Source organism: Ranitomeya imitator, chromosome 2, assembly GCF_032444005.1.
Source record: "Ranitomeya imitator isolate aRanImi1 chromosome 2, aRanImi1.pri, whole genome shotgun sequence".
NCBI classification, from domain to species: Eukaryota; Metazoa; Chordata; class Amphibia; order Anura; family Dendrobatidae; genus Ranitomeya; species Ranitomeya imitator.
The window spans coordinates 832,482,337-832,554,425 of record NC_091283.1 but is presented as its reverse complement, the minus strand read 5'-3'; the positions used below and the strand labels follow the sequence as shown (position 1 = coordinate 832,554,425).

At 46.2% G+C, this 72,089-nt stretch overlaps 1 protein-coding gene and 1 long non-coding RNA gene across 2 annotated transcripts; one reads left to right on the top strand and one right to left on the bottom strand.

Annotated features, from left to right (window-relative positions):
* Window positions 1-31,901: 31,901 nt before the first annotated feature.
* LOC138666032 (uncharacterized) lies at window positions 31,902-35,689 on the bottom strand. The gene is made up of 2 exons (XR_011318552.1): window positions 35,627-35,689; window positions 31,902-33,069 (listed from the first exon to the last, which is right to left on the bottom strand). It is a non-coding gene; the product is annotated as an uncharacterized lncRNA (long non-coding RNA).
* A 46-nt stretch (window positions 35,690-35,735) lies between these two features.
* Window positions 35,736-70,197, top strand: LOC138666031 (C-type lectin domain family 2 member B-like). The gene is made up of 6 exons (XM_069754093.1): window positions 35,736-35,990; window positions 57,280-57,358; window positions 62,879-62,986; window positions 63,843-64,021; window positions 64,876-64,982; window positions 66,735-70,197. The coding sequence occupies exons 1-6, from the start codon at window positions 35,973-35,975 to the stop codon at window positions 66,862-66,864; spliced, it is 621 nt and encodes a 206-aa protein (XP_069610194.1). The 5' UTR covers window positions 35,736-35,972; the 3' UTR covers window positions 66,865-70,197.
* Window positions 70,198-72,089: the final 1,892 nt, after the last annotated feature.

The window sequence follows — 72,089 nt, the reverse complement described above, 5'->3', positions numbered from 1 at the left end:
ATATTAGAAAGCAGGCCTGATAATATGAGCAAATACACGCCACATTTATAAACTGATAATATAATAACGCCAGTCACTAGTGGTCTTAGCAATAAGGTAGATATCCCCATAACATGCCGGAAAGGCTATGTATAAACCAATATTAGGTTCCCCGAAGGTGCAGAGGACACAAGAAATGGCAATTATGCTTGAATGAATGGACAAAAAAAAAGGGGAGACCAGACCTAGTGCAATACTGGACCAAGGGAAGATCAGCCGGATTCCCTTATCTATTGTATCCATGCAGCTGCATGCCCAAAGAGTGAAGTCTGACATGCAGATAGATCACATACACATTAAAGGAAAATAACCATGATAAGGAAGATGATAAATGAGGCCTGTCTAAGAATAGTATAAGAGGGACCAAAGTAGGTCATGGACCTAATATTAGAGAGCCAGCCTTATTATATGAACCCATACAAGCCACGATAATGGACGTATAGTACCTTAGTGCTAGTCACTAGTGCTCTTGGCAGGAAAGGAGAAATCCCTATAATAATACTGAGTCCTCTCTAGTGCCAGAGGCACAAAATAATGACAATAATACTCAGATAAATAAGTCTTATATAACAAGGACCAGATCTAGTGCAATCCTGGACCAAGGGAAAACCAGCCGGATTCCCCTACCTACTGTGTCTATGCAGCTACATGCACCAAGAGTGGACACTGACGTGCAGAAAAAAATCACATCCACATGGAAAAATTGCCCATGATAAGAAGATGGTATATGAGGCCTGCCTAAGAAAAATATATATAAGAGGGATCAGGGAGGGTCATGGACCCAACGCGTATCGCCACAGCGGTGGCTTCGTCAGGGGTGAGAGTGATCTTCCCTTGGTCCAGTATTGCACTAGGTCTGGGTCTCCCCTTTTTTTTGGTGCAGTTTTTGGTGCAGTTTTGATGCAGTTTTTGGAAATAAATAAATAAACAGAAAATGTGCATGATTTGAATGGAAACATGTATGAAAAAATGGATTCGGAGGCCGTATTCATCATTTCACATCTCAGTTTCATACGTTTTTCGCCGGATCCGTCGCTGTGTGTTTTTTTACCGGACAGAAAAACCGTTCCTCTGTATATGTTTTCCGTCCGGCGGAAACAGCTTTTTTGATGGATCAGGCAAAAAACGGATGAAATGTGTGGCCATCAGGCTCAATTCAGTGCTAATACAACTCTATGAGAAAAACCGGATCCAGCAGAAAAAAAACGGATCTTTTTTTTTTTTTTAAACTCGCCGGATTGTGCCTGACGGCAAAAACCTGATGTGTGAAATTAGCCAGATAGATATATTGTTAGAAACATCTATGTATCTATAAATATATCTATAGATAGATATATCCATAGATAGGCCGATGTTGATTAATGAACATAAAGAAAAAAACGGAAAAAAATGGCGTGGGCTCCCATGCGCCAGAAGGGGAAAGCCGACGGCCGGGGGCCAATATCTGTAGCCTGCTATGAATATCAGCCCGCAGCTGTCTGCGTAGCCTTTAGTGGCTATTAAAATAGGGGGACCCCCCCCAAAAAAATGACGTGAGGTCCCCTATATTTTATAGCCAGAAAGGCTACGCAGGCAGCTGCGGGCTGATATTCATAGCCTAGAGAGGGGCCATGGATATTGCTCCCCCCCCCCCCCGGCTACAAATACCAGCCTGCAGCCGCCCCAGAAATGGCGCAGCTGTAAGATGCGCCAATTTCGGCACTTAGCCCCTCTCTTCCCACTCCAGAGTAGCGGTGGGATATGGGGTAATAAGGGGTTAATGTCACCTTGCTATTGTAAGGTGACATTAAGCCGGGTTAATAATGGAGAGGCGTCAATAAGACGACTATCCATTATTAATCCATTATTAATCCTAGTGTAGTGAAACAGTTAAAAACAAAATAAAGTCACAGCCAGAAAAAAGTATTTTATTATTCTTAATTTAACCATACTTACCATACTTCCTTCAGCGCCTGCAAAAAACGTAAAATAAGCCATATACTCCCTGTCCGACGCAGTCCAATTAATAATGAGTGTCCCATGACGATCTCCCCTATAGAACAGTGACGTCGGGTGATGTCACCGCTCTATAGGACCTTCAGTGACACACTGACAGGAGACAATGGCTCCTGCAGTGCATCACTGAGAGGTCACTAGAGTTCACTGGTCTCACTTTATGGCAAAAGCTGTGTGGGAAATTTCTCACACAGCAATGCCAAAAGTGAGACTAGGGACTATTTTTTACAGTGGCAGAGGAATACAGTGCAGAAGGATACCTTCCTCCCGTCATTGAATTCCTGGAGCCCATAGAGAATGGTCGCATCAGCTGATGCTGCCGTTCTCCACAGGAGATCGTCGTGGGACACTCATGGATTTCTGCGGATCAGGGAGTATATTGTTTGTTTGTTATTTTAATATCTGTTACAGGTGACACTGGCTTCGGGGAACAAAGTGACAAGTGATGGTGAGTATGTACTCTATGTTATATGTACTGTATGTACATATATGACCATTCCAAAACACTTTAAACAGTTCCACAATTGCGATCCAGCGTGTTTTAAGGTCAGAGGTATTGACAGAATTATTCCATCAATTAGATGAGGCAATATTAGTCAAAAACTGGCACAAATGGAGTCTAGATGGATATGGTCACTAGATACAATACAACCCAGAGGTCTTAATGAAAACATTAGCTTTGTTCCATTTTTATGATCACTTGTTCCACCAGTCATTCCAGTTTAATATTTGTGTCTCATGTTTTTATAGTACTTTATTTATTTATACTATTAAAATGTTGTTTTTATTTTGTTTTTAGCGAGCACCGTGTCCGTCTATGTTTTTAGGCATGTTCTATGTTAAAGGGGTGATTACATAATACTTACACCTTTTGTTCTTTCTTTAGTCGTTTCTTGGATCACTGTTGTCACTTTGTTCAAGCTGGAGATATCTTGCATTGGTGCCATGGCAGTAATCTTCCATTTCTCGTTTACTTCCTCCTTTCATCACGTAAGAAGATACCTGATGAAGATTTTCTTCCCTTGAGATCTAAAAGATAGAATGATGGACCACATTAATATATTATTTATTATTATTATGTTATTATTTAATTTCTATTTATTTATTATTTATTGCTTTGCAATTATGATTTTTGTATTGCATTTTTGTGCACTTATATACATTTTTTTCAGTTACACTTGTATCAATTTTTCGCCAATATCGTAAGTTGCCTTTTTTATGTATCAGCATATACTTTTCTTACTTACACTGTTTTTCTGTTTCACCTTCTTGTATGTATATGTGAACACATATTCAAGTGAATGTATGCATACGTCCATGTACTTCTATTATTTATCATTATATTTTATTATTATTTTTTATCCACTTGTTATTCACGGTTTTGTTGTATTTTACGTCTTATCATTATTATTCTTGCTTCACCATATACACATACACGTTTTTCACTTATCACATAGTGTTTCACTTTATATTCCCCTTCCAGCAATTGAGTTGTTTCCAGGTCTAATTTCCTTTTTGCAGTCCACTTGTCTTTTTCCCATGACTGCATGGTTTTATTTATTATTCATTTATTTTTTATTTATTTTTATATTCTCTTTTTTATTTAATTTTGATTATTTCTATCATCATTTTTAATCACTATAGAATTTCTTATTTTTATTTTTATTTATTATTTCTTTATTATTATCATTTATTATTTAATTATTATTTTATTTATTTTTTCATTTTTTTCATTATTTTTTATTTATCTGGTCCCCCATTCTACCCATCCATCTTCTTATTCTTCATTACTGCCACCCCTTTCCCCTTCTCTTTTCTTTGCGGTTTCTACATTTGCTCTTATTTCTAAACCATCATACATGCCTGCACGTCTATTCTCTCATTATATCAGCACACCAGGACCTGCCCGATTTGTTCATTTCCTTTGCTTTTTAGGACCTGTTGGTCACATGTCCTTCATCCACCAATGACAGCGGGCCGGGTGGTACGCGCGCCTCCGTTGTTGTCCTGGTTACTCCGTCTGCCGGCTCCATGTCCCCCGTGGCTGCGTCATTTGCACGCGACTGCGGGGATCACATGGACTGGCGGCGGCTGTCGCCATGGTTACATTCAACGTTTGCGCGCGTCGCTCCACACTTGTTCCCCCTGCTCATTGGCTGCTCCTTCTTTAAATACTTCCTTTCCTCTGGATGGTGCCACCCCCTGACGAAGGCTGACGCCGAAACGCGCGTCGGGGACAGGCACATCCAGGAGACGACTCCTCACTCATACAGGTATTTGTGGCCCGGGTTATTGTACTATTCCTGCATCTTGGGAACATCATTTGTATACTTACCAATACTTTAGCGCATCTACCTGTATCTGGCCATCTCTTTACCCCTAGTGGCTGTTCACTTGCACTTTTTTGGAACTACATTTAAAAACACATACGTCCATGTTTTCAACACGCAAGTACTATATGCACTTTATTTTTTAGGTGGTCTCTCAGTATTTCTTAATATAGTATATACTATTTCTGCACATGCACTTTTACTCATTAGGCCATTTTTTCATATATAATTTTTGTACTGCGTGTATTTATATGTATATTTATTTATTTATTAATATGCATGTAACAATATTCCAATTACTTACCCACATTTTTTGGACATTTTTTGGTCAAGTTTATTTTGTGCAGCCATTTGTATACATATTTTGTTTAAATATTTTCGTCTCCTGGTCTTAGTTCTTTTCTTTTTGGTTTCTTCCCCCCTACCACATGGTGTACTCTACCCCTTAAATAAATATTTATCTATTGATTTGGGCTTGAGTTCGGTTTGTTTCCTCTTTTCTTCTTGTATGTCTATATGTATGTAATGTATGAATGTATTGTATGTATGTAGTATGTATATATGTTGTATGTTTGTAGTATGTTGTATGTATGTTGTATGTATGTAGGTAGTATGTTGTATGAATGTAGTATGTATGTAGTATATAGTATGATGTATGTAGTATGTATGTAGTATGTTGTATGTATGTGGTATGTTGTATGTATGTTGTATGTAGTATTTATGTAGTATGTTGTATGTATGTATGTAGTATGTATGTTTGTGTTTTTTTTACATTCCACACATTAACCGGATGATGTGACAACTACTGTCCCATCATTGGCTAATGTGTCAATCACTGTCATTGTAGCAGGCATAGCCAATGGGACTTGTAGTCCCATCGGACTATGCCTGCACACAGACACAAAGACCCCCGGCAGGCACGTACAGACCCACGAGAGGCCCGTACAGACCCATGGCAGGCCCGCACAGACCCCCGGCAGGCCGCACAGACCCCCAAGAGGCCCGTATAGACCCCTGGCAGGCCCGCACAGACCCTACAGACCCCTGGCAGGTCCACACAGACCCCCGAGAGGCCCGCACAGACCCCCGGCAGGCCCGCACAGACCCCCAAGAGGCCCGTATAGACCCCTGGCAGGCCCACACAGACCCCCGAGAGGCCCGTACAGACTGCCGGCAGGCCCGCACAGACCCCCGGCAGGCCCGTACAGACCCCCGGCAGGCCCGCACAGACCCCTGAGAGGCCTGCACAGACCCCCGAGAGGCCCATACAGACCCCTGGCAGGCTCGTGCAGACCCCCGAGAGGCCCGTACAGCCTCCCGGCAGGCCCGCACCGACCCCTGAGAGGCTTGTACAGACCCCCGGCAGGCCCGCACAGACCCCCGAGAGGCCCGTACAGACCCCAAGCAGACCCGCACAGACCCCCGAGAGCCCCGTACAGACCCCGCCCGCACACACAGACACACAGTCTCCACCCACACACCGCCCACACTCTCCCCCCCTCCCGAACTGGATGTGCAAGGAAAGAAAGGGTTTATTTTCATTCCGATATTTGGGTCCCATTAACTTGCATTGGTTTCAGGTATCGGAATCGGCGATATCTGATATTTTTGGGGTATCGGTCCGATCCAATCCAATACACTACTAACCACACAAACACTAGGGTCTGTTAGGCAACTGTTAGGCTTGGTCTTCTTCCAAAAGGTTGTGCCATTACTATACTGGCTGGTTTCTAAGCATGCCTGCATTGCACTTCCCAAGATTACTCAGTCATAATAATATTTAAAATTGTGAAGTGCTACTGTCAAGTGATACGTGCCCAAAAGGGGCTGTGCGCGAGTAGTGATAAGTGCCCAAAATAATACGTGCCCAAAAATGATTGTGCAATCATTTAGTGATAGTGCATATAAATGATTGTGAAGTATGTCTCCATGACATCAAGAGTGACAGCATGGGACACTAAGGGTGTGTTTCCACGGTCAGGAAACGCTGCATGTTTGACGCTGCCTAGAGCCGCAGAGTCAAACACACCCAGCGTCCAGTTATTACAGCATAGTGGAGGGGATTTCATGAAATCCCGTCTCCACTATGCTTTATAACAGGCATGCGGCAGACCCGCGGAAACAGACATGTGGCACGTCTTTTCAGAACGTAGCATGTTTGTTTACAATGCGGCGACGCTCTGTCGCCGCACCATAAAATTCCCCTAGATAATCATTAGATGCAGTAAAACCACATCTAATGATTAGTCACATGCGTAGTAACTGCGTAAATGCAGCTTATTATGCTTGTCCACTAATTTAAATAAGCTCTTACCTGTCCCGCCGTCGGAAGTCCGGCGTCCACTGCAGTTCTCGCGGTAAGCTAAGTTCTCGCGATAACTTGGCTTACCGCGAGTACTGCCGTGCACGTGACCGGGGGTTATCTCCGCTCACTAGGCTGGTCCACACGGTCAGCTGATCAGCTGATTGTGAGAACCCTGCACTGTAGGTGATCGCTGGAGAGTTATCTCCAGTGGTCATCTACAAGCTCTGCGATGTGGGGATGTCAGGCATCCAGATGTAGCAGAGCTGGACTCGTCGTGGGACACTCGTTATTAAGGACTGCGCTGGACACAAGGAGTATACTGTTGATTTATTATTTTTCTTTTTTTCCAGGGGACGAGGGCATCGCACGGATTGAGCGTTTAATAAAAATATGGTCAAAACTGTGTGGTGTTTTATTTCATTAAAATACTTTATTCTGCATGTGTGTTTTATTAACCCTTTAACATCTATAGGATTAGTAATGGTAGGTATCTTATTCTCGCCCCTCCATTACTAAGCAGGCTTAATGTCACCTTACAAAGGTGACATTAACCCCTCATTACCCCATATCCCACCGCTACGCGGGAGTGGGAAGAGAGAGGCCAAGTGCCGAAATTGGCTCATCTTACAGTACTGGTATTTGTAGCTGGGGGGCCAATATCCATGGCGCCTTTCTAGGCTATGAATATCAGCCCGCAGCTGTCTGCATAGTCTTTCTGGCTATAAATTGTAGGGGGGTTCCCACTATTTTTATAGCCAGTAAAGGCTAAATATACAGCTGCGGGCTGATATTAATAGTCTGGAAAGATCCATGGGTATTAGCCCCTTTCCAGGCTACAAACATTGGTCCCCCTGTCGCTGGCTTTCCCTCTCTGGCGCCATTTATTTTTTCAAATTAAACATATTGCTTTTAAGGCCGGGGTCCCACTTGCGAGAAACTCACACGAGTCTCTCGCCTCAATACCCTTCACTGCTGCCGTCACTCGGGGATCATAGCTACCTAGACTTGTGGTCCTGCGCCCCCTGCTGGCATAAACTCATATGAACTAGAGCGTGGGAATTTTTCTGAATATTTTCTCACTCTCAAGTTCATATCAGTTTATGCCAGCAGGGGGCACAGCACCGCAGGTCTACAATGCTACGTTCCCCTGCTTCCCATTCATTCCCCAGATTTTACAGGCAGGGGCGGCTGCATTAGCAGGCTTCTGCTTGTAAAATTATTTAACCCCTTCTGATGGATTAACATCGTGGGACTTGACTGTAACGCCGGAGAGGTATGGGATATTGTTTTTTTATTTTAACTTTGTTTCAGGTGACAAGGGTCTTTTTTCCTAATGTGTGTGTGTTTTGTTTAACCCTTTATTAATATTGGATTAATAATGGATAGGTGTCTTATTGACGCCTCTCCATTATTAACCAGGCTTAATGTCACCTTACAATAGCAAGATGGCATTAACCCTTTATTACCTCATATGCCACTGCTACAGCAGAGTGGGAAGAGAGAGGCCAGAATAGGCGCATCTTCCAGATGTGCCTTTTTTGGGGTGGCTGGGGGCAGATGTTTTTAGCCAGGGGGCAATAACCATGGTCCCTCCCCAGGCTATTAATATCTGCCCTCAGTCACTGGCTTTACCACTCTGGCGGAGAAAGTTTCACGGGAGCCCACGCCAGTTTTTTCTGTGATTTAACCCTTTAATTTAACAGCTAGAGCCCCCAAATTTTCCACACAGACACTTCTAACATTAGTAGTGAGGGATATGTAAAAAAATAAGGAATATGAAATGGTTTACTGTATGTAACCATGTCTCATATCATGTCGGGTTTGGGAAGGAGATAGCAAAAGCCGGCAAATGAATTACTGGCTTTCTGCTATCTAGCGCTGTATGAAATATAAATATATCTATATATATGTGTCTCAATGACATATATATATATATATATATATATATATATATATATACACATATATACACATTTGCTATACGCCAGTCCTGTGGTACAGTGTTGTGAATTCTGCTCCTGGGCTCCCTCCGGTGGTTGTAAGTGGCACTTTTGTGAGTTCTGCTCTTGGGCTCCCTCTTGTGGTTTCAAGTGGTATGGCTGCTCCTTGGAGTTAGCTGTATTCAGCTGCCTCCACTTATCGTCTCCTCTCTCGCCTATTTAAGCCTGGCTGTTTCTTCAGCTAGTGCCACTTGTAAATGGTTCCTGGTTGGATTCACATCTCTTTGGAGTTCCCTGTTATCCTGACCAGTTAAAGCTAAGTTTTTGCTTACTTTTTCTGTCCATAGTTTGTGGACTTATCCAATCTGTGCTTTCTTTGTTTGTCCAGCATTTTCAGTTTGAATTGTTTTCTGTCTTGCTGGAAGCTCTGGGAAGCAAAGTGACCCTCCACACCTTTAGTCAGGTGTGGAGATTTTTTGTTTACTCTGCGTGGATTTTTGAAGTGTTTTATACTGACCGCACAGTGTTCCATCCTGTCCTATCAAGCTAGACTGGCCTCCTGTGCTCATCCTGGTTTCATTCTGTGTATGTCTTTTTCCTCTCCACTCACAGTCATTATTTGTGGGGGGCTATCTATCCTTTGGGGATTTTCTCTGAGGCAAGATAGTTTTCCTGCTTCTGTCTTCAGGGGTAGTTAGCTCTTAGGCTGTGACGAGATGCCTAGGGAGAGTTAGGAGCATTCCACGGCTGCTTCTAGTGTTGTGTTGAGCTTAGGGTCTGCGGTCAGTACAGTTACCACTTCCTTCAGAGCTCGTTCCATGTTGCTCCTAGACCACCGCATCATAACAGTACAGACCCTGTTATTATGGAGTCTTTAAAAATTAAAAATAATGGTCTATCAATGACTGTACTTAATTCCTGCAGTACTCGAGGGTGTATCTCATCCGGGCCCGGAGATTTGTCAATTTTAGTGAATTTTTGACGCCGCCGCACTTCCTGCTGGGTTAAGCAGGTGACATTTAATTGGGAATTTTTATCACTAGTCATTTTGTCTGCCATGGGATTTTCTTGTGTAAATACTGATGAAAAAAGTCATTTAGCATATTGGCTTTTTCCTCATCCTCATCCACCATTTCACTCAGACTATTTTTAAGGTGGGCCAACACTATCATTTTTTAGTTTCTTACTATTTATGTAGTTAAAGAATATTTTAGGATTATTTTACTCTCTCTGGCAATGAGTCTCTCTGTCTCAATCTTTGCTGCCTTGATTTGCTTTTTACAGAATTTATTTAATTTTTTGTATTTATTTAATGCCTCCTCACTACCTACTTCCTTTAAAGGGACACTGTCACCTGAATTTGGAGGGAACAATCTTCAGCCATGGAGGCGGGGTTTTGGGGTTTTTGATTCACCCTTTCCTTACCTGCCGGCTGCATGCTGGCTGCAATATTGGATTGAAGTTCATTCTCTGTCCTCCGTGGTACATGCCTGCACAAGGTGCAATCTTGCCTTGTGCAGGCGTGTACTATGGAGGACAGATAATGAACTTCAATCCAATATTGCAGCCAGCGGGTAAGGAAAGGGTGAATCAAAAACCCCGCCTCCATGGCTGAAGATTGTTCCCTCCAAATTCAGGTGACAGTGTCCCTTTATTTCTCTAAATGCTTTCTTTTTGTCACTTATTGCGCCCCTTACAGCTCTATTTAGCCATATTGGTTTCCTCCTATTTCTAGTATGTTTATTCCCATACGGTATATACTGTGCACAGGTCCTATCCAGGATGCTAATAAATGTCTCCCATTTTCTTTGTGTATTTTTGTGTCTCAGGATATCGTCCCAGTTAATTCCAAGATCCTCTCTCATCTGTTGGAAATTTGCCCTCCTGAAGTTTAGTCTCCTTGTAACCCCTCTATTACACATCTTTTTAAAGGATACATGAAAACTTATTATTTTGTGATCGCTATTTCCCAAGTGACCCCCGATCCTTATATTTTCTATGCGGTCTGGCCTGTTGGTTAATATTAGGTCTAGCAGTGCCCCCCTTCTTGTTGGGTGCTGAACCAGTTGTGAACGGTAATTGTCTCTCATAGTTGTCAAAAACCGATTACCTTTGCTGGAACTGCAGGTTTCTGTTCCCCAATCTATTTCAGGGTAGTTGAAGTCCCCCATAATAATGACTTCTCCTTGAGTCCCAGCTTCATCTATTTGCTTTACTAGGATATTCTCCATTGCTTCCATTATTTTTGGAGATTTATAACAAACCCCTATCAGTAATTTATTATTTTTTCCCCCTCCCCTTATCTCCACCCACAGGGATTCTACATTTTCATTAAATTCACCTATATTATCACGCAGGATGGGTTTTAAGGACGACTTTACATATAGACACACCCCTCCCCCTCGCTTATCTGTACGATCATTTCTGAACAGGCTATAGCCCTGCAAGTTAACAGTCCAGTCATGGCTCTCATCCAGCCATGTTTCAGATATCCCCACCATGTCATAATTATGCTCCAACAACATTAGTTCTAATTCGTCCATTTTGTTGGCGAGTCTTCTGGCATTAGTATACATGCACTTGATGTTCCTCTCTGTACCTCTATTCTTTCTCTATTCATAATCAAACGTACTCGATTGAGTACGTTTGATTATGCGCGACATAAGCGATTTACGTGAATAACCCAGGACGACAAGTAGTCAAAATAAACATCTCAAAGTCCTGAAAACATTTTTACACAAACAATATCCACTCTATGTATAATTCATCATACATGAAAATCTAATAGCTAACTAATAACTAATAGCTAACTGTAGACTAACTTGAGTCCGGTTCCTGTCTGCAAACTTTATCAGTAAGTGGGGATGGAACTTTTTAGGTTTATTAAATTCAGGTATGTCACTGTGATGTGAATGTGAGACCATTGGGGTATTGTGGGCGCTGAAAGTGGGTGAGGGGGACAGGGTACTGAGGGGGTGGATGTGAGACCATGGGGGTATTGTGGGGGAGGGGAGACAGGGCACTGAGGGGGTGGATGTGAGTTGATTGGGGCATTGGGGCTGAAGTGGGGGAGGGGGGACAGGGCACTGGGGGCTGAATATTATAATGTTTTGTTATGATATTATATGTGCTCCATCACGTAATATATGCTGTCTGGGGAGGCTGGAGATGGGGGGGGTAGGGGGCTTTTGATAAGTACCACCTGGGTCTTTTATGAGTATTAGTATACGAAGCCCCCATACAGTTACCAAGAGCTGCATCACATTTACAGCACCACTCCAGCATTTTTTTTATTTCATTGCTGGAGCGGTGCAGAAAATCCAAGTCCGCTGCCCCCAGTCTGATACTCATCTTCTGGCGCTTTCATCTGTTTTTGTCTCTGCTTAGCTCTGTCTCCTGCCGTTTGTGACCTGTCCGTGGCTCCAGTGTTTTATGGAGCAGCGCAGAGGTCACTAATCAATGTGACACTCAAAAATATTTGTATAATAGGGGAAAGAGTATAAATCATAATTTGAATGCCCTAACATTAAAAATATTTTTATTGTTAAAACCAAGGCAAACTAACATGACCAAAAACACAACAAAAAGTGCTCAAACACAAACACCCAAAATCTAAAGGGGAAAACTAGACAACCCTAGCTCAAGCATCTATAATAGCCCCTACCTGGCTGCGGCGGTTGACACCCTAGGGGGAAACGTTGTGGCGCCCCCGCTCAACGATGGCTGACCCTAGAGGCCCTGGTAAGTCCTACCGCCGCTAGTGAGAACCTCTACCCACAAGCTAGAGGATCCTCTAACACTAAACAGAGGGCTGCCTGTGCTAAGGAAAAACTAGGTCCCCAATGAGTATAAAAACAATGTATGAACACATGGCGCGTATTGATTGGAACGCCAGATGATACCGCACTATAAGAGAAAAAACTTATGTACCAGCCTGAGTGATCTATATATCACTCTTATAGATATCCCATATGGTAAGGCAAGGGTCACCAGATCACCTATACATTTCACAAAGATAAATACAGTATAGGATACTTTTTATATTTGACCAGATAAATGCGTCATTATATGCAGTACAGGATAAATTTACATTTGACTAAATAGATGCATCATTAGTTTATACCCGCTGCAGACCAATCTGGTGCTGGTAACACAACACCTTGCATGGAAACTTACCTTGCAAGGTAAACGCAGCACGTTTTACCTGTGGACTTTGCAAAAACGGTGCAGAAAAATCCACAACGTATGCACATAGCCTCATAGTCTTACATTAAGCGCTTGTGACATAGCTTCTAAATTCTGGCCAGTCAGAAGCTGCACTCACAAGTTTGAGCCGTGGGACTGCAGCAGTGCCACAAAATAGTGAATACGCCGGAGGATGAGTAAATGACCGGGGACGGGGACTTGCGCTTAAAACACCACTCCAGCGGTGGAAAATAAACCCTGCTAGAGTGGTGCTTTAATAATTTAATAATAAACAATTTATTACTATAAAGTTGATAAAGGCTTGGAATAAATGTCTGCAGTCACTTTATTTGACTGCAGACTGCCAAATCTTGGCAGGGAGCTGCGGGCCCATCATACTGTGTATAAGGGAACTGCGAGCCCATCATACTGTGGATAAGGGAGCTGCGGGCTCATTATACTATGTATAAGGAAGCTGTGGCCCCATCATACTGTGTATAAGGGAGCTACGGGCTCATCATACTGTGTATAAGGGAGCTACGGGCCCATCATACTGTGTATAAGGAAGCTACAGGCTCATCATACTGTGTATAATGGAGCTACGGGCTCATCATACTGTGTATAAGGAAGCTGCGTGCCCATCATACTGTGTATAAAGGAGCTGCGGGCACATCATACTGTATATAAGGGAGCTGCGGGCCCATCATACTGTGTATAAAGGAGCTGTGGCCCATCATACTGTGTATAAAGGAGCTGCGGGCTCATCATACTGTGTATAAGGGAGCTACGGGCTCATCATACTGTGTATAAGGAAGCTACCGGCTCATCATACTGTGTATAAGGGAGCTACGGGCTCATCATACTGTGTATAAGGAAGCTACGGGCTCATCATACTGTGTATCAGGAAGCTACGGGCACATCACACTGTGTATAAGGAAGCTACGGGCACATCATACTGTGTATAAGGGAGCTGCGGGCACATCATACTGTGTATAAGGAAGCTGCGGGCACATCGTACTGTGTATAAGGGAGCTGCGGGCCCATCATACTGTATATAAGGGAGCTGCGGGCCCATCATACTGTATATAAGGGAGCTGTGGGCTCATCATACTGTGTATGAGGGAGCTGCGGATCCATCATACTGTGTATAAGGGAGCTGTGGCCACATCATACTGTGTATAAGGGAGCTGTGGACCCATCATACTGTGTATAAGGGAGCTGTGGCCACATCATACTGTGTATAAGGGAGCTGTGGCCCCATCATACTGTGTATAAGGAAGCTACGGGCTCATCATAGTGTGTATAAGGAAGCTACGGGCTCATCATACTGTGTATAAGGAAGCTGCGGGCCCATCATACTGTGTATAAGGAAGCTGTGGCCACATCATACTGTGTATAAGGAAGCTACGGGCCCATCATACTGTGTATAAGGGAGCTGTGGCCACATCATACTGTGTATAAGGGAGCTGCGGGCCCATCATACTGTGTATAAGGGAGCTGTGGCCACATCATAATGTGTATAAGGGAGCTGTGGCCCCATCATACTGTGTATAAGGAAACTACGGGCTCATCATAGTGTGTATAAGGAAGCTACGGGCTCATAATACTGTGTATAAGGGAGCTGCGGGCCCATCATACTGTGTATAAGGAACATGTGGTCCCATCATACTGTGTATAAGGAAGCTGTGGCCCCATCATACTGTGTATAAGGGAGCTGTGGATCCATCATACTGTGTATAAGGAAAACAAAACTGAAAAAAAGCCTTCACATAAAGACCAGATAATAAAATATAAATATAATCTTTATTGAAAAACACATAAAAACATACAAAAACTGGGACTGTAACCACTGGTGCAGGAAAGAAACACAGTGGGACCCACATATGGACCAACCTCACAAGAGCAGTATAACAGTGTCTATGGCAGGCTGACTGTAACTAACAAATACATACATAAGTCTCAATGATATATAAAAAGCAAGTAGCAACTCCATTACACAGTGCAAGTAGATATAGATGGAGACAGGCGCCTAAACAATAGCGCTATAAAGTATGAGACATACACATAAAGCAGCCTAACAATGCATGTGAGCAGTACTGCGAAAGTATCAGTATAATTACCAGGAGGAGGAACCCGGGACCCACCACTCCCGACGCGCGTTTCGCAATGAAATGCTTTGTCCAGGGGTGGTTGGGTACTGGCCAGAATAGGGTTATATGGTGGTCATGACCAATCAGATCCAGGAAACAAAAGAGCAAAAATAATAACACCTGTGATGGAATCCTAGGAGGACCGGATATAGCTAAGAGCGGCAGTGCAGGGCTAAAACTGAAAGTAAAAACTGGCCGGAAGTGGCGTAATTTTCACATGCGCACTGGGGTTAAGCAGCCGTTGCCAAAGCGAAAATATCATAAAGAATGAGGGCAGAACAAAAACAAATAAAAAGATAACGGTATGGTCGCCGGAACAATAATTAGTGAAAGAAGACCGAGCGCCGAAGTGCAAAAGTGGCAAAATAATAAACAAAGACTGGGAGAGGAGCGCATGCGCAACGGCACCATGGCAGCCAGAACGCCACAATACCCAATGGTACAAGAAGAGAGCAAACGGCGCCTGCGCACAAGAGTATGCGAAATACTGTGTGAGAAAAAGAGTAAACGCAGCCAAAAATAACATAATATGTGCGTGCATGTCATGGAGATGCGGTCGCCAGAACGATAAAGTGAGTGAAGGCCGAGCGCCGATGTGCAAAAGTGGCAAAATTATAAAGACTGGGAGAGGGGCGCATGCGTAACGGCACCATGGCAACTTGAACGCCACAATACACAATAGTACAAGAAGAGCGCAAACGGCGCCTGCGCACAAGAGTATGCGAAATGCTGCGTGAAAGAAAGAGTGAACGCAGCCAAGAATAACATAGTATGTGCATGCCTGTCATGGCTGAAAAACCGTTGCAATGACAAGACATAAACAAATGAAGAGCAGTGCTAAAAAACCGACATGGACACACAGATATCCCGGAAAGACCGGTAAGTATAGAACACACCAATATGTAAAAATAGCGGTAACGCCAATATTAAAAATATATGCCCCGCCGGAAAAAAACACTAAGAGCAGCGCGTGGCTGCATACAGACCATAATTATCAGTGAGGTGCCACAGTGTCAACGGGCTACGCGCAAAAGTATAAAAAGAACATACACAAAAGAAATATATAATAAAGTGATAAAATAAAGTGCTGAGAAAGAAGATAAAAAGTCGAAAAAGAATTGGCGAATAATGACAAGAAACAAAATATAACCGAAGGCAACATCTGTACAAAAATGAATATATTTCGAATGAAAAGAAAATAATAGAGAGTAAAATAACAAAACTAATAAACAAGGAAAAACATGTGGCCCCATCATACTGTGTATAAGGAAGCTGTGTCCCCATCATACTGTGTATAAGGGAGTTGCAGATCCATCATACTGTGTATAAGGAAGCTGTGGCCACATCATACTGTGTATAAGGGAGCTGAGGGCCCATCATACTGTGTATAAGGGAGCTGTGGCCCCATCATACTGTGTATAAGGAAGCTGTGTCCCCATCATACTGTGTATAAGGGAGCTGCAGATCCATCATACTGTGTATAAGGAAGCTGTGGCCACATCATACTGTGTATAAGGGAGCTGAGGGCCCATCATACTGTGTATAAGGAAGCTGTGGCCCCATCATACTGTGTATAAGGGAGCTGTGGCCACATCATACTGTGTATAAGGGAGCTGCGGGTCCATCATACTGTGTATAAGGGAGCTGCGGGCCCATCATACTGTGTATAAGGGAGCTGTGGCCACATCATACTGTGCATAAGGAAGCTACGGGCCCATCATACTGTCTAAAAGGGTGCTGTGAGCTCATCATACTGTGTATAAGGGAGCTGTGGGCCCATCTCACGGTGTATAAGGGAGCTGCGGGCCATCATACTGTGTATAAGGGAGCTGCGGGCCCATCATACTCTGTATAAGGGAGCTGCAGGCCCATCATACTGTGTATAAGGAAACTACGGGCCCAACATACTGTGTATAAGGGAGCTGCGGGCCCATCATACTGTGTATAAAGGAGCTGCGGGCACATTATACTGTGTATAAGGGAGCTGTGGCCCCATCATACTGTGTTTAAGGGAGCTGCGGGCCCATCATACTGTGTATAAGGGAGCTGCAGGCCCATCATACTGTGTATAAGGGAGCTGTGGCCCCATCATACTGTGTATAAGGGAGCAGTGGCCCCATCATACTGTGTATAAGGGAGCTGCGGGCCCATCATACTGTGTATAAGGGAGCTGTGGGCCCATCATACTGTGTATAAGGGAGCTGTGGCCACATCATACTGTGTATAAGGGAGCTGCGGGTCCATCATACTGTGTATAAGGGAGCTGCGGGCTCATCATACTGTGTATAAGGTAGCTGTGGGCTCATCATACTGTGTATAAGGGAGCTGTGGCCACATTATACTGTGTATAAGAGATCTGTGGGCCCATCATACTGTGTATAAGGGAGCTTTGGCCACATCATACTGTGTATAAGGGAGCTGTGGGCTCATCATACTGTGTATATGGGAGCTGCGGGCCCATCATAAAGTGTATAAGGGAGCTGCGGGCCCATCATACTGTGTATAAGGGAGCTGCGGGCTCATCATACTGTGTATAAGGGAGCTGCATGCCCATCATACTGTGTATAAGGGAGCTGAGGGCCCATCATAAAGTGTATAAGGGAGCTGCGGGCCCATCATACTGTGTATAAGGGAGCTGCGGGCTCATCATACTGTGTATAAGGGAGCTGCATGCCCATCATACTGTGTATAAGGGAGCTGAGGGCCCATCATAAAGTGTATAAGGGAGCTGCGGGCCCATCATACTGTGTATAAGGGAGCTGCGGGCTCATCATACTGTGTATAAGGGAGCTGAGGGCTCATCATACTGTGTATACGGGAGCTGCGGGCCCATCATACTGTTTATAAGGAAACTACGGGCTCATTATACTGTGTATACGGGAGCTGCGGGCCCATCATACTGTGTATAAGGGAGCTGCGGGCCCATCATACTGTGTATAAGGGAGCTGTGGCCACTTCATATTGTGTACAGGAGAACTGTGAGGGACATCATACTGTTTGACAGAAGCTGTGGACCCACCATACTGTGTATAGGGAACTGTGAAGGCATATTGTGCATATGAGAGCTGTTGGACCATTACACTGTACAGTATATAGTGGAGCTCTGTCAGCATTATACTGTGTAGAGGGGAGCAGTGAGAACATTGTACGGTGTATCGTGGAGTTGTAGAATCATCATACTGTTTACAGGGGAACTGTGGGGAACATGATACTGTTTATAAGGGAGCTGTGGACCCACCATACTGTGTATAGGGGAGCTGTGGGGGCCTTAGACTGTGTATAGGGAAGCTTTGAGCTCATCATACTGTGTATAATGGATCAGTACATGGGGGAACTTAGGGGACATTATTAAATGTAAAGTGGGCACTTAAGCATCATTGCTATAAGGGCACTCAGAGTATTGGGACCATCAAAGTTGCATATGGTCACAATATGGCGGTAAAATCAATGTTCGTTTTTGTATATAGATTTATTTTCAATAACAGCGCGGTCATATTCTGAGGTTCCACAATATTCACAACTAGAGTGTGCAACCGTAGTTGTAATCAGGGTTAGCTGGTTAGGGGCCACTCAGATGTTTCGCCCCCCCCCCCCCCCCTAAGTTGAAATCCTAGCTACGCCTCTGCCGCCATGTCATCCGGTCATTTTACACCGTGTCTGCGAATTGAGATAATGATTTGGCTTTTATCCTAAGTCATATTGCACGACTCGTTAAAGGGTTAATTGTGACTTGTAGGATCGATACTTCCAACAGGTGGCGCTATAGAGTTTAAGTCCTCTTTTCTTTTTCTCAGAAGAGGCAATTTGCATAGTAATGTATGGGTTGAGCCTAGAGTGTATGGGCTCCTTCCAGGTCCTGACTGCAGCCCATACACTCTAGCCGGCTCACTGGTGAAGATGCTAGACTGTATGGGCTCCTTCCTGGTTTCCTGACTGCAGCCCATACACTCTAGCCGGCTCAGTACTGAAGACGCTAGAGTGTATGGGCTCTTTCCAGGTCACCTGACTTCAGCCCATACAGTCTAGCCGGCTCACTGTGAAGATGCTAGAGTGTATGGGCTCCTTCCAGGTCCTGACTGCAGCCCATACATTGTAGCTGGCTCAGTACTGAAGATGCTAAACTGTATGGGCTCCTTCCAGGTCCTGACTGCAGCCCATACAGTGTAGCAGGCTCACTACTGAAGATGCTAGAGTGTATGGGCTGCAGTCAGGTATATATTATTGAAGATAGCAGACTTTATGGGCGGCTGCCTGGCCCTGACTGCAGCCCATACATGACACTAGAATGTATGTGCTCCTTCAAGGTATAAATTATTAAAACCAGCAGAATATATGGGCTCCTGTCAGGTATATATTATTGTAGATACAGACTGTACGGGCTCCTGTCAGGTCTATAGTATGGTAGATACAGACTGTACGGGCTCCTGTCAGGTATATATTATTGTAGATACAGACTGTACGGGCTCCTGTCAGGTATATATTATTGTAGATACAGACTGTACGGGCTCCTGTCAGGTATATATTATTGTAGATATAGACTGTATGGGCTCCTGTCAGGTGTATATTATTGTAGATATAGACTGTACGGGCTCCTGTCAGGTATATATTATTGTAGATATAGACTGTATGGGCTCCTGTCAGGTATATATTATTGTAGATATAGACTGTATGGGCTCCTGTCAGGTATATATTATTGTAGATACAGACTGTACGGGCTCCTGTCAGGTCTATAGTATGGTAGATACAGACTGTACGGGCTCCTGTCAGGTATATATTATTGTAGATACAGACTGTACGGGCTCCTGTCAGGTATATATTATTGTAGATATAGACTGTACGGACTCCTGTCAGGTATATATTATTGTACATACAGACTGTACGGGCTCCTGTCAGGTATATAGTATGGTAGATACAGACTGTACGGGCTCCTGTCAGGTATATATTATTGTAGATACAGACTGTACGGACTCCTGTCAGGTATATATTATTGTAGATACAGACTGTACGGGCTCCTGTCAGGTATATAGTATGGTAGATACAGACTGTACGGGCTCCTGTCAGGTATATATTATTGTAGATACAGACTGTACGGACTCCTGTCAGGTATATATTATTGTAGATACAGACTGTGCGGGCTCCTGTCAGGTATATAGTATGGTAGATACAGACTGTACGGGCTCCTGTCAGGTATATATTATTGTAGATACAGACTGTACGGACTCCTGTCAGGTATATATTATTGTAGATATAGACTGTACGGGCTCCTGTCAGGTATATAGTATGGTAGATACAGACTGTACGGGCTCCTGTCAGGTATATATTATTGTAGATACAGACTGTACGGACTCCTGTCAGGTATATATTATTGTAGATATAGACTGTACGGGCTCCTGTCAGGTATATATTATTGTAGATATAGACTGTACGGGCTCCTGTCAGGTATATAGTATGGTAGATACAGACTGTACGGGCTCCTGTCAGGTATATATTATTGTAGATACAGACTGTACGGACTCCTGTCAGGTATATATTATTGTAGATATAGACTGTATGGGCTCCTGTCAGGTATATATTATTGTAGATATAGACTGTACGGGCTCCTGTCAGGTATATATTACTGTAGATATAGACTGTACAGGCTCCTGTCACGTGTATATTATTGTAGATATAGACTGTACGGGCTCCTGTCAGGTATATATTATTGTAGATACAGACTGTACGGGCTCCTGTCAGGTATATATTATTGTAGATACAGACTGTACGGGCTCCTGTCAGGTATATATTATTGTAGATATAGACTGGGCTCCTGTCAGGTATATATTATTGTACATACAGACTGTACGGGCTCCTGTCAGGTATATATTATTGTAGATACAGACTGTACGGGCTCCTGTCAGGTATATATTATTGTAGATACAGACTGTACGGGCTCCTGTCAGGTATATATTACTGTAGATATAGACTGTACAGGCTCCTGTCACGTGTATATTATTGTAGATACAGACTGTACGGGCTCCTGTCAGGTATATATTATTGTATATATAGACTGTACGGGCTCCTGTCAGGTATATATTATTGTAGATACAGACTGTACGGGCTCCTGTCAGGTATATATTATTGTAGATACAGACTGTACGGGCTCCTGTCAGGTATATATTATTGTAGATACAGACTGTATGGGCTCCTGTCAGGTATATATTATTGTAGATATAGACTGTATGGGCTCCTGTCAGGTATATATTATTGTAGATATAGACTGTATGGGCTCCTGTCAGGTCTATAGTATGGTAGATACAGACTGTACGGGCTCCTGTCAGGTATATATTATTGTAGATATAGACTGTACGGGCTCCTGTCAGGTATATAGTATGGTAGATACAGACTGTACGGGCTCCTGTCAGGTATATATTATTGTAGATACAGACTGTACGGGCTCCTGTCAGGTATATATTATTGTACATACAGACTGTACGGGCTCCTGTCAGGTATATATTATTGTAGATATAGACTACGGGCTCCTGTCAGGTGTATATTATTGTAGATACAGACTGTATGGGCTCCTGTCAGGTATATAGTATGGTAGATACAGACTGTACGGGCTCCTGTCAGGTATATATTACTGTAGATACAGACTGTACGGGCTCCTGTCAGGTATATATTATTGTAGATACAGACTGTACGGTCTCCTGTCAGGTATATAGTATTGTAGATACAGACTGTACGGGCTCCTGTCAGGTATATATTATTGTAGATACAGACTGTACGGGCTCCTGTCAGGTATATATTATTGTAGATACAGACTGTACGGGCTCCTGTCAGGTATATATTATTGTAGATATAGACTGTACGGACTCCTGTCAGGTATATATTAGTGATGATATCAGAATGTATGGGCCCCTGTCAGGTATATATTATTGATGATATCAGAATGTATGGGCTCCTGTCATGTATATATTATTATTGATATCAGAATGTACGGGCTCCTGTCAGGTATATATTATTGTAGATATAGACTGTACGGACTCCTGTCAGGTATATATTAATGATGGTATCAGAATGTATGGGCTCCTGTCAGGTATATATTAGTGATGATATCAGAATGTATGGGCTCCTGTCATGTATATATTATTATTGATATCAGAATGTATGGGCTCCTGTCAGGTATATATTAATGATGGTATCAGAATGTATGGGCTCCTGTCAGGTATATATTAGTGATGATATCAGAATGTATGGGCCCCTGTCAGGTATATATTAGTGATGATATCAGAATGTATGGGCCCCTGTCAGGTATATATTATTGATGATATCAGAATGTACGGGCCCCTGTCAGGTATATATTATTGTAGATACAGACTGTACGGACTCCTGTCAGGTATATATTAGTGATGATATCAGAATGTATGGGCCCCTGTCAGGTATATATTATTATTGATATCAGAATGTATAGGCTCCTGTCAGGTGTATATTAGTGATGATATCAGAATGTATGGGCCCCTGTCAGGTATATATTATTGATGATATCAGAATGTATGGGCTCCTGTCATGTATATATTATTATTGATATCAGAATGTATGGGCTCCTGTCAGGTATATATTATTGATGATATCAGAATGTATAGGCCCCTGTCAGGTATATATTAGTGATGATATCAGAATGTATGGGCCCGTCAGGTATATATTAGTGATGATATCAGAATGTATGGGCCCCTGTCAGGTATATATTATTGATGATATCAGAATGTACGGGCCCCTGTCAGGTGTATATTAGTGATGATATCAGAATGTATGGGCTCCTGTCAGGTATATATTATTGATGGTATCAGAATGTATGGGCCCCTGTCAGGTATATATTAGTGATGATATCAGAATGTATGGGCCCCTGTCAGGTATATATTAGTGATGGTATCAGAATGTATGGGCCCGTCAGGTATATATTAGTGATGATATCAGAATGTATGGGCCCGTCAGGTATATATTAGTGATGATATCAGAATGTATGGGCCCCTGTCAGGTGTATATTAGTGATGATATCAGAATGTACGGGCCCCTGTCAGGTGTATATTAGTGATGGTATCAGAATGTATGGGCCCCTGTCAGGTATATATTAGTGATGATATCAGAATGTATGGGCCCGTCAGGTATATATTAGTGATGATATCAGAATGTATGGGCCCCTGTCAGGTATATATTACTGATGATATCAGAATGTATGGGCTCCTGTCAGGTATATATTACTGATGATATCAGAATGTATGGGCCCCTGTCAGGTATATATTAGTGATGATATCAGAATGTATGGGCCCCTGTCAGGTATATATTATTATTGATATCAGAATGTATGGGCCCCTATCAGGTATATATTACTGATGATATCAGAATGTATGGGCCCCTGTCAGGTATATATTACTGATGATATCAGAATGTATGGGCCCCTGTCAGGTAAATATTAGTGATAATATCAGAATGTATGGGCCCCTGTCAGGTATATATGCTGCGATTGTTCTCGTATGCCGATTCGGCATGAAAAAATAATCACAGATGTGATCTGCCCCATAGATTAACACTGGTCCGAGTGCCATGCGATGTTTTCTCACATAGCGCTCGTCCGTATTCTACGCTAGTGTGACCCCGGCCTTAAACTTATGAAGAGACACAGACCACCTGCAGCTCAGCCTTCATCAATATTTAAATTACAAGTTTTTCACCATACAAAAAATGCTATTTTTTACCTAGTTCCATAGGTTTCTTAAAGGGAACCTGTCACCAGGTTTTCCCCATATATAGTACCACCAGAACCTATATGCCCTTATACACACCCTTCTACAGTGCTGTACCGTACATACTCGAGTATAAGCCGAGATTTTCAGCCCACTTTTTTGGGCTGAAAGTGACCCTCTCGGCTTATACTCAAGTCATTGTCGGCGGGGGAGGGGGAGCGGCGGCTGTCACATACTCGCTGCCGACTCCCGGAGACCATCTGACAGTGAGAAGCTGCCAGGGACCGCGTCAGGAGCAGGTGAGTATGACGGGGGAGGTGAGCATTGCGCGATATTCATCTCTCCCCTTTCCACCGCTGCGGGCCGCTCTGTCCTCTGGCTGTGACTGTTTAGGTCAGAGGGCACGATGACGTAGTTAGTGTGCGCGCCGCCCTCTGCCTGAACAGTCAGTGCAGAGGATGGAAGACAGAGCAGCGCGCAGCAGTGGAAAGTGCCGGGGGCCTGAGCGAAGAGAGGCGAGTATGTTTTTTTTTTTATTTTATTCGCAGCAACAGCAAATGGGGCATAATGTGTGGAGCATCTCATGGGGCATAATGTGTGGAGCATCTCATGGAGTAAAATCTATGGAGCATCTTATGGGCCATCAACCTTTATGCAGCATTGTATGGGGCAAAAGTTTCTATGAAGCATCTTATGGGGCAATTATTAACATTTGTGCAGCATTATATGGGGCATATTTTAATATGGAGCATCTTATGGGGCCATCATAAACTTTATGGAGCATTTTATGGGGCTCCTCATTCAATATGGATATTCAAAAACACTTAACCCACTGATGTCTCAATTAATTTTACTTTTATTGGTATCTATTTTTATTTTTGACATTTACCAGTAGCTGCTGCATTTTCCACCCTAAGGCTTATACTCGAGTCATTAAGTTTTCCCAGTTTTTTGTGGCAAAATTAGGTAGGGGGGGGTGGTCTATTTCTACTCGAGTATATACGGTATGTCCCTAAGCCAACGTGCATAATGTAAATAACTTCTTATACTCACCTACGGGGCGGTCCGGTGTTATGTTTGGCGCTGGTCTTCATCCGGCACAGTCCTTCCCGTGGATGATGTGTTCTACATCATCCACACAACCTCCCTCATCACGCTTCTGTGCAGGAACACTTCTCTGCCGAGCACAAAGCAAAGTACTGCAACGGGCAGAAAGAAGTGCGATGCACAGGAGCACGATGGAAGACACCGTGTGGATGACATAGGACGCGTCATTGGCTCAAAGAAAGAAGGGCGGTGATAGAAGAGGAGAAGGCCCCGGATTAAGACTAGCAAAGCCCATTGTATGGGGCTAGGCAAGTCTTAAGGGCATACAGATAGTGGTTGTGCTTTATAAAATGCTGTATATAAGGGTATACAGGCAGTGGGCCTACTATATATACACAGCATTCTAGAATGCTGTATATAAAGGCATATAGATAGTGGTCGTACTTTATGTGGGGGGGACAGAAACAATGATTGAATACCCTGTAGTAAGTGAACGGCTACAGTGCAAGAAAATAAAGGGTACTTAGTTAACACTTTTTTGGGGGCCTGAGAAAGGAGTCAGAAAAGAGCATCGGGGCGGACGCGCTGCTGTGAATGTCAGTGTCTATATCTAGCACGGCATAATTTTCATAACCAGCAGAGGGAAAGCTGACAGCTGATGTTAATATTCTGGAAAGGAGCCAATAACCATAAAGGTTCCCAGGCTATTAATATCAGCTTACAGCTGTTTGCTTAGCCTTTACTGGCTATTTTACAGTGTGACACAAAATATTGACATGGGGTCCCCCTATAAAAGCTGTAGGCTGATATTAATAGTCTGTGAAGAGGCCATGGATATTGGCAGCCCCAGAGGCTAAAAACCATCAGCTCTCAGCCATCCCAGAAATGGCGCATCTTATAGATCTGCCAATTCTGGTACTTAGCCTCGCTCTTCCCACTTGCCCTGTAGCAGAGGGGCTCAGATTTGTGGGGTTGATGTCACCATTTTATTGTCAAGTAACATCAAGCCCACAGGTTAGTAATGGAGAGGCATCTATCAGACACCTCTCCATTAGTAAGCTGGTCTACTGTCACCTTACAATACAAAGGTGTCATTACCCCTTATTACCCCATATGCCACCGCTACAGTGCAGTGAGAACAGAGGCTGAGTGCCAGAATTGGCGCATCTTACAGATGCACCTTTTCTGGGGTGGCAATAACCATGGTCCCTCTCTAGGCTATAATATCTGTCCTCAGTCACTGACTTTCCCTCTGTGGCACAGTAAATTGTGTGGGAGCCCACGCCAGTTTTTTCAGTGAAAACATTTTTATTAAATACATACAGGTCCCAAATTTTACACACACATACTACTCACCGTATTAGTCACTGACCTACATAAATCTAACCGTTCTGCAATGGTTTACTGTATGTAAACCATGTCTCCTATCCTGCAATGATTTGACAGAAGTCGACAAAGTAACTATTTGTAAATATTATAAGCTGTCAGTGTGATTTTACTGTACACTGCACCTGAATTGCCGGCCTTTCAAAGGACACCGTTGCGTATTTCTCGCAAGTCACACTGATGGCCCGTGTGGTATGAGTTTTTCTTGCATAAACAGACTTTCATTGGGGATTCTCGGCTGATATACGGTGCAAATCGCAGCATAGTGCAATTTCACTCGCACATATAATACGGCCGTGAAAAAAAAAAAAAAACATTGGTCCGAGTGCTATGCAATTTTTTTTTTCTCGCATAGCACTCGTCCGTATTCCTCTCTAGTGTGACTCCGGCCTTAAAGGGAAAAATCATTCAAAATTTGAAAATTTCTATTTTTTAAAATTTCTGATATTTTTACAAAATAAAGCAAAACATATTAACCCAAGTTTATCATTAGCCCAAGTTTACCATTATCATACAGTCTAATATGTCAGGAAAAAAAACAACCTCAAAATCAATGGAATATGTTGAAGCATTCCAGAGTTATTACTACATAAAGTGACACTGGTCAGATTTTAAAAAATTGGCCCCGTCACTGAGGGGTTAAATGCTTGTACAAGTGAACATTGTTTCAAAAGTGGTTTACCTAAGACTTGTTTCACACCAGCGTTCGGCAGCCTTCTTCCTCCGTTAAGCCCCACCCACTGCTACACCTCTTCTTTCAGCTCCGCCTACGTCTGCATGCATCCCCTATCTTTAACATTGGGTACACAGGCACGTGTCGTTTTGACGATGCGCTGAACTGCGTCGAACGCAACATGTTGCATTTTGTTGCGGTCGGCGCAGCGTTAAAACAACGCATGCAGCGGCATCTGCTTGGCCTGCGTACCCAATGTTAACCCCTTTACCCCCAAGGGTGGTTTGCACGTTAATGACCGGGCCAATTTATACAATTCTGACCACTGTCCCTTTATGAGGTTATAACTCCGAAACGCTTCAACGGATCCTGGTGATTCTGACATTGTTTTCTCGTGACATATTGTACTTCATGATAGTGGTAAAATTTCTTTGATAGTACCTGCGTTTATTTGTGAAAAAAAAGGAAATTTGGCGAAAATTTTGAAAATTTCGCAATTTTCAAACTTTGAATTTTTATGCAATTAAATCACAGAGATATGTCACACAAAATACTTAATAAGTAACATTTCCCACATGTCTCCTTTACATCAGCATAATTTTGGAACCAATTTTTTTTTTTGTTAGGGAGTTATAAGGGTTAAAAGTTGACCAGCAATTTCTCATTTTTACAACACCATTTTTTTTTAGGGACCACGTCTCATTTGAAGTCATTTTGAGGGGTCTATATGATAGAAAATGCCCAAGTGTGACACCATTCTAAAAACTGCACCCCTCAAGGTGCTCAAAACCACATTCAAGAAGTTTATTAACCCTTCAGGTGTTTAATAGGAATTTTTGGAATGTTTAAATAAAAATGAACATTTAACTTTTTTACACAAAAAATTTACTTCAGCTCCAATTTGTTTTATTTTACCAAGGGTAACAGGAGAAATTGGACCCAAAAAGTTGTTGTCCAATTTGTCCTGAGTACGCTGATACCCCATATGTGGCAGTAAACCACTGTTTGGGCACATGGGAGAGCTCGGAAGGGAAGGAGCGCTATTTGACTTTTCAATGCAAAATTGACAGGAATTGAGATGGGACGCCATGTTGCGTTTGGAGAGCCACTGATGTGCCTAAACATTGAAACCCCCCACAAGTGACACCATTTTGGAAAGTAGACCCCCTAAGGAACTTATCTGGATGTGTGGTGAGCACTTTGACCCACCAAGTGCTTCACAGAAGTTTATAATGCAGAACCGTAAAAATAAAAAATCATATTTTTTCACAAAAATTATATTTTTGCCCCCAATTTTTTATTTTTCCAAGGGTAAGAGAAGAAATTGGACCTCAAAAGTTGTTGTCCAATTTGTCCTGAGTACGCTGATACCCCATATGTGGCAGTAAACCACTGTTTGGGCGCATGGGAGAGCTCGGAAGGGAAGGAGCGCAGTTTGACTTTTCAATGCAAAATTGACAGAAATTGAGATGGGACGCCATGTTGCGTTTGGAGAGCCACTGATGTGCCTAAACATTGAAACCCCCCACAAGTGACACCATTTTGGAAAGTAAACCCCCTAAGGAACTTATCTGGATGTGTGGTGAGCACTTTGACCCACCAAGGGCTTCACAGAAGTTTATAATGCAGAGCCATAAAAATAAAACAATTTTTTTCCCACAAAAATTATTTTTTAGCCCCCAGTTTTGTATTTTCCCTAGGGTAACAAGAGAAATTGGACCCCAAAAGTTGTTGTCCAATTTGTCCTGAGTACGCTGATACCCCATATGTGGGGGGGAACCACCGTTTGGGCGCATGGGAGGGTTCGGAAGGGAAGGAGCGCCATTTGGAATGCAGACTTAGATGGAATGGTCTGCAGGCGTCACATTGCGTTTGCAGAGCCCCTAATGTACCTAAACAGTAGAAATCCCCCACAAGTGACACCATTTTGGAAAGTAGACCCCCTAAGGAACTCATCTTGATGTGTTGTGAGAGCTTTGAACCCCCAAGTATTTCACTACAGTTTATAACGCAGAGCCATGCAAATAAAAAATATTTTTTTTTCCACAAAAATTATATTTTAGCCCCCAGTTTTGTATTTTTCCAAGGTTAGCAGGAGAAATTGGACCCTAAATGTTGTTGTCCAATTTGTCCTGAGTACGCTGATACCCGATATGTGGGGGGGAACCACCGTTTGGGCGCATGGGAGGGCTCGAAAGGGAAGGAGCATCATTTGGAATGCAGACTTAGATGGATTGGTCTGCAGGCGTCACATTGCGTTTGCAGAGCCCCTAATGTACCTAAACAGTAGAAACCCCCCACAAGTGACCCCATATTGGAAACTAGACCCCTCAATGAACTTATCTAGATGTGTTGTGAGAACTTTGAACCCCCAAGTGTTTCACTACAGTTTATAACGCAGAGCCGTGAAAATAAAAAATCTTTTTGTTTTCCCACAAAAATTATTTTTTAGCCCCCAGTTTTGTATTTTCCCAAGGGTAACAGGAGAAATTGGTCCACAAAAGTTGTTGTCCAATTTGTCCTGAGTACGCTGATACCCCATATGTTGGGGTAAACCCCTGTTTGGGCACACAGGAGAGCTCGGAAGGGAAGGAGCACTGTTTTACTTTTTCAACGCAGAATTGGCTGGAATTGAGATCGGACGCCATGTCGTGTTTGGAGAGCCCCTGATGTGCCGAAACAGTGGAAACCCCCCAATTATAACTGAAACCCTAATCTAAACACACCCCTAACCCTAATTCCAACGGTAACCCTAACCACACCTCTAACCCTGACACACCCCTAACCCTAATCCCAACCCTATTCCCAACCGCAAATGTAATCCAAACCCTAACCCTAACTTTAGCCCCAACCCTAACTGTAGCCCCAACCCTAACCCTAACCCTAGCCCTAATGGGAAAATGGAAATAAATACATTTTTTTTTATTTTTCCCTAAGGGGGTGATGAAGGGGGGTTTGATTTACTTTTATAGCGAGTTTTTTAGCGGATTTTTATGATTGGCAGCCGTCACACACTGAAAGACCCTTTTTATTGCAAAACATATTTTTTGCAATACCACATTTTGAGAGCTATAATTTTTCCATATTTTGGTCCACAGAGTCATGTGAGGTCTTGTTTTTTGCGGGACGAGTTGACGTTTTTATTTAAAACATTTTTGGGCACGTGACATTTTTTTATCGCTTTTTATTCCGATTTTTGTGAGGAAGAATGACCAAAAGCCAGCTATTCATGAATTTCTATTGGGGGAGGCGTTTATACCGTTCCGCGTTTGGTAAAATTGATAAATCAGTTTTATTCTTCGGGTCAGTACGATTAGAGCGATATCTCATTTATATCATTTTTTTATGGTTTGGTGCTTTTATACGATAAAAACTATTTTACAGAAAAAATAATTATTTTTGCATCGCTTTATTCTCAGGACTATAACTTTTTTATTTTTTTGCTGATGATGCTGTATGGCGGCTCTTTTTTTGCGGGACAATATGACGCTTTCAGCGGTACCATGGTTATTTATATCTGTCCTTTTGATCGCGTGTTATTCCACTTTTTGTTCGGCGGTATGATAATAAAGCGGTTTTTTGCCTCTTTTTTTCTTACGGTGTTTACTGAAGGGGTTAACTAGTGGGACAGTTTTATAGGTCGGGTCGTTACGGACGCGGCGATACTAAATATGTGTACTTTTACTGGTTTTTTTTTTTTATTTAGATGAAGAAATGTATTTATGGGAATATATATTTTTTTTTTTTTCATTATTTTGGAATATTTTTTTTTATTTTTTTTTTACACATTTGGAAAATTTTTTTTTTACTTTGTCCCAGGGGGGGACATCACAGATCAGTGATCTGACAGTTTGCACAGCACTCTGTCAGATCACTGATCTGACATGCAGCGCTGCAGCCTTCACAGTGCCTGCTCTAAGCAGGCTCTGTGAAGCCACCTCCCTCCCTGCAGGACCCGGATCCGCGGCCATCTTGGATCCGGGGCTCGAGCAGGGAGGGAGGTGAGGAGACCCTCGCAGCAACGCGATCACATCGCGTTGCTGCGGGGGGCTCAGGGAAGCCCGCAGGGAGCCACCTCCCTGCGCGGTGCTTCCCTGCACCGCCGGCACATCGCGATCATCTTTGATCGCGGTGTGCCAGGGGTTAATGTGCCGGGGGCGGTCCGTGACCGCTCCTGGCACATAGTGCCGGATGTCAGCTGCGATAAGCAGCTGACACCCGGCCGCGATCGGCCGCGCTCCCCCCGTGAGCGCGGCCGATCGGCTATGACGTACTATCCCGTCCAGGGTCAGATAAGCCCAGGGCACCTCGACGGGATAGTACGTCTAAGGTCACATAGGGGTTAAAGATAGGGTATGCAGGACGCATGCAGATGCAGGACGCATGCAGATGTAGGCGGAACTGAAGGAAGAGGTGCAGCATTGGGCGGGGCTTAACGGAGGAAGAAGGCTGCCATCCGCAGCCCTGCCGAATGCTGGTGTGAAACCAGCCCAAGGCTGTTATTATAGCACCTTACGTCTTACGTTAGGTTCACATTGCGTTAGTGCAATCCGTTAAGCGCATAGCGCTAGCGGATTGCGCTAACGCAATGTTTCTAGAGGGTCGGCGTTCACCCTCCCCGATAGCGCAGATCCCCGATCTGCGGTAGCGAGGAACAGGCCTCGGACGCTGCAAGCAGCGTCCGAGGTCCGTCACAAAAGAACGGCACATCGCTAGCACGTGCCGAAAATGGCATGCGCTAGTGATGCGCTTCAGCTAAAAGTAACATTGCTGTCAATGGGTGTGCTAACGGACCCGTTGCACGGCGTTAATTTCGACATTTTCGCCGTGCAACGCATTCCGTTAGCGTTAACCCATTAACGCAATGTGAACCTAGCTTTACACAGATACATCATGGGCTTGTCCTGCCCTACGCATGAAATGAAAGACAAATACAATGTGGAGACTTAGGCCACATGCACACATTCAGTATTTTACCTCAGTATTTGGAAGCCAAAACCAGGAGTGGAACAAGCAGAGGAAAAGTATAATAGAAACATATGCACCACTTCTGTATTTATCACCCACTCCTGGTTTCTGCTCACAAATACTGAGGTAAAAACTGACCAAATACTGAACGTGTGCATGTGGCCTTAATCAGAGCAATGTTTTATTTACATTCAGAACTGGTTTAAGAGGTAAACAATTACCGTTTCTCACAGAAATCTCAGACTTTTACTTATAGAAATACTGGATAAATATCATTTTAACATTAGATATAGAAATATTTCTAATTTTATAAAACTGCCTTTTTTGCATAGAAAAACTTTATGCCTTTCCTTGTTTCACTTTATGCCTTTGCTTGTTTCATTTTATGCCTTTCTAAAGTATTGTAAAAATGTAATATGCTGTTGGTGCATGCGGGCAGGACTGTCGGTAGGGTATACGGCTCTGAAGCCCCCCCCCCGGGCCTGCCTCCGGTGTCTGAGGTTTCGGTGTCCCGGGCCAGAGATCATAATAACGGCCTTGAATTGTGAAGGACACGGCAGCCGATCCTGAGAAACATCCAAGGTGGGAATGCCCCATCATGTCGAAGAGAGCCTGCTAGATCCAGGCCTAGCAGACCAGTGCTAGTGGGTTCATGGATGCCAGGAGGGAGCTGGCCTAAAGGAAGGTCTCGTCTTTTCCTGGCGGGTCAGAGAGTTGTCCCGTCGTTTGTTTTTTTTGGACAGAACATTTCCAAAACAACCAAATTTGAACAGATCTCTTGGGAGGCAGACTTTAGTCCTCTGTTGCAGAAGCGAAGTACTCTTAAACTGATAGGCGCAGAGTAGGACGCACTAGAAAGTTGGCGTGCATGATTGTTCAGGGCGCTGGCGGTGTGGACCGGCCACCAGAGAAGGCCTAGACCAAAGTCTGGATATTTTAAGAGCAAGGTCACAGGAGCCTCTGGAAACGTGGAGGCTGCATGAATAGGAAGGTTTCCTCAGGAGACGTCCACATTGCTCAGGGGAAAACTAGGACATATTTGTCCTGTGTTTTTTTTTTTTAAAGTAGCCCCCTTACTGCCTCGTAGGATATACCAGTCCTTAAGATCACAAATCCTTTTACGCAGAGCGATGATGAAGATGGGCATGGAATAACCTGGACGCAGAGAGGCGAGAGGGTAGGGCGATTCGTGGCATGAACGGTCCTCCGGGGAACCCCAAACACTCTTGATGTGTTAGGGCCTTGCCTCGTAGACCACAGATGATATGGTAGTGACAATTCTAGGTGGGAGATTAGAGTGACAATTCCACTGTCGCCCTCAAAAGCCATATCTGGGAAGAAAAAAAAATAAAATTAAAAAGAAAAATCGTTAATAAAAAAACCTCCCAAAACCTAAGGCCTAAACTGGGCTGGGCGGTCCAGACCCATGTCTTCCTCCTACTGACATTAAGTTAAAACGGATTAGCTTCGTGCTAGTTGGCGGTGTACCCTCCTCTACAGGAAATACCTAAAAATTTTTTTTTGCATAGCATAAGCAGCATACACCCATTTTTTTTTTTTTGTGTACCCCAACATTAGCTCCCCCACATCAACCAGAAGGCCACACAGCATAACCTCGCTCCCCCAGTCAGAAACCCCCACCTCACATTATCCAGCGGACCCCACAGGATAAACCCAAAGCCCACCAGACATTCCCTCCCACAAGCGTAAATCCCCATGACGCCCCCTGCCCCCAACCATAAATCCCATCAGACACCCCCCCCCCCAATCGGATGCCACCCCAGCTTAACCCCCCAGCATAAACCCCCATCGGACGTCCACCCCTCCTCCAAGCATTACTCCCATCGTACACCACGCCCACCCAATAATAAACCCCCACCGGACGGCCAAACCCCCACAGGACGTGGACCCCCCCATCAAGCACACACCCCACCCAGCACAAACCCCCCATCGGACGTCCACCCCCGACCCAGCCTAAACTCTTATCGGACGTCCACTTCACCCAGCCTAAGCCCTCATCAGCCCCCCAAACCCAACCCATAAGCAGGTCGCCCCCCAATAAAGGGGATCCCTCCGTAAGCGGCAGGTCGCCTCCCCACGTCCCACCACAGGCAGGTCGCCTCCCCACGTCCCACCACAGGCAGGTCGCCTCCCCACGTCCCACCACAGGCAGGTCACCACCACATCCCACCACATGGGTCCCCCAATAGCCTGCAGCAGGTCTCCCCCCACATCCCACAAGCAGATAGCCCTCAAATCCCACAACAGGGGTCCCCCCAATAGACAGGTCACACCCCCCCAAACCGAACCACAAGCATGTCACCCTCAAACCCCACCACAGGTCTCCCCCACTAAAAGGGGTCCACCCCGTAAGCAGGTCACCTCCAAACCCCACCACAGGGGTCCCCCCCAACAGCCAGCAGGTGCCCCCCAAAATCCCACCACAATAGCCAGCAGCAGCAGTAGGTGCCCCCCACAACAGTCCACCACAGGGGGTCCCCCACAACAGCCAGCAGCAGTAGGTGCCCCCCCCCAAATCCCACCACAGGGGTCCCCCACAACAGCCAGCAGCAGGTCCCCCCAAAATCTCACCACAGGGGTCCCCCACAACAGCGCCCCCCAAAAAGCCCACCACGGGGGTCCCCCACAACAGCCAGCAGCAGCGCCCCCCAAGAGCCCACCACGGGGATCCCCCACAACAGCAGCGGTGCCACCCCCCAAAAAGCCCACCACAGGGGTTCCCCACAGCAGCAGCGGTGCCCCCCAAAAGCCCACCACGGGGGTCCCCCACAGCAGCAGCGGTGCCCCCCCAGAAAGCCCACCACGGGGGTCCCCACGCCAGCAGCAGCGGTGCCCACCCAAAAAGCCCACCACATGGGTCCCCCACAACAGCCAGCAGCAGCGGTGCCCCCCAAAAGCCCACCACAGGGGTCCCCCACAACATCCAGCAGCAGTGGTGCCCCCCAAAAGCCCACCACGGGGGTTCCCCACAACAGCCAGCAGCAGCGCTGCCCCCCCAAAAAGCTCACCATGGGGGTCTCCCACAACAGCCAGCAGCAGCGGTGCCCCCCAAAAAGCCCACCACGGGGGTCCCCCACAACCGCAGCGGTCCCCCCCAAAAGCCCAACACAGGGGTCCCCCACAACCGCAGCGGTCCCCCCCAAAAGCCCAACACAGGGGTCCCCCACAGCAGCAGCAGTGCCCCCCCAAAAAAGCCCACCACGGGGGTTCCCCACAACAGCCAGCAGCAGCGCTGCCCCCCCAAAAAGCTCACCATGGGGGTCTCCCACAACAGCCAGCAGCAGCGGTGCCCCCCAAAAAGCCCACCACGGGGGTCCCCCACAACCGCAGCGGTCCCCCCCAAAAGCCCAACACAGGGGTCCCCCACAACCGCAGCGGTCCCCCCCAAAAGCCCAACACAGTGCCCCCCCACAGCAGCAGCAGTGCCCCCCCAAAAAAGCCCACCACGGGGGTCCCCCACAACAGCCAGCAGCAGCGGTGCCCCCCCCAAAAAAAGCCCACCACAGGGGTCCCCCACAGCAGCAGCGGTGCCCCCCCCACAAAGCCCACCACGGGGGTCCCCCACAGCAGCAGCGGTGCCCCCCCCACACAAAGCCCACCACGGGGGTCCCCCACAGCAGCAGCGGTGCCCCCCCCCACAAAGCCCACCACAGGGGTCCCCCACAGCAGCAGCGGTGCCCCCCCCACACAAAGCCCACCACGGGGGTCCCCCACAGCAGCAGCGGTGCCCCCCACACACAAAGCCCACCACGGGGGTCCCCCACAGCAGCAGCGGTGCCCCCCACACAGACAAGCAGGTCGCCCACCACAGAGCCTCCCCCCAATAGCGAGCAGCAAGTAGCATTTTTTCACCCTGAAACCACTAACCTCCATGTGCCATGGCGTCCACAAGATATAATCATGCTGCTTTGCCGCCTTCAAGATGTGACTGAAAACACGCCCCCTCCCGATAGGACACGCCCCCGGAAATGACGTCACACCTGGAAGGAGCTCATACACTCTAGCATTTTCAATCATCTCTGGACGCCATTGCCCATCTTTCCCCGGCCCACACCCCGCTGTCTCCTTCTCCACAGCCCCCAGCCCAGTGCCCCAAGTCAGGCAGAAAGAAGCTAAGCAAAAATCAGGAAAAAAAAATCGGCTGCCGAGGCCGTTGTTCACATCAAAAAGCGGCTTCTTTCATATTTGATTGCGGTCGGTGGAGGATCCGGTGATGGCTGATGTCCGGGAGGTAAGGAACCATGGCGGCCTGTGCTCGGGATACTGCACTGTTCTGTGCTCCACGGTCCTGTGCAGTGACTGTATATGGGGGGAGATCTGGGCTGTATATGGAGGGAGATCTGCGCTGTATATGGAGGGAGATCTGGGCTGTATATGGGGGAGATCTGGACTGTATATGGGGGAGATCTGGGCTGTATATGGAGGGAGATCTGGGCTGTATATGGGGGAGATCTGGGCTGTATATGGGGGGAGATCTGCGCTGTATATGGAGGGAGATCTGGGCTGTATATGGGGGAGATCTGGGCTGTATATGGAGGGAGATCTGCGCTGTATATGGGGGGAGATCTGCGCTGTATATGGGGGGAGATCTGCGCTGTATATGGGGGAGATCTGGGCTGTATATGGAGGGAGATCTGGGCTGTATATGGGGGAGATCTGGGCTGTATATGGAGAGAGATCTGCGCTGTATATGGGGGGAGATCTGGGCTGTATATGGGGGGAGATCTGCACTGTATATGGGGGGAGATCTGCGCTGTATATGGGGGGAGATCTGCGCTGTATATGGGGGAGATCTGGGCTGTATATGGGGGGAGATCTGGGCTGTATATGGAGGGAGATCTGCGCTGTATATGGGGGGAGATCTGCACTGTATATGGGGGGAGATCTGCACTGTATATGGGGGGAGATCTGCGCTGTATATGGGGGAGATCTGGGCTGTATATGGAGGGAGATCTGGGCTGTATATGGGGGAGATCTGGGCTGTGTATGGGGGGAGATCTGCGCTGTATATGGAGGGAGATCTGGGCTGTATATGGGGGAGATCTGGGCTGTATATGGAGGGAGATCTGCGCTGTATATGGGGGGAGATCTGGGCTGTATATGGGGGGAGATCTGCGCTGTATATGGGGGGAGATCTGGGCTGTATATGGGGAGATCTGGGCTGTATATGGGGGGAGATCTGCGCTGTATATGGGGAGATCTGGGCTGTATATGGGGGGAGATCTGCGCTGTATATGGGGGAGATCTGCGCTGTATATGGGGGGAGATCTGGGCTGTATATGGGGGGAGATCTGCGCTGTATATGGGGGAGATCTGCGCTGTATATGGGGGGAGATCTGGGCTGTATATGGGGGGGAGATCTGGGCTGTATATGGGGGGGAGATCTGGGCTGTATATGGGGGGAGATCTGTGCTGTATATGGGGGGAGATCTGGGCTGTATATGGGGGGGAGATCTGGGCTGTATATGGGGGGAGATCTGTGCTGTATATGGGGGGAGATCTGGGCTGTATATGGGGGGAGATCTGGGCTGTATATGGGGGAGATCTGGGCTGTATATGGGGGGAGATCTGGGCTGTATATGGGGGGAGATCTGGGCTGTATATGGGGGGAGATCTGGGCTGTATATGGGGGAGATCTGCAGTGTATATGGGGGGAGATCTGGGCTGTATATGGGGGGATCTGGGCTGTATATGGGGGTGGGATCTGCGCTGTATATGGGGGGAGATCTGCGCTGTATATGGGGGGAGATCTGGGCTGTATATGGGGGGAGATCTGCGCTGTATATGGGGGGAGATCTGCACTGTATATGGGGGAGATCTGCGCTGTATATGGGGGGAGATCTGGGCCGTATATGGGAGGAGATCTGGGCTGTATATGGGGGGAGATCTGCAGTGTATATGGGGGGAGATCTGGGCTGTATATGGGGGGAGATCTGGGCTGTATATGGAGGGAGATCTGCGCTGTATATGGGGGGAGATCTGCGCTGTATATGGGGGGAGATCTGGACTGTATATGGGGGGAGATCTGCGCTGTATATGGAGGGAGATCTGCGCTGTATATGGGGGGAGATCTGCGCTGTATATGGGGGGAGATCTGGGCTGTATATGGGGGGAGATCTGGGCTGTATATGGGGGGAGATCTGGGCTGTAGATGGAAGGAGATCTGGGCTGTATATGGGGGGAGATCTGCAGTGTATATGGGGGGAGATCTGGGCTGTATATGGGGGAGATCTGGGCTGTATATGGGGGGAGATCTGCAGTGTATATGGGGGGAGATCTGGGCTATATATGGGGGAGATCTGGGCTGTATATGGGGGGAGTTCTGCAGTGTATATGGGGGGAGATCTGGGCTGTATATGGGGGGAGATCTGGGCTGTATATGAGGGGAGATCTGCAGTGTACAGTTAGGGCCAGAAATATTTGGACAGTGACACAAGTTTTGTTATTTTAGCTGTTTACAAAAACATGTTCAGAAATACAATTATATATATAATATGGGCTGAAAGTGCACACTCCCAGCTGCAATATGATAGTTTCCACATCCAAATCGGAGAAAGGGTTTAGGAATCATAGCTCTGTAATGCATAGCGTCCTCTTTTTCAAGGGACCAAAAGTAATTGGACAATGGACTCTAAGGGCTGCAATTAACTCTGAAGGCGTCTCCCTCGTTAACCTGTAATCAATGAAGTAGTTAAAAGGTCAGGGGTGGATTCCAGGTGTGTGGTTTTGCATTTGGAAGCTGTTGCTGTGAGCAGACAACATGCGGTCAAAGGAACTCTCAATTGAGGTGAAGCAGAACATCCTGAGGCTGAAAAAAAAAGAAAAAATCCATCAGAGAGATAGCAGACATGCTTGGAGTAGCAAAATCAACAGTTGGGTACATTCTGAGAAAAAAGGAATTGACTGGTGAGCTTGGGAACTCAAAAAGGCCTGGGCGTCCACGGATGATAACAGTGGTGGATGATCGCCGCATACTTAATTTGGTGAAGAAGAACCCGTTCACAACATCAACTGAAGTCCAGAACACTCTCAGTGAAGTAGGTGTATCTGTCTCTAAGTCAACAGTAAAGAGAAGACTCCATGACAGTAAATACAAAGGGTTCACATCTAGATGCAAACCATTCATCAATACCAAAAATAGACAGAAAAACACCTCAAGAAGCCAGCTCAGTTCTGGAAAAGTATTCTATGGACAGATGAGACAAAGATCAACCTGTACCAGAATGATGGGAAGAAAAAAGTTTGGAGAAGAAAGGGAACGGCACATGATCCAAGGCACACCACATCCTCTGTAAAACATGGTGGAGGCAACGTGATGGCATGGGCATGCATGGCTTTCAATGGCACTGGGTCACTTGTGTTTATTGATGACATAAGAGCAGACAAGAGTAGCCGGATGAATTCTGAAGTGTACCGGGATATACTTTCAGCCCAGATTCAGCCAAATGCTGCAAAGTTGATTGGACGGCGCTTCATAGTACAGATGGACAATGACCCCAAGCATACAGCCAAAGCTACCCAGGAGTTCATGAGTGCCAAAAAGTGGAACATTCTGCAATGGCCAAGTCAATCTCCAGATCTAAACCCAATTGAGCATGCATTTCACTTGCTCAAATCCAGACTTAAGACGGAAAGACCCACAAACAAGCAAGACCTGAAGGCTGCGGCTGTAAAGGCCTGGCAAAGCATTAGGAAGGAGGAAACCCAGCGTTTGGTGATGTCCATGGGTTCCAGACTTAAGGCAGTGATTGCCTCCAAAGGATTTGCAACAAAATATTGAAAATAAAAATATTTTATTTGGGTTATGTTTATTTGTCCAATTACTTTTGACCTCCTAAAATGTGGAGTGTTTGTAAAGAAATGTGTACAATTCCTACATTTTCTATCAGATATTTTTGTTCAACCCTTCAAATTAAACGTTACAATCTGCAATTGAATTCTGTTGTAGAGGTTTCATTTCAAATCCAATGTGGTGGCATGCAGAGCCCAACTCGCGAAAATTGTGTCACTGTCCAAATATTTCTGGCCCTAACTGTATATGGGGGGAGATCTCGGCTGTATATGAGGGGGGATCTGGGCTGTATATGGGGGTGGGATCTGCGCTGTATATGGGGGGAGATCTGCGCTGTATATGGGGGGAGATCTGCACTGTGTATGGAGGGAGATCTGCGCTGTATATGGGGGGAGATCTGCGCTGTATATGGGGGGAGATCTGCGCTGTATATGGGGGAGATCTGCGCTGTATATGGGGGGAGATCTGCGCTGTATATGGGGGGAGATCTGGGCTGTATATGGGGGGAGATCTGCGCTGTATATGGAGGGAGATCTGCGCTGTATATGGGGGGAGATCTGCGCTGTATATGGGGGGAGATCTGCGCTGTATATGGGGGGAGATCTGCGCTGTATATGGGGGGAGATCTGCAGTGTATATGGGGGGAGATCTGGGCTGTATATGGGGGAGATCTGGGCTGTATATGGGGGGAGATCTGCAGTGTATATGGGGGGAGATCTGGGCTGTATATGGGGGAGATCTGGGCTGTATATGGGGGGAGATCTGGGCTGTATATGGGGGGAGATCTGGGCTGTATATGGGGGGAGATCTGGGCTGTATATGGGGGACATCTGGGCTGTATATGGGGGGAGATCTGCAGTGTATATGGGGGGAGATCTGGGCTGTATATGGGGGGGATCTGGGCTGTATATGGGGGTGGGATCTGCGCTGTATATGGGGGGAGATCTGCGCTGTATATGGGGGGAGATCTGGGCTGTATATGGGGGGAGATCTGCGCTGTATATGGGGGGAGATCTGGGCTGTATATGGGGGGAGATCTGGGCTGTATATGGGGGGAGATCTGGGCTGTATATGGAGGGAGATCTGCGCTGTATATGGGGGGAGATCTGCGCTGTATATAGGGGAGATCTGCGCTGTATATGGAGGGAGATCTGCGCTGTATATGGGGGGAGATCTGCGCTGTATATGGGGGGAGATCTGGGCTGTATATGGGGGGAGATCTGGGCTGTATATGGGGGGAGATCTGGGCTGTATATGGGGGGAGATCTGGGCTGTATATGGGGGAGATCTGGGCTGTATATGGGGGGAGATCTGCAGTGTATATGGGGGTAGATCTGGGCTATATATGGGGGAGATCTGGGCTGTATATGGGGGGAGATCTGCAGTGTATATGGGGGGAGATCTGGGCTGTATATGGGGGGAGATCTGGGCTGTATATGGGGGAGATCTGGGCTGTATATGGGGGGAGATCTGCAGTGTATATGGGGGGAGATCTGGGCTGTATATGGGGGGGATCTGGGCTGTATATGGGGGTGGGATCTGCGCTGTATATGGGGGGAGATCTGCGCTGTATATGGGGGGAGATCTGGGCTGTGTATGGGGGGAGATCTGTGCTGTATATGGGGGGAGATCTGCACTGTATATGGGGGAGATCTGCGCTGTATATGGGGGGAGATCTGCAGTGTATGTGGGGGGAGATCTGGGCTGTATATGGGGGAGATCTGGGCTGTATATGGGGGGAGATCTGCGCTGTATATGGGGGAGATCTGCGCTGTATATGGGGGGGGATCTGCGCTGTATATGGGAGGAGATCTGGGCTGTATATGGGGGGAGATCTGCAGTGTATATGGGGGGAGATCTGCGCTGTATATGGAGGGAGATCTGGGCTGTATATGGGGGAGATCTGCGCTGTATATGGGGGAGATCTGCGCTGTATATGGGGGGAGATCTGCGCTGTATATGGGGGGAGATCTGGGCTGTATATGGGGGAGATCTGCGCTGTATATGGGGGGAGATCTGGGCTGTATATGGGGGGAGATCTGGGCTGTATATGTGGGGAGATCTGCGCTGTATATGGGGGGAGATCTGCGCTGTATATGGGGGGAGATCTGGGCTGTATATGGGGGGAGATCTGGGCTGTATATGGGGGGAGATCTGGGCTGTATATGGGGGGAGATCTGGACTGTATATGGGGGGAGATCTGGGCTGTATATGGGGGGGATCTGCGCTGTATATGGGAGGAGATCTGGGCTGTATATGGGGGGAGATCTGCAGTGTATATGGGGGGAGATCTGCGCTGTATATGGGGGGAGATCTGGGCTGTATATGAGGGGAGATCTGGGCTGTATATGGGGGGGATCTGCGCTGTATATGGGAGGAGATCTGGGCTGTATATGGGGGGAGATCTGCAGTGTATATGGGGGGAGATCTGCAGTGTATATGGAGGGAGATCTGCACTGTATATGGGGGGAGATCTGCACTGTATATGGGGGGAGATCTGCGCTGTATATGGGGGAAGATCTGCGCTGTATATGGGGGGAGATCTGGGCTGTATATGGGGGGAGATCTGCGCTGTATATGGGCTGTATATGGGGGGAGATCTGGGCTGTATATGGGGGGAGATCTGGGCTGTATATGGGGGAGATCTGCACTGTATATGGAGGGAGATCTGCGCTGTATATGGGGGAGATCTGCGCTGTATATGGGGGAAGATCTGCGCTGTATATGGGGGGAGATCTGGGCTGTATATGGGGGGAGATCTGCGCTGTATATGGGCTGTATATGGGGGGAGATCTGCGCTGTATATGGGGGGAGATCTGCGCTGTATATGGGGGGAGATCTGCGCTGTATATGGGGGGAGATCTGCGCTGTATATGGGGGGAGATCTGCGCTGTATATGGGGGGGAGATCTGCACTGTGTATGGAGGGAGATCTGCGCTGTATATGGGGGGAGATCTGCGCTGTATATGGGGGGAGATCTGCGCTGTATATGGGGGAGATCTGCGCTGTATATGGGGGGAGATCTGCACTGTGTATGGAGGGAGATCTGCGCTGTATATGGGGGAGATCTGCGCTGTATATGGGGGGAGATCTGCGCTGTATATGGGGGAGATCTGCGCTGTATATGGGGGGAGATCTGCGCTGTATATGGGGGGAGATCTGGGCTGTGTATGGGGGGAGATCTGCGCTGTATAGGGGGAGATCTGCGCTGTATATGGAGGGAGATCTGCGCTGTATATGGAGGGAGATCTGCGCTGTATATGGGGGGAGATCTGGGCTGTATATGGGGGGAGATCTGGGCTGTATATGGGGGGAGATCTGGGCTGTATATGGGGGGAGATCTGGGCTGTGTATGGGGGGAGATCTGGGCTGTGTATGGGGGAGATCTGGGCTGTGTATGGGGGGGAGATCTGCGCTGTATATGGGGGGAGATCTGGGCTGTATATGGGGGGAGATCTGGGCTGTATATGGGGGGAGATCTGCGCTGTATATGGGGGAGATCTGGGCTGTGTATGGGGGAGATCTGCGCTGTATATGGGAGGAGATCTGGGCTGTATATGGGGGGAGATCTGCAGTGTATATGGGGGGGGGGAGATCTGCGCTGTATATGGGGGGAGATCTGCGCTGTATATGGGGGGAGATCTGGGCTGTATATGGGGGAGATCTGCGCTGTATATGGGGGGAGATCTGGGCTGTATATGGGGGGAGATCTGGGCTGTATATGTGGGGAGATCTGCGCTGTATATGGGGGGAGATCTGCGCTGTATATGGGGGGAGATCTGGGCTGTATATGGGGGGAGATCTGGGCTGTATATGGGGGGAGATCTGGACTGTATATGGGGGGAGATCTGGGCTGTATATGGGGGGGATCTGCGCTGTATATGGGGGAGATCTGGGCTGTATATGGGGGGGAGATCTGCAGTGTATATGGGGGGAGATCTGCGCTGTATATGGGGGGAGATCTGGGCTGTATATGAGGGGAGATCTGGGCTGTATATGGGGGGGATCTGCGCTGTATATGGGAGGAGATCTGGGCTGTATATGGGGGGAGATCTGCAGTGTATATGGGAGGAGATCTGCAGTGTATATGGGGGGAGATCTGCACTGTATATGGGGGGAGATCTGCGCTGTATATGGGGGAAGATCTGCGCTGTATATGGGGGGAGATCTGGGCTGTATATGGGGGGAGATCTGCGCTGTATATGGGCTGTATATGGGGGGAGATCTGGGCTGTATATGGGGGGAGATCTGGGCTGTATATGGGGGAGATCTTCACTGTATATGGAGGGAGATCTGCGCTGTATATGGGGGAGATCTGCGCTGTATATGGGGGAAGATCTGCGCTGTATATGGGGGGAGATCTGGGCTGTATATGGGGGGAGATCTGCGCTGTATATGGGCTGTATATGGGGGGAGATCTGCGCTGTATATGGGGGGAGATCTGCGCTGTATATGGGGGGAGATCTGCGCTGTATATGGGGGGAGATCTGCGCTGTATATGGGGGGAGATCTGCGCTGTATATGGGGGAGATCTGCGCTGTATATGGGGGGAGATCTGCACTGTGTATGGAGGGAGATCTGCGCTGTATATGGGGGAGATCTGCGCTGTATATGGGGGGAGATCTGCGCTGTATATGGGGGGAGATCTGCGCTGTATATGGGGGGAGATCTGGGCTGTGTATGGGGGGAGATCTGGGCTGTATATGGGGGGAGATCTGCGCTGTATATGGGGGGAGATCTGGGCTGTGTATGGGGGGAGATCTGGGCTGTATATGGGGGGAGATCTGCGCTGTATATGGGGGGAGATCTGGGCTGTGTATGGGGGGAGATCTGCGCTGTATAGGGGGAGATCTGCGCTGTATATGGAGGGAGATCTGCGCTGTATATGGAGGGAGATCTGCGCTGTATATGGAGGGAGATCTGCGCTGTATATGGGGGGAGATCTGGGCTGTATATGGGGGGAGATCTGGGCTGTATATGGGGGGAGATCTGGGCTGTATATGGGGGGAGATCTGGGCTGTGTATGGGGGAGATCTGGGCTGTGTATGGGGGGGAGATCTGCGCTGTATATGGGGGGAGATCTGGGCTGTATATGGGGGGAGATCTGGGCTGTATATGGGGGGAGATCTGCGCTGTATATGGGGGAGATCTGGGCTGTGTATGGGGGAGATCTGCGCTGTATATGGGAGGAGATCTGGGCTGTATATGGGGGGAGATCTGCAGTGTATATGGGGGGGGAGATCTGCGCTGTATATGGAGGGAGATCTGGGCTGTATATGGGGGGAGATCTGGGCTGTATATGGGGGGAGATCTGGGCTGTATATGGGGGGGATCTGCGCTGTATATGGGAGGAGATCTGGGCTGTATATGGGAGGAGATCTGGGCTGTATATGGGGGGAGATCTGCAGTGTATATGGGGGGGGGGGGAGATCTGCGCTGTATATGGAGGGAGATCTGGGCTGTATATGGGGGGAGATCTGGGCTGTATATGGGGGGAGATCTGGGCTGTATATGGGGGGGGATCTGCGCTGTATATGGGAGGAGATCTGGGCTGTATATGGGGGGAGATCTGCACTGTATATGGGGGGAGATCTGCGCTGTATATGGGGGAAGATCTGCGCTGTATATGGGGGGAGATCTGGGCTGTATATGGGGGGAGATCTGCGCTGTATATGGGCTGTATATGGGGGGAGATCTGGGCTGTATATGGGGGAGATCTGCACTGTATATGGGCTGTATATGGGGGGAGATCTGCGCTGTATATGGGGGGAGATCTGCGCTGTATATGGGGGGAGATCTGCGCTGTATATGGGGGAGATCTGGGCTGTGTATGGGGGAGATCTGGGCTGTGTATGGGGGGGAGATCTGGGCTGTATATGGGGTGAGATCTGGGCTGTATATGGGGGGAGATCTGGGCTGTGTATGGGGGAGATCTGGCCTGTATATGGAGGGAGATCTGGCCTGTATATGGGGGGAGATCTGGGCTGTATATATGGGGGAGATCTGGGCTGTATATGGGGGGAGATCTGCGCTGTATATGGGGGGAGATCTGCGCTGTATGTGGGGGGAGATTTGGGCTGTATATGGGGGAGATCTGGGCTGTATATGGGGGGAGATCTGCGCTGTATATGGGGGGAGATCTGCGCTGTATATGGGGGGAGATCTGGGCTGTATATGGGGGGAGATCTGCGCTGTATATGGGGGAGATCTGGGCTGTATATGGGGGGAGATCAGCGCTGTATATGGGGGAGATCTGCGCTCACCTGTTGCCCCTGGTTTCCGTTACTATGGCAGCCCCCGTTGCTACCGGAGAAATCGGTACCGGAGTTATCCGTGTCCGTGTGCTTACGTTGAACATCAGTGTGCCACACATGCGTCAGCCGTGTGCCGACTGAGGACCACACGGACCGTGCAGGAGACAGCGCTACAATTAAGCACTGCCCCCTGCTTTTGGTGCTGAAGCCGGCATTCATTCCTTCTCCCCAGCAGCGTTCGCTGGAGAGAAGGAATGAAAAATCAACGTTTTTTTTTGTTTGTGTTTAAAATAAATTTTGGGGTCACCTCCCGCCTCCCATCCCCTGTGCGCCCGCCCACTTGCCGAGAAATACTCACTAGGCTTGAGCGAAACAGATCGAACAAATTCCAAAGTCGGGTTTCATGAAACCCGACCCGAACCTAGTGTGGGATGGGCCATGCGGGCGACGATCTTCGCGCCAAAGTCGTGTTTCGTATGACGCATTTGGCGCCATTTTTTCAGCCAATGGAGGAGCGTGGGCAGAGTGATGACATAGGTCTTAGGGGCGTGCACGCTTATCGCCATCTTCTCGCTTGTGCGCTGTAGCGATTTGCAATGTTTAACACCAGCTTTTCTGTTCAGGGACGAGAGAGAGAGATTTCCCATTGACTCTGCATTGGGTTTCGTGTTTCGGTCGATCCCCGACTTTTCGCGATAATCGGCCGATTTCACTGGACTCGACTTTTGAGATAGTCGGGTTTCGCGAAACCCGACTCGACCCTAAAAAAGTAAAAGTCGCTCAACCCTAATACTCACCCAGCTCCTGCTATGTATCCTCTCAGCGCCGGCAGCAGGTCCTGTGTGAGCGGTCCCGTGGTACCGCTCATTAATGAGGAATATGCGCATATTCATCACTGTAATGAGCGGGACCATGTGACCGCTCACACAGGACCTGCTGCCGGCGCTGAGAGCATACATCGCAGGAGGTGGGTGAGTATTTCTCGGCAAGTGGGCGGGCGCACAGGGGATGGGAGACGGGAGGTGACCCCAAAATTTATTTTAAAGGGACTCTGTCACCTGAATTTGGCGGGACTGGTTTTGGGTCATATGGGCGGAGTTTTCGGGTGTTTGATTCACCCTTTCCTCACCCGCTGGCTGCATGCTGGCTGCAATATTGGATTGAAGTTCATTCTCTGTCCTCCATAGTACACGCCTGCGCAAAGCAATCTTGCCTTGTGCAGGCGTGTACTATGGAGGACAGAGAATGAACTTCAATCCAATATTGCAGCCAGCATGCAGCCAGCGGGTAAGGAAAGGGTGAATCAAACACCCGAAAACTCCGCCCATATGACCCAAAACCAGTCCCGCCAAATTCTGGTGACAGGTTCCCTTTAAACACAAACAAAAAAAACACCTTGATTTTTAATTCCTTCTCTCCAGCGAACGCTGCTGGGGAGAAGGAATGAATGCCTGCTTCAGCACCAAAAGCAGGGGGGACAGCGCTTACTGTAGCGCTGTCTCTCCTGTGGGCGGTACGTGAGCACGGAGGAGAGTGCACACTGTTCTCTGTGTGCACATGTGCAGGACGTATTGCGGTACATGCTGCCGGAGAAAAGTGGACGTCTCCATGTTTTGCACACGGACACACGGTCCGTGAAAACACGGAGACATGTTCATAGACCCGTTCATTTGAATGGGTCTACGTGTGTCAGTGTCTCCGGTACGTGAGAAAACTGTCACTACACGTACCGGAGACACTGACGTGTGAAAGAGGCCTTAATGAGATTCTCGTGCCGGACTTTGCCTTAAAATCTGCATAAAAAAATGCACATGTTAAAACGCCACAGAAGGGAATAGTATGGGGGAACGTGGCCTATAAAAAAAAAAAAAAAGGCTAGAGTGTTTATCTGTAAAAAATATATAAAATTGTCAAAGAGGCCTAAGGGAAGGGGTTGTCTGGTCTTAAGCTACAAGTCTGCGCTCACTCTGTGACTGCAGACTTGGGAATCCTCACATTGTGCGCGCTGGAGCGGTCATGTGACTGCAGGTATGATATTTGCATACTTCCGGCCATATTCTGACTAGACTGTTTTCACCCTCACTCAAATCACTAACATTGAGAGAAGCCGCACATGTCTAGTCGGCATGTGACCACGTATATACAAATCATACTTGCAGTCGCATGCCTGCGCGCTCCCGGCATCGGAATATGAGATAGTGACTACAGTATGACTGCAGACTTGTAGCTTTACATCAGACAACCCCTATAATAATTAGGAGTATGTTACAAGTGGCGTGCGCCTGTGCTGGGGATGTGACTACACTCTGGAGCACACTCCTGGCGTTCCGCACCTCTTCAGGTGGTGTGAATGTTCCTCAGTGTTCTGGGTCCATTTCACCACTCCGCATCCTGTCCTTTTCCGACCCACGCGCCAAAAGTATTCTTTTTTTTTTTTTTTGCGTAATTTTGAGTTGTGCAAAGCTTTGTAACTTGTCAAGGTTCTTTACTCGGGGATTCTTGTACTAATACTTTCACTTGGATCTTTAGTTTTCTGTACTTGTCAGATTTCTGCCCTACTTTGAAAAGTTATTTTGCGCATTGTTGCCATTTTTATTTTTTACAGTCTTGTTGGTGTGAGTGTTCTGTGCGCTTTTCTCGCAGGTCGATCTACTGACGAAAACGATTATTTTTCAGCAAGCTTTATCGTCGCTCCTGATGACCGGTGTTTTTTCCTGTTTCAAAAACCAGGGATTCAAGCTTCAGGAGGCTAATTTGCATATTCCAGGTGCCTTCTGGGAGAAGCGAAGTCTCCCTAAGCTAGAAGATCGTTGGGTACAGCCGGGACCAGCTGCTTCGAAAGCATCACCAAACCAGGGATTCAAGCTTCAGGAGGCTAATTTGCATATTCCAGGTGCCTTCTGGGAGAAGCGAAGTCTCCCTAAGCTAGAAGATCGTTGGGTACAGCCGGGACCAGCTGCTTCGAAAGCATCACCAAACCAGGGATTCAAGCTTCAGGAGGCTAATTTGCATATTCCAGGTGCCTTCTGGGAGAAGCGAAGTCTCCCTAAGCTAGAAGATCGTTGGGTACAGCCGGGACCAGCTGCTTCGAAAGCATCACCAAACCAGGGATTCAAGCTTCAGGAGGCTAATTTGCATATTCCAGGTGCCTTCTGGGAGAAGCGAAGTCTCCCTAAGCTAGAAGATCGTTGGGTACAGCCGGGACCAGCTGCTTCGAAAGCATCACCAAACCAGGGATTCAAGCTTCAGGAGGCTAATTTGCATATTCCAGGTGCCTTCTGGGAGAAGCGAAGTCTCCCTAAGCTAGAAGATCGTTGGGTACAGCCGGGACCAGCTGCTTCGAAAGCATAACCAAACCAGGGATTCAAGCTTCAGGAGGCTAATTTGCATATTCCAGGTGCCTTCTGGGAGAAGCGAAGTCTCCCTAAGCTAGAAGATCGTTGGGTACAGCCGGGACCAGCTGCTTCGAAAGCATAACCAAACCAGGGATTCAAGCTTCAGGAGGCTAATTTGCATATTCCAGGTGCCTTCTGGGAGAAGCGAAGTCTCCCTAAGCTAGAAGATCGTTGGGTACAGCCGGGACCAGCTGCTTCGAAAGCATCACCAAACCAGGGATTCAAGCTTCAGGAGACTAATTTGCATATTCCAGGTGCCTTCTGGGAGAAGCGAAGTCTCCCTAAGCTAGAAGATCGTTGGGTACAGCCGGGACCAGCTGCTTCGAAAGCATCACCAAACCAGGGATTCAAGCTTCAGGAGGCTAATTTGCATATTCCAGGTGCCTTCTGGGAGAAGCGAAGTCTCCCTAAGCTAGAAGATCGTTGGGTACAGCCGGGACCAGCTGCTTCGAAAGCATCACCAAACCAGGGATTCAAGCTTCAGGAGGCTAATTTGCATATTCCAGGTGCCTTCTGGGAGAAGCGAAGTCTCCCTAAGCTAGAAGATCGTTGGGTACAGCCGGGACCAGCTGCTTCGAAAGCATAACCAAACCAGGGATTCAAGCTTCAGGAGGCTAATTTGCATATTCCAGGTGCCTTCTGGGAGAAGCGAAGTCTCCCTAAGCTAGAAGATCGTTGGGTACAGCCGGGACCAGCTGCTTCGAAAGCATCACCAAACCAGGGATTCAAGCTTCAGGAGGCTAATTTGCATATTCCAGGTGCCTTCTGGGAGAAGCGAAGTCTCCCTAAGCTAGAAGATCGTTGGGTACAGCCGGGACCAGCTGCTTCGAAAGCATCACCAAACCAGGGATTCAAGCTTCAGGAGGCTAATTTGCATATTCCAGGTGCCTTCTGGGAGAAGCGAAGTCTCCCTAAGCTAGAAGATCGTTGGGTACAGCCGGGACCAGCTGCTTCGAAAGCATCACCAAACCAGGGATTCAAGCTTCAGGAGGCTAATTTGCATATTCCAGGTGCCTTCTGGGAGAAGCGAAGTCTCCCTAAGCTAGAAGATCGTTGGGTACAGCCGGGACCAGCTGCTTCGAAAGCATCACCAAACCAGGGATTCAAGCTTCAGGAGGCTAATTTGCATATTCCAGGTGCCTTCTGGGAGAAGCGAAGTCTCCCTAAGCTAGAAGATCGTTGGGTACAGCCGGGACCAGCTGTTTCGAAAGCATCACCAAACCAGGGATTCAAGCTTCAGGAGGCTAATTTGCATATTCCAGGTGCCTTCTGGGAGAAGCGAAGTCTCCCTAAGCTAGAAGATCGTTGGGTACAGCCGGGACCAGCTGCTTCGAAAGCATCACCAAACCAGGGATTCAAGCTTCAGGAGGCTAATTTGCATATTCCAGGTGCCTTCTGGGAGAAGCGAAGTCTCCCTAAGCTAGAAGATCGTTGGGTACAGCCGGGACCAGCTGCTTCGAAAGCATCACCAAACCAGGGATTCAAGCTTCAGGAGGCTAATTTGCATATTCCAGGTGCCTTCTGGGAGAAGCGAAGTCTCCCTAAGCTAGAAGATCGTTGGGTACAGCCGGGACCAGCTGTTTCGAAAGCATCACCAAACCAGGGATTCAAGCTTCAGGAGGCTAATTTGCATATTCCAGGTGCCTTCTGGGAGAAGCGAAGTCTCCCTAAGCTAGAAGATCGTTGGGTACAGCCGGGACCAGCTGCTTCGAAAGCATCACCAAACCAGGGATTCAAGCTTCAGGAGGCTAATTTGCATATTCCAGGTGCCTTCTGGGAGAAGCGAAGTCTCCCTAAGCTAGAAGATCGTTGGGTACAGCCGGGACCAGCTGCTTCGAAAGCATCACCAAACCAGGGATTCAAGCTTCAGGAGGCTAATTTGCATATTCCAGGTGCCTTCTGGGAGAAGCGAAGTCTCCCTAAGCTAGAAGATCGTTGGGTACAGCCGGGACCAGCTGCTTCGAAAGCATCACCAAACCAGGGATTCAAGCTTCAGGAGGCTAATTTGCATATTCCAGGTGCCTTCTGGGAGAAGCGAAGTCTCCCTAAGCTAGAAGATCGTTGGGTACAGCCGGGACCAGCTGCTTCGAAAGCATCACCAAACCAGGGATTCAAGCTTCAGGAGGCTAATTTGCATATTCCAGGTGCCTTCTGGGAGAAGCGAAGTCTCCCTAAGCTAGAAGATCGTTGGGTACAGCCGGGACCAGCTGCTTCGAAAGCATCACCAAACCAGGGATTCAAGCTTCAGGAGGCTAATTTGCATATTCCAGGTGCCTTCTGGGAGAAGCGAAGTCTCCCTAAGCTAGAAGATCGTTGGGTACAGCCGGGACCAGCTGCTTCGAAAGCATCACCAAACCAGGGATTCAAGCTTCAGGAGGCTAATTTGCATATTCCAGGTGCCTTCTGGGAGAAGCGAAGTCTCCCTAAGCTAGAAGATCGTTGGGTACAGCCGGGACCAGCTGCTTCGAAAGCATCACCAAACCAGGGATTCAAGCTTCAGGAGGCTAATTTGCATATTCCAGGTGCCTTCTGGGAGAAGCGAAGTCTCCCTAAGCTAGAAGATCGTTGGGTACAGCCGGGACCAGCTGTTTTGAAAGCATCACCAAACCAGGGATTCAAGCTTCAGGAGGCTAATTTGCATATTCCAGGTGCCTTCTGGGAGAAGCGAAGTCTCCCTAAGCTAGAAGATCGTTGGGTACAGCCGGGACCAGCTGCTTCGAAAGCATCACCAAACCAGGGATTCAAGCTTCAGGAGGCTAATTTGCATATTCCAGGTGCCTTCTGGGAGAAGCGAAGTCTCCCTAAGCTAGAAGATCGTTGGGTACAGCCGGGACCAGCTGCTTCGAAAGCATCACCAAACCAGGGATTCAAGCTTCAGGAGGCTAATTTGCATATTCCAGGTGCCTTCTGGGAGAAGCGAAGTCTCCCTAAGCTAGAAGATCGTTGGGTACAGCCGGGACCAGCTGCTTCGAAAGCATCACCAAACCAGGGATTCAAGCTTCAGGAGGCTAATTTGCATATTCCAGGTGCCTTCTGGGAGAAGCGAAGTCTCCCTAAGCTAGAAGATCGTTGGATACAGCCGGGACCAGCTGCTTCGAAAGCATCACCAAACCAGGGATTCAAGCTTCAGGAGGAATTTTTGCCTGTAGGACATTATTGCAGGAGAGCTTGGCTGAGTAGATTACACAAGAAGGAAAACACACAGCAAGTCAGCAGGATCTAGGAGCAACATGGCAGATGTGACAACCTACATGGTGAGCTGCAGCATGTGCTACATGTTCACAGATCGACCAGAAGAAGAATCCAATTTCACCTGTCAGAAGTGTAGACTAGTGGCCCTTTTAGAAGAAAAGGTGCGGGGTCTGGAAGAAAGAATAGCAACTTTGAAACTCATCAAAGAGAATGAAGACTTTCTAGACAGAACAGAAGCATCTCTACTGGTCACAGAAGGTGCAAAAGTGTCAGAGAACCTCCAAAAGCAGATGAGTGGAAGCATGTGACCAAAAGAAGCAAGAAGACCATGGAGAAATCACCAACCACACAACTGAAGAACCGATATCAAATCTTTGTAGAGGATGAAGATGGCACACCTAAGGATGAAGCAATACCAGCAAGCAAAAAAGAAAAGGGCACACAGCAACAAGTGACAGCAAAAAGTGCAGCCAAGAAGCAACGAAGAGTGGTGGTGGTGGGAGACTCACTACTGAGAGGCACAGAAGCAGCCATCTGCAGACCGGACATAACTGCAAGAGAAGTATGCTGCCTTCCAGGTGCGATGATCAAGGATGTGACCGATAGGATACCAAAGCTCTTCAGCTCCAAGGACGTCCACCCATTTCTTCTGATACATGTTGGCACCAATGACACGGCAAGGAAGGACCTACCGACAATCTGCAAGGACTTTGAAGAGTTGGGGAAGAAAGTAAAGGAACTGGATGCACAGGTAGTTTTTTCTTCTATCCTTCCAGTAGACGGGCATGGCACCAGGAGATGGAACAGGATCCTTGATGCAAACAACTGGCTAAGACGATGGTGCAGACAACAAGGATTTGGATTCCTGGACCACGGTGTGAATTACTGGTATGATGGACTCCTCGCCAGAGACGGACTACACCTCAACAAACCTGGGAAACACACATTCGCCAGAAGACTCGCTACACTCATCAGGAGGGCGTTAAACTAGAAGAAGAGGGGACGGGAAGAAAAACATTAGACTCGAACAAAGACGACCCAGGAAAACATACTCAGAAGGGAGGTAAGAACATTTCTAAAACAATCCACAGTGAGGAGATTGGAACAAAACAAAATCCTCTGAACTGCATGCTCGCAAACGCCAGAAGCCTGACAAACAAGATGGAAGAACTAGAAGCAGAAATATCTACAGGTAACTTTGACATAGTGGGAATAACCGAGACATGGTTAGATGAAAGCTATGACTGGGCAGTTAACTTACAGGGTTACAGTCTGTTTAGAAAGGATCGTAAAAATCGGAGAGGAGGAGGGGTTTGTCTCTATGTAAAGTCTTGTCTAAAGTCCACTTTAAGGGAGGATATTAGCGAAGGGAATGAGGATGTCGAGTCCATATGGGTTGAAATTCATGGAGGGAAAAATGGTAACAAAATTCTCATTGGGGTCTGTTACAAACCCCCAAATATAACAGAAAGCATGGAAAGTCTACTTCTAAAGCAGATAGATGAAGCTGCAACCCATAATGAGGTCCTGGTTATGGGGGACTTTAACTACCCGGATATTAACTGGGAAACAGAAACCTGTGAAACCCATAAAGGCAACAGGTTTCTGCTAATAACCAAGAAAAATTATCTTTCACAATTGGTGCAGAATCCAACCAGAGGAGCAGCACTTTTAGACCTAATACTATCTAATAGACCTGACAGAATAACAAATCTGCAGGTGGTCGGGCATCTAGGAAATAGCGACCACAATATTGTGCAGTTTCACCTGTCTTTCACTAGGGGGACTTGTCAGGGAGTCACAAAAACATTGAACTTTAGGAAGGCAAAGTTTGAACAGCTTAGAGATGCCCTTAATCTGGTAGACTGGGACAATATCCTCAGAAATGAGAATACAGATAATAAATGGGAAATGTTTAAGAACATCCTAAATAGGCAGTGTAAGCGGTTTATACCTTGTGGGAATAAAAGGACTAGAAATAGGAAAAACCCAATGTGGCTAAACAAAGAAGTAAGACAGGCAATTAACAGTAAAAAGAAAGCATTTGCACTACTAAAGCAGGATGGCACCATTGAAGCTCTAAAAAACTATAGGGAGAAAAATACTTTATCTAAAAAACTAATTAAAGCTGCCAAAAAGGAAACAGAGAAGCACATTGCTAAGGAGAGTAAAACTAATCCCAAACTGTTCTTCAACTATATCAATAGTAAAAGAATAAAAACTGAAAATGTAGGCCCCTTAAAAAATAGTGAGGAAAGAATGGTTGTAGATGACGAGGAAAAAGCTAACATATTAAACACCTTCTTCTCCACGGTATTCACGGTGGAAAATGAAATGCTAGGTGAAATCCCAAGAAACAATGAAAACCCTATATTAAGGGTCACCAATCTAACCCAAGAAGAGGTGCGAAACCGGCTAAATAAGATTAAAATAGATAAATCTCCGGGTCCGGATGGCATACACCCACGAGTACTAAGAGAACTAAGTAATGTAATCGATAAACCATTATTTCTTATTTTTAGTGACTCTATAGCGACAGGGTCTGTTCCGCAGGATTGGCGCATAGCAAATGTGGTGCCAATATTCAAAAAGGGCTCTAAAAGTGAACCTGGAAATTATAGGCCAGTAAGTCTAACCTCTATTGTTGGTAAAATATTTGAAGGGTTTCTGAGGGATGTTATTCTGGATTATCTCAATGAGAATAACTGTTTAACTCCATATCAGCATGGGTTTATGAGAAATCGCTCCTGTCAAACCAATCTAATCAGTTTTTATGAAGAGGTAAGCTATAGGCTGGACCACGGTGAGTCATTGGACGTGGTATATCTCGATTTTTCCAAAGCGTTTGATACCGTGCCGCACAAGAGGTTGGTACACAAAATGAGAATGCTTGGTCTGGGGGAAAATGTGTGTAAATGGGTTAGTAACTGGCTTAGTGATAGAAAGCAGAGGGTGGTTATAAATGGTATAGTCTCTAACTGGGTCGCTGTGACCAGTGGGGTACCGCAGGGGTCGGTATTGGGACCTGTTCTCTTCAACATATTCATTAATGATCTGGTAGAAGGTTTACACAGTAAAATATCGATATTTGCAGATGATACAAAACTATGTAAAGCAGTTAATACAAGAGAAGATAGTATTCTGCTACAGATGGATCTGGATAAGTTGGAAACTTGGGCTGAAAGGTGGCAGATGAGGTTTAACAATGATAAATGTAAGGTTATACACATGGGAAGAGGGAATCAATATCACCATTACACACTGAACGGGAAACCACTGGGTAAATCTGACAGGGAGAAGGACTTGGGGATCCTAGTTAATGATAAACTTACCTGGAGCAGCCAGTGCCAGGCAGCAGCTGCCAAGGCAAACAGGATCATGGGGTGCATTAAAAGAGGTCTGGATACACATGATGAGAGCATTATACTGCCTCTGTACAAATCCCTAGTTAGACCGCACATGGAGTACTGTGTCCAGTTTTGGGCACCGGTGCTCAGGAAGGATATAATGGAACTAGAGAGAGTACAAAGGAGGGCAACAAAATTAATAAAGGGGATGGGAGAACTACAATACCCAGATAGATTAGCGAAATTAGGATTATTTAGTCTAGAAAAAAGACGACTGAGGGGCGATCTAATAACCATGTATAAGTATATAAGGGGACAATACAAATATCTCGCTGAGGATCTGTTTATACCAAGGAAGGTGACGGGCACAAGGGGGCATTCTTTGCGTCTGGAGGAGAGAAGGTTTTTCCACCAACATAGAAGAGGATTCTTTACTGTTAGGGCAGTGAGAATCTGGAATTGCTTGCCTGAGGAGGTGGTGATGGCGAACTCAGTCGAGGGGTTCAAGAGAGGCCTGGATGTCTTCCTGGAGCAGAACAATATTGTATCATACAATTATTAGGTTCTGTAGAAGGACGTAGATCTGGGGATTTATTATGATGGAATATAGGCTGAACTGGATGGACAAATGTCTTTTTTCGGCCTTACTAACTATGTTACTATGTTACTATGTTGAGTATTTAACGAAAGTCAGGAACGTTGTTCCCCCGATTATCAGCTCATCTAAATGGCCACACACCACAGATGTACAGCCAGAAGCACAGTTTACAGTGATGTTTTCTCAGACTGTCGCTTCCTTTCTAAACTATCACAACAGATGGTGATCGTCCCCAGATCTGGCTGATCTGCCGCATGGTAGTGGATCGCCGTTCCGGGAGGGAGCAGCTGCGGTTTGTGTGTCTGAACGGAATTAGACCCTTTTCTGTGGCTTTTTTGTTCCTGTTCTGAGCAGCTTTTATCTTTTCTCAGGTTATCAACCCAATGTCCATTTGTTTAGTTTTCTTTTTCAATGATCCGTGGAACTTCCAGGTGCTAATTCTATAGCACAATATACGGTACCACACCGCGGCGTGCGTCATCCAGAGGAGCACATGCGTCTGGCTGATCAGCAGCAATGAACGGTCGCGGATTCTTTTATTATTGAAGTACTGTAACTATTGAGCGTGGGTGCAGCTGTGATATCTCCTATTGTGATTGGTGGATCCTGTGTTATTAGCGGTGTATAGAGGCGTTATCATTGCACTCCTGCCTCTGATGATAATGAGGCTTCTGAAAACTCTTCATGAAAACACACAGGATGAGTTTATAATGGCACAATGGCAACTGTGAAAATAGCAAAATGATAATTTTTTTTGCAATTTGAATATAAAAATAGGTTTTAAAAAAAAATGCACATAACAAATCTGCTTTACAAGATGTAATTTTCCCTATGACGGCTTCCCATTGCTGCCTGCAGTGTTGTCGATGTTGACGATGTTGATGATGATTGTTTTATTTTTAAGATTTTATGTCATTTTTTTTATTTATTTATCTTTTTTAGATTGATGCAGAAAACAGATTACCATTGAAAGCAGCCACAGAATGTCCTAAACCAGAGGGTTTGGCCTTAAAGTTTTATGGTAAATGTCATTCCTTCACGTTGTGATGTCTGACTCTGGAGGACGAGACTTATCCCCATGGAAGCCATATTGATAGATACCGGTCTGTCACCAGAGCTGTGTATTGTAAGAAGCGGCACTTCATCTGATTGTACGGATGTAAGTGTGAACAGCGCCCTGTATCTTCACAATCCTTTCACTAAAGGTACCGTCACACATAATGATTTATTTAACGATATCGTTGCTTTTTGTGACGTAGCAACGATATCGTTAATGAAATTGTTGTGTGACAGCGACCAACGATCAGGCCCCAGCTGGGAGATCGTTGGTCGCTGGGAATGATCAGGACCTTTTTTTGGTCGCTGATCACCCGCTGTCATCGCTGAATCGGCGTGTGTGATGCCGATCCAGCGATGTGTTCACTGGTAACCAGGGTAAATATCGGGTTACTAAGCGCAGGGCCGCGCTTAGTAATCCCATATTTACCCTGGTTACCATTGTAAAAGTAAAAAAAAAAAAAAAACAGTACATACTCACATTCCAATGTCTGTCACATCCCCCGGCGTTCTGCTTCCCGCACTGACTGTGTCAGCGCCGGCCGGCCGTAAAGCAGAGCACAGCGGTGACGTCACCGCTCTGCTTTACGGCCGGCGCTTACACAGTGCAGGGAAGCGGACGCCGGGGGACGCGACAGACAAGGGAATGTAAGTATGTAGTGTTTGTTTTTTTTTACATTTACAATGGTAACCAGGGTAAATATCGGGTTACTAAGCGCGGCCCTGCGCTTAGTAACCCGATGTTTACCCTGGTTACCTGGGGACTTCGGCATTGTTGGTCGCTGGAGAGAGTTGTCTGTGTGACAGCTCTCCAGCGACCACACAACGACTTACCAACGATCACGGCCAGGTCGTATCGCTGGTCGTGATCGTTGGTAAATCGTTTAGTGTAACGGTACCTTAACTCTCGAGGACAGACCCTGATAATCCACACTGCTGGCGAATGAACGAATCTGCAGCATGTCGGTTTATTCTGCGGATCTCACCAGAGTCTTTATTGTTTTTAAGGTAGAAATGTTATTGGGTTTTTTTGTGTCCACAGTGGAAAGGTTGAATGAAGATGATGGGGTCTGGTTATTTGTAGCACAGACTGGAGACTGACAGCAGTCAGCAGCACTGACCTCTGCAGCTCCCTATACAGCAATCTCCATATTTCTTGTCGTCCTAAGGACCATCAGTCGTCCAAAACCCCTGTAATAATCCTTCCATTCTCCACAATAGAAAACCTATTAATATAATACCTGTTAGAATTGTATTACTGCCCCTGCTCAGTGCAGCAGGAGAGGGGCGCACGGACAGTCAGTATTCACTGCATCTGACCATTACATTCATGAACTTGGAAGATCTGGATGAGCAGCGCTACTGGATACAGCAGATTGATTACTGCTCTTTTCTGGTTTTCACCATTTTCATGTTATGCAAAAAATACAGCTGCATCCGAGGTTGTGATTGTTTTTGTGCTCAAACAGGATAAAGTATGTGAAAGAAGGAGCTTGATAAAACATTGACTTCTGTTATTGGCACTAATGTGGGGCAGCGCTGTAATCCTGGTGATTTACGTTTCCGCGCCCGGTAGAGATTGGATTATCACTCAGTGTAGATCCGTTCTGTAAAACACCTAATCGCTCAGGCTGTGTTCACACGTAGTTTCTGATCGGCTTGGAAAACATTCCTATTTATTTCTGGGGGAAATCCACGTAGTAGTTTCGTGAGGATGTGTCCCCCGGCAATCCCCGGATCGATGACCCATCGTCAGAAGTGTAAGGCCACGGGCACACTGAGTGCGGGGGGGAAAAATGCAGAAGTCGTGCACGTGTCTATTATACTTTTTTTTTTCTCCCCTCTGATGTTTGGCTTAATACTGAATTGAAAAACATCTCGAACACTCAACATGTACACGTGGCTGAGAATACATGGTGCAGGCAGCTGGTGAGTGCGGAAAGACCCCCGGGGAATGGGGAGCTGCTGACACCCTCCTCACTGACAGCTGCTGACACCCTCCTCACTGACAGCTGCTGACACCCTGGTCACTGACAGCTGCTGACACCCTGGTCACTGACGGCTGCTGACACCCTGGTCACTGACGGCTGCTGACACCCTGGTCACTGACGGCTGCTGACACCCTGGTCACTGACGGCTGAGGCCTGGGGTCCTCGGATTTTGATTTTCCAGTTCAAGTCCTCTTTCTCTCTGAAGAGGCAATTTGCATATGGATGATTAGTGATTACTATGAATACAGGTGATAATTACACACAATGTATAATTTGCTAGTTATATTGTATTTATCATCATGAAGATGCCGTACATACGTGAGACCATTGTGATGATATCGCTGTGAACACAACGCACCTGATTAATATTTATAACCCAAAAAAAAAACCATAAAACGAACAAGTCAATCATTCATGTCTGTGTGTGCAAAAAAGCAAGAAAGCGCAGTATAGAATTTGCTTTTTACGGATACATTGTAATTTTGTAACATTGGCAAATGTAAATGGGCGACTTGTTAATAGCTGGTGTGTGAATAATGTATATTTTCTACACTCATGTGGACATAGTAACATAGTAACATAGTAAGTAAGGCCGAAAAAAGACATTTGTCCATCCAGTTCAGCCTATATTCTATCATAATAAATCCCCAGATCTACGTCCTTCTACAGAACCTAATAATTGTATGATACAATATTGTTCTGCTCCAGGAAGACATCCAGGCCTCTCTTGAACCCCTCGACTGAGTTCGCCATCACCACCTCCTCAGGCAAGCAATTCCAGATTCTCACTGCCCTAACAGTAAAGAATCCTCTTCTATGTTGGTGGAAAAACCTTCTCTCCTCCAGACGCAAAGAATGCCCCCTTGTGCCCGTCACCTTCCTTGGTATAAACAGATCCTCAGCGAGATATTTGTATTGTCCCCTTATATACTTATACATGGTTATTAGATCGCCCCTCAGTCGTCTTTTTTCTAGACTAAATAATCATAATTTCGCTAATCTATCTGGGTATTGTAGTTCTCCCATCCCCTTTATTAATTTTGTTGCCCTCCTTTGTACTCTCTCTAGTTCCATTATATCCTTCCTGAGCACCGGTGCCCAAAACTGGACACAGTACTCCATGTGTGGTCTAACTACGGATTTGTACAGAGGCAGTATAATGCTCTCATCATGTGTATCCAGACCTCTTTTAATGCACCCCATGATCCTGTTTGCCTTGGCAGCTGCTGCCTGGCACTGGCTGCTCCACATGGCCTATGACTACGTGTCTTCTGGTCCATCCCTGATTAGCAGCTGTCTGGCAGTGTCGTGTGTGTGTGGAGTCAGTGCTGTAGTCGGGGTTATACAGGGCTCTGCATTCCCAGCTCTGCTACATCAGCGGAGCCCCATCACTGTGAGACCCTTGTCGTGTGATGCATTGTGCTTCTGCCATAGTGGAAACTGCTTCATGAGTGGGTGAGCTAGGTGGGCCACAAATCTATGGGTGTAGGAGCCAGGGAGGGCGGAGAAAGCGCCCTCCCCTCCCCCACACACACACCATTTCCCCCCCACCACCACCATTTCCTTGCTCCCCGCACCATTTCCTTCCTCAGTCTAATTTTCCAACCGAGACCAGCAGCATGGTACAACAGGAAACTGGTTTCTGTGGACCAGGCAATTTTCCGCAGCTCGATGATCCAGATTTTGTTTCTTCTATTTTCTGGTGTCACCTTGTTTCATTCATATACAGGAACGATTAGTTGTGGGTTTCGGACAAGTTAGTTGGACAGCAGAGTTGTAGTTGGCCGAAATTTACTTGGCTGCACAGTCTGTTCAGCAGAATGATTCTTCACATCCTCTCCTGATCCCTTTAAACAGAACTATCCTTCACATCATCCTCTTTTCAGTTCCACACATTCTCCTCCAATCCCTTTGCTTAGAACGATTCTTCATCTCCTCCTCTGATAGTTTTCGTAGATGAGTTGTTTCCGGATCCGCTTTCTCTGTGTTCTTCCCCCATCACACCGTGCCCGCTCTGCTCTTCACAATGTTTGTCGGTTGTGGGATACTGACCCCGCTATAGCACCGATATCTGGGCCTTAGTCACAGCCACTTGGATCACTCTGCTCAGATGTAGAAAAGAAGCTGAACAAAGTGCCGGGCTGAGTTTTATTCCTTGAGACTTTTTTTTTTTTTTAAATTTATTTTTATTGTGCACTCCCTGAGATAAGTTTTGTCGCTTATCCATGTTATGTAAATAAAAGCTTATAACCTGATGTTAAATTCATCCATTGGTTGTAAAAATGATTATTTTGAAAGCTAAAACCCTCCGAAATGTGGTTTAGGTTAAGAAAATAAATTGGCATCAATGCAGAAATATTGATCATTTAATGGACACAGAATGGTCAGATTTTGGCAAGACAAAGTTTTGTCGCCTGGTCATATAATGCACCCAATCCTAGTTTACATCCTCACCTGTGTTCAGTAAATGATCGGTTAATTAGTGTGTGTCACAAACAACAAGGGAAAAGAGAGTGGCACAGCTCTTATAATCCAAGAACAATGGTGGCACACAAATATTGTGTATCGCAGTCTCTAGCATGGAGATGGTGGTGCTGTCCGCAGGAAAACAGTCCAACAAATCTTAATAAAAAGAGAAAAAAAGCGCAGACGCACTCACCAAATGCAGTCACAAGTGTCCTTTATTTCAGTGCCAACCGGCACATTCTTCACGGCACGGGGTAGAGGGTAACATACAGGGAGAGTGCAACAGGTCAGACTTGTCTGACCTGTTGCACTCTCCCTGTATGTTACCCTCTACCCCGTGCCGTGAAGAATGTGCCAGACTGTCACTTGAACTGCAACTTGAGCTCTGACAACATGCCAAAGATCCACCGTGTGACCAAAGCCTGGATTATCAAGAGGCTGAGGCTGAAGATCAGATCCACTGCAGAGATGGCTGGCACCTTTAACGTGTCTCAGTGTCAAGTACAAAAAATTAAAAAAAGATTTGAAGAGACAGGAGATGTGTTTGACAAGCCCAGGTCCGGTGTGGAGCAGTAAGAGGAGGCACAGATGACTGTACATGAACTGTGAGCTGAGTACTAGTGGGTTTGCTTTTTTTTTAAGGGGAACCTGGTGACTGATACATATATTAGGCACTGGGGTTATGATCTCGGCTAGGCCTGTTTGACGCTGAAATGCTGCAATGTTTCAGGAAAAAAAAAACACTTTAAAAGTTGGGGCGACTGAACCGCACAGGACACTAGTCAGTCGGGACCCCGGTGCCTTCTCCCCACCTGTGAGTGACAGCCTGCATGGGTGTATTGGGAGATATTTGTCACTCATGGGGAGAAGCCGCCAGGCACCAGACTGTCTGACTAGTGTTCTGTGCAGCTCAGTCCCCGGCAGCTTTTTAAAGTATAACCAGAGGGGTTTCTTTTAAAGTCTATTCTTTCCGCAAATGCATAATTTAGATTTCTCTCTTTTATTTTTCTTTGCTTTTTTATTTTTAGGAAGCAAAAAGAAGACGATGGTTCTACTCACAGCCCTGATACCTGTATTATTCATTGCAGTCGTCCCCATCTGTGTGTTGGTCGCTATAGTTACTAGAGGTAATAGAGGTAAGTCTCATGTCCTGGTAGAAGAATCCTGACATAATGTTACACTGAAGATGGATGGCGGGGAGACGGCAATGATTATCGGGAGAGACGGCAATGATTGTCGGGGGAGACGGCAATGATTGTCGGGGGAGACGGCAATGATTACCGGGGGAGACGGCAATGATTGTCGGGGGAGACGGCAATGATTGTCGGGGGAGACGGCAATGATTGTCGGGGGAGACGGCAATGATTACCGGGGGAGACGGCAATGATTGTCGGGGGAGACGGCAATGATTATCGGGAGAGACGGCAATGATTGTCGGGGGAGACGGCAATGATTGTCGGGGGAGACGGCAATGATTACCGGGGGAGACGGCAATGATTGTCGGGGGAGACGGCAATGATTGTCGGGGGAGACGGCAATGATTACCGGGGGAGACGGCAATGATTGTCGGGGGAGACGGCAATGATTGTCGGGGGAGACGGCAATGATTGTCGGGGGAGACAAATATTCTGCTCCCTGGTGCGGCTCTGTTCCCCACGATTTCTGGGTGTGATACATGGAGGGTTAATATGGCAGCGTGGTGGAGATAACAACCACAGACGGTCACAAATGGAGGAAATGTAATAATGCAGGATGCAGGAAGACGTCTTTTATATGTACTGCCCTGTATCCCAGCATCTGATAATCCGGCGTAGATCTGCAATGTACCATAGACTTTTATGACCGTCTGATAATTCAGAATGTTGGAGCGATCTCCTGTAATCCAGAGATTAATTTTGCACATTTTTGAGAGGATCGTCCATCGTTGCAATGAAGAGCGCTGTTGTAAGAGCAGATTTTGGAAATGTCGATATGTAACGTCTTTCTTTACAGGTAAATGTCAGACCCCCAAAACAATACCCGTCTCCAGTGACCCCTGTGAAGACGACTGGATCTGGCACAAGAGAAAATGTTATTATTTCTCTAAAAATATTAGTGATTGGGAGAAGAGCCAGAGCTTCTGTGCCGCCAGGAACGCGTCTCTCGCCATTATAGACTGGGAACATGAGCTGGTAGGTACCCGTGGGATGCCGGGGGTCCGGGACCCCAAAAGTGCAACCTCACAAGCCAATGGGTATTGTGTGAAGGAAGGGAGTCCAGCTTCTATCCATAAAATCTAATCCTAGATTTCATGATTAAAATAGATATGGCGACACTACAATATGCCTAGGCATAGACCTGATGAAGGATAAAGGGTGCAAGGAGGTGACACCGGACGCGTTTCGAACGACTGATATGTTCTTACACTCTATAATTTAATCATGAAATAAAGGATTTAATTTTATGGATAGAAGCTGGACTTCCTCCAATGTCTGGAAGAGACAAGACTCCGGGCTTCTCCACACCAGAAACTTACTTACTATCAAGGGTGTGCGGGGGTTTTTTTTTTTTCATTACTTTTGTGTTAGAGGATTGCCATTTGGTCTACATTATCGCCTTTACAAAAAAGCCTTTTTTTTTTTTTTTTTTTTTTTTTTTTTTTTTGAGGTTGTGATGACTCAGATTGTGAATTCATATTTTCTTTATCATTGTTTATTAGTACCAATTTTGCAGACACAACTCATTTGCTTACTTTTTTCTTTTTTCTCTGTGAAACACAAAATGTAAAAAAAAAAACAAAAAAAAAAAAAACGAAGTTCTGCCATTACCGTCCGGTGTTGCCATAATCGTACTGCACTTTATATGGTGTCATTCTAAACTACAGATTTCCCTGGGGAAAAAAACAACACCTCATAACTGCGATGGGGACAGAAAAATTGGAAGAAGGGGAGGAAGAAACAAAAATGCAAAATAAAATATGCCGTGGTCGTGATGGTTCTGGATTGCTAGAAGCCTCTGACGATGGTTTTTGGTTTTTATTCCTCAGGACTTCATTTTCCGATTTAAAGGCTCCTCTGATCACTGGATCGGTCTAAAAAGAGAAAACGAAACTGAGCCGTGGGTCTGGACGAACGGCTCCTACTTTAATGACCAGTAAGTGCGATCACCTGTCGGTAACATTGAAACGCGTTGGATTTCTGTAATCTGCTCCTTGGGAACCAGCGATACTGAGCAGACGCCCCAGAGGCTCCTGTAAGAGGAACCTGCCTATAGGCGGATACCCTGCGGTCATGGATATGTGAGGCGCGTCCCAGAATGATAGAAACCAGTTTGTTGGTGATTTAATTTATGTAAATCGAGAATATTATTTCTCTGGGGAACAGTTATGCAACATTTTTTTTTGTTCCTGTTTTTTATTCTGCTGACAACTATTATTATTTCAGAAATCTCATGCACATACTTTTGTTTTTGTTCACCCATGGAAAGCAATGAGACCGTGCAAAATAAAAACCCTCAGCCAACAAGTTTTTCTGCCTTTGGTGAACAAATGTAACTTTATTAAATATGTACCGTAGACAAATTGCATGTAATCGACCAAAAATGCTGGATAAAAAATGCATTTTGAACCAAGTGTTCTGGCTGCAGAAAAATGCTGCGTGTCAACGTGGTCTTGACGCCCAATTGTGGATTTTTGGACTCTCCCTTGGGACTCTCCATAGAGTAGTCAGCAGATTTCTCCTGTTCCCATTGAATGGAGAAAATGTTCACATGCAAAAAACCGGAAACCTTCTAGTTAAAGGGATTGTCCTTGGTCGGCGATGGTCACACATGCGCACCACCACTGCTGTGGGACGGCTGCAGGTATCCACTGCTGTTCTCCACTATCCCCCCAGTCCTACAGAGCCGGTGTGCACGGCCGTTTCTCCACTTCAGAAGGGACCCCCTCTGTGTATTACTGGGGTCCTCAGCGGAGGGGAATAAACTTTGTGCACAGTTCTGCCCTGATAATGTCTAGAGTGACGTGTAGAAATTCTCACCTCTTGTGTAACTTCCAGGAATTGATATTGGTTCACACTTTTTTTTTTTAAGAAGGTGGTGCCTTGGCATCATGTTTTGCGGGGGGTTTCTTTTCTTTTTTTTTTTTTTTTGACACCATGTTGTGGTTTTTATACTTATAACATAGCAGCTTAAAAGTGAATCTGCCTGAATGCTCGGGACGATTCTTTTAACTGCTACATATCTTTGGAAACCTGAAGCGGTAAAAGTAGCTCCATAGATGGAACATTTGCTCCTTTTTATGTTGCAATGCGTGGGTTCTTTCTTTTTAGCATTTATTTAGCACTTTTTTTTCATTTTTTTTAGGCCAGTTGTGTGCCTTAGGCCGGTTTCACACGTCAGTGGCTCCGGTACGTGAGATGACCGTTTCCTCACGTACCGGAGCCACTGACACACGTAGACGCATTGAAATCAATGCATCTGTGCAGATGTCATTGTTTTCTTTTTGGGGACCGTGTCTCCGTGTGCCAAACACGGAGACATGTCAGTGTTCGTGGGAGCGCACGGATTACACGGACCCATTAAAGTCAATGGGTCCATGTAAAACACGCAAGCAAACGCTGCTGTAGAGAAGATATGAGTCGCGGCTTCAGCACCAGATGCAGGGGACAGCGCTAAACTTTAGCGCTGTCTCCTGCACGGTGCGTGTGGTACCCAGTGGGCACACGGGCGGCACACGTGTGCCACACTGAGAAATACACGGGCACACGGACACGGATAATTCCGGTACCGGAATTATCTGGACGTGTGGGATTGCCCTTAGATATATATTATGTGCACCTATGCTAAAGGGATGAACAGTTTTGTGAATTTTTACATTCTCACACTTTTTTTCTTTTCCCCCTCCAGGTTCTCAATCGTTGGCTATTCGAGCTGTGTGCTGGCGAACAGCGGTCGCATCTCCAGCGCTTCGTGCTCCTCGGACAAACACTGGATCTGTAACAAACCGGACGCTCAGACCATGAATCCTCATCTTTAAATAGGAGGCGTTATGAGACCGAGTGCACAGATATATGCAGATGCTTTCATGCCTCCTCTGTATGTAGGAAGATGGCGGCTAGTGGGCTACTCTGCACCTACGAGTCCCAAAAAGGATGAAATATTTGTGTGGCAGAGATCGCGGGTTATCGGCGTAAATCACTATTTGCATCTTTGTCTACGGAGTTGTGTTCTGCAAATCCATTTACAACTTTGAATTTCCATCATGTTTGGAAATGGAAGGGAAAGTTTTCCAAAATAATTAATTTACCCATTTTACTCTGACGTGTCGGGGTAATCTGGGCTGTGTGATCACTGGTGTTTGCCGTGAAGGTAAATTGCTGGATAATGGTCAGAGGACAGGATGGCTGTCGTGTCCAATCCCTCACCCGGATGTATTGGTAGGTGGCTCATTGGGCTGACCGCGATTTAAAAAAAAAAAAAGCTTTGATTACAAGTCATGAGAAGATTAGTTATATGACGGATTTATAAAATGCCTACTAGTTTAATTGGAATTATTCCGTATGTAAAGTGATATTTTAAAAATCCGCTTATAACTTATTTTTTAGTCTCCTAAAAATCTTATGCTCTAGAAATATCCTAGAGGCGAGGCATGAAGGCATCTGCATATAAACATCATCTGTCCAGATAGAAGACTTGGCGGGATCATTGTGAGATGATATTGTACATTTTTATTGTCTGCACTGTAGTATACAGAGTACACACGTTTACACTGAAATTCCTTTAATCCGGCACCTATGGTATAGAATGGGAGATTCCTTAGTATAACGAAGTCCTTTACTATCATGAGATGGATTTATGTGCTGAACAATCTGCTTCCTTATGCGGAAAACCAAAGAAACCATTAGGCATGGACCTAAGAAGACTGGTAATGGGACATGGGGAGTAGAGTAAAACACCACAGTGGGTGGCAGAAGTGCCCGCACAAGTAAAAAGATTAATAAAAACAGTAGATGCCGCGCTGGAGGAAAACTAAGAACAAATGCCACCTGCGTACACTATCTGGTGAAAAGGAATCCACCAGGACCCTAACCGTATAGCTAATGGCAAAAGAATCCCGGGAACGGTACCACATGAACAAGTAGACAGTTCCTCCACTACCCCACACTAATTTAGAATAGCGTTCGGACACCGATGTCCCTCCGCTTACCTAATCAGTTAGATACTGCTGAGTGTGGACCCGTGCTGCGGAAATCTTCACCCGCCCGGTCAGTGCCCCTGGGGCTATGGTGCAGTGTGTATCAGATGGCGGGGTGCGGTATAGGGATGCCCCGGCCGGTAGCGTTCCCTGATTACCGCATGTAACAAAAAGATGGCTGATAGGCTCCTCCTACCTAGTGACGTCACCTGCAGTATGGAGCGCAAGATCGCTCAAAAAGGGGGATAGGAAACAACCAACGCGTTTCGAAGAGTGAACCTCTTCTTCCTCAGGGTTACCGTTCCCCTGGCTCACCATACCTTGTAGAGTGCCCTGCCATCTCTACGCCCCGCCCCCTATTGATTAACCCCAGGTTTTCCGGCATATGTGCAGACATCCACATCGATCTCCTAAGTACTACCTACATGCCCCTAGACTGCTACAGGGCACAGTGCATATACTCCGATCTATTTCGATATAATATGATGGGACAAATAGATGTATCTGGCAGCATGCTAATATAATAAACCAATAAATAAATGGGTAAATTACCCCACATATGTGTGTATACGTTAAAAACATAATTTATTTGGAAATCTCTAAAATAGTGTATGTATTAAAAATACAAATATATGTACATAACCCATAACATAAATACAATTGAGATTAAAAAACTCTCGATAATGGCCAAACAATAGGCACGTTATACCGATAGCTGTCAGCTATAATATTTCTACTAAACATCTTTATAAGAATCTCTCGCAGAATCCTCTAAAAATCTTTAATAAAAACTCATAAAAGGAGAGAGAGGGAGAGAGAAAGGAAGAGAAAAAAATATATCTTTAAAAGGCCTTATACGGACTTAATTGGAGGTAACGGGGGGATCCACACATAGATATACACACACATATATATATACATGTACGTATACACATGCATCTCCATAAAAACCTCTCTATATAATTATAATTAACTCCCTCCTCCACTTAATTTCATATACTAAAATCATATACCTCAAATGATCTACTCTGAGGAGTCTCCTGAGAGGAGAGAGACCTGGGTCCTCTGGAACTTACGTGGTAGGCCTAACATGGTCCCCATTAATGCTAATGAACACCTCTTCAACTACCTGTTCTGAGGTATTCCGCCTCATTCCTACTTAGCCACCCTATATTTAGGCAGGCTAGCTTATGTACCTCAAAACGCAAATAATTCCACCTTTAATATAATCACCGCCTCTAGGGTTCTGGTGGACTCATTGGATCCCAGTAAAGAATATTCCCTTAGTTGATTTATTGTGTTTCGTTAGAAAATGCCGCGACAGGGGGTGTCAGGGCTATTCTTTACTGGGAACCAACGAGTCCACCAGAACCCTAGGGGCGGTGATTATATTAAAAGCATGTCCAGGGCAGAGACGCAATGGATATTTACCCTGGACAGCTTGGCCCCTAAGGGCTTGAACCAGGAGGTGGAATTATTCGCGTTTTGAGGTACATAAGCTAGCTACTTTTCTGAGAATACTTTTGTCATCATTGGATAGAAAAGTATTCACATCAATATTCTATAACCGCAACTCACCTTGAGGTTTTGGGGGTTTTTTTTAACACGGTTTGTAGAGGTTTCCCCTGAAATATTATTTTTGTGTCTGTTACTTCTAGAAAAAACTTTTGTTTTGGATTATTGAAAATACATTTGGTTGTTTTTCATTTTTATAAGTGTTTGATGCAGGCACATAACAGCGTGATATATAGATATATACTTTGTGTGCTGTACACGGCACTGCCCTGTGTATTGTGGTCTCTCTGATACTCCAGGGATCAGTTTCTGATAAGTGTAATGTGGGCGCCGCATTTCTGCCCAATTGTCGTGGTCTGATCAGATGTAATAACCCAGACTAACGGCATTGTCGGCGATCTGCGGATGATCGGTCTCAAAAGACGAGATGAAATGCGCCCGTGTTACACCCGTGCGAAATTAGCAGACAGTAAAAATGGACGTCATCACGTATGTGCACAAAGTCTCTTGTCTCCTATTAAAATAAGTGTGTGTATTTATTGTAGTATTTGTATATAGGTTTTCTGTTTTACGTTTGTTGAAAATTTATTTCTTATTGTTTTGAGCGTATAGCTGGCTTGACGTTTGAGTTGATGATTTACATTATAACTCGCTGTCTGTAAAAAAAAAAAAAATATGTTCTTAGAAGGTCGGAGTTTTTTCACCTCGGTCCTGCTTTTCCAGTATTATGTTGGAAGAAAAAAGTCACGGAGCGCACATCCAAAACTCATCCATTGTGGATAAGCAAAAATGTGCAAAACTGATCACGAGATTGTCATTCCTTCACCTTTTTTAAAGGTGCGGTGCTGAAGTGATACCGCCGGTGGAGCGACCTGGTGTCTCATGGCGCCCATCCTGTAAGGTAAAGTCCTCACTGCTCTTTTACGGTTGGGGACCCACTAAAGAGATCTCCGTGCCGTGGCAGAGGACCTCGTACAGTCTGACCAGAATGTTATTGAAGAATCTCATTTTTTTTCTCCAGCTGTGGCATATGAGGAGTATAATATAGGCTTCAGGTGTCGCCCGTCCGGTGTTGAGGGCCCACATTTTGCGTAGGTCTCATTTTTCTGGCACGCAGAACAAGACTTCTGTAATTTTAGTTTCTTGTACCAGAACTTTAAAAGTTGTTCTCCAATATTAAAATAAAGACCTAAAGGATAGGTCATTATAAATAAATATATTTAATTTAACAAATCTCAGTATTTTTTTCAGGGGAGGTAATTACTGTATAATTATTTTGGCCGCTGCCTTGTCACACTGACGGAATCCTGTCCTAGAACGTTAGGACAGATGTCTGAAGATCCCATTAATTCTGTAAGTTTTCTCTACATCACTCACTAAGGCTGGGTTCACATTACGTTAGTGGCGTCCGTTAGACGGACTACGTTACACTGTGGCATGAACGTGGTGTAACGTAGTCCATTAACACCGCCATTAACTCCTATGTCTGACGCATCGCTAGCGCACGCCCGCAATGCGCATGCGCTAGGGATGTGCCGTCATTGAGTGACGGATCCTGAGACGCGTGCTGCAGCGTTTCCGGGTCCGTCACTGCTAGCGCAGATCGAGCTAGCAGATGCTCTGTCTGCGCTAGCGCGATGGAGAATGTCAGCACTTGCATCAGCAGCCCGTTCACGCATGTGTTGAGGTTTGTGATGCAGTCCGCAGCACGATTTGGTCCTTGTCAAAAATGGCTCAGGTCCTACCGCTTGCTCATCTTTCAGCACATCAAAAAAAAAGAACTGGAAATGTATGGGTACAGCTCTAAACCTCAACACTCTGGGTCTTTCCTGTTTATCAGGACTTGCAATATTCCACTTTTGCTTTTGATATAATTTTTTTAATACAAAAGCAACTTTAATACCACCCCATAAGCCTCACACATTTATCATAGTCGTATATATACATGCCAGAACTGATAACATAAAAAGACCATATTAATAGGAAATACTCTTTAGAGAGCAATATGATAACCATAGGAAAGGAAAAGCGCTTACAATTCCCAAGTGTAACTATTTACACCATATCAGTAACATACGGTATGCCATAAGAAACTTTTTTTTTTAGAAAAATTTATACAAAACTTTTTTAGAACATCAATACAAAAAGCAGGCAAATAAATGTACACAATAAAACCCAGAATTGCTGGACAGGTAAGTTATATGACGATGCAAACAGGCAGTGACAAGCTATCCATAGCGCAAGGGTACTCAACCAGTAACACCATGTACTATTGTTTAAAAAGAATGTACAAGTGAGTATCCCCAGCAAAAGGTATATACATGGGTGAGCTACACATCATGACGGCCAGCCTATCCCTTACTCTATACGTGCAGTGTGGTATAATGACCACAACACAGACCCACAATGTATGCAAAAATATGTTCACAGAGGGATAGATGCTGGATAAAGTAATGTCTCACCCATTGGACAGCATACGGCACTGCTCAGATACCCCAACGCGCGTTTCGCTGCTTCCTCATGGGGCAGTGTGTAAAAGTGCCCAGCCATAG

Excerpts from the sequence above, each read along its gene's own strand:
- LOC138666031 (XM_069754093.1), top strand. Across the intron at positions 57,359-62,878 it reads TTTGGCCTTAAAGTTTTATG|GAAGCAAAAAGAAGACGATG; the intron begins GTAAATGTCATT and ends TTTTATTTTTAG. Across the intron at positions 62,987-63,842 it reads AGTTACTAGAGGTAATAGAG|GTAAATGTCAGACCCCCAAA; the intron begins GTAAGTCTCATG and ends CTTTCTTTACAG.